The following is a 56,699-nucleotide window of genomic DNA, read 5'->3' as shown; positions in this document are numbered from 1 at the left end:
GACTCTCCCACTGGCTGCCCAGTGGGGCTACTGGAACTTCCTGGAAGGCTTACTTCTCTGTCAGTGCCAGTGGGGTACTTTGAGGCATTGCCTCAAACTTGGGAAGCAACTTCCTTCCCAGGCCTCGGAGGCACCCTCAGCACCTGACTTCCACACCCCACCCCACCCCACCCCCGATCTTTCACCACTTCTCTGGAAGAGTTACTGTCTAAAAACAGACACCACCAGCTAAAGAGGAGAGGCACTAAATATATCCTGTTCCCCCACAGCATCTCAGAAGAGGACTAAATGCCACAACTCTGCTCACTAATCTTTTGGTAGTACTGATTTTCCTTATAACCTCATCCCATCCTTGTCTTCAAAAGTGCTTTAAGTCCTTGGGGAATTGCAAATTAAAAACAACAATGAAAAAAAAAATAAAACAACGAGCTACCACTACACACCTATGAGAATGGCAAAAATCCAACACACTGACAATACCAAATACCGGTGAGGATGTGGAACAACAGGAACTTTCATTCATTGCTGGTAGGAATGCAAAATGGTACAGCCACTCTGGAAGACCATCTGGCCATTTCTTAAAAAACTAAACATACTCTTACCATATGATCCAGCAATCACGCTCCTTGATATTTACCCAAAGGAGCTGAAAACATATCCACACAAAAACGTGCACATGGATATTTATAGCAGCTTTTTTCATAAGTGCCAAAACTTGGAAGCAACCACAATTGTCCTTCAGTAGGTGAATGGATAAATAAACTGTGGTACATCCAGGCAATAGAATATTATTCAGTGCTAAAAAGAAATGAGCTATATAGCCATGAAAGGAAACTTAAATGCATATTACTAAGTGAAAGAAATCAATCTGAAAATGCTACATACTGAATGTTTCCAACAATATGGCATTCATTCTGGAAAGGTCAATACTATGGAGACAGTAAAAAGTGGCTGCTAGGAGTTAGAGAGTAAGGGAGGGATGAACAGGCAGAGCACAGAGGATTTTACAGCAATGAAACTACTTTGTATGCTACTCTAATGGTCGACACGTGTCATACATTTGTGAAAACCCACAGAATGTGCAACACAAAGCGTGAACCCTAATGTAAACTAGGGACTTTTGGTGACAATGATGTACTATTGTCAATAAATGTAGGTTCATTGATTGTAATACACGTATCACCGTGGTGCGAGATGTCAATAGTGGGGGAAGATGTGCATGGAGGTAGGGGCAGGGGTGTATTTTCTACTCAGTTTTGCTATGAATCTAAAACTGCTCTAAAAAAATAAAGCTGATTCTTTAAAAAAAAGCGCTTTTGGGCTTCCCTGGTGGCGCAGTGGTTGAGAATCTGCCTGCCAATGCAGAGGACACGGGTTCGAGCCCTGGTTTAGGAAGATCCCACATGCCGCGGAGCAGCTGGGCCCGTGAGCCACAATTACTGAGCCTGCGCGTCTGGAGCCTGTGCTCCGCAACAAGAGAGGCCGCGATAGTGAGAGGCCCGTGGACCGCGATGAAGCGTGGCCCCCGCTTGCCACAACTAGACAAGGCCCTCGCACAGAAACGAAGACCCAACACAGCCATAAATAAATAAATAAATAAATAAATAAATAAATAAATAAAAAATAAGCAAACATTTATTAAAAAAAAAGCGCTTTAAGAATCTTTATGAAAATTACAGATACACCACCCCTTTTGTTTTTGCCATATCCTATTAATAAACTGTTTTCAAAAAGCAGTTCTTGATAGCCTCAACCACCAGAGGGCAGACAGCAGAAGCAAGAAAAACTACAATCCTGCAGCCTGTGGACCAAAAACCACAGTTACAGAAAGATAGAGAAGATGAAAAGGCAGAGGGCTATGTACCAGATGAAGGAACAAGAAAAAACCCCAGAAAAACAACTAAATGAAGTGGAGATAGGCAACCTTCCAGAAAAAGAATTCAGAATAATGATAGTGAAGATGATCCAGGACCTCGGAATAAGAATGGAAGCAAAGATTGAGAAGATGCAAGAAATGATTAACAAGGACCTAGAAGAATTAAAGAACAAACAAACAGAGATGACCAATACAATAACTGAAATGAAAACTACACTAGAAGGAATCAATAGCAGAATAACTGAGGCAGAAGAACGGATAAGTGACCTGGAAGACAGAATGGTGGAATTCACTGCTGCGGAACAGACTAAAGGAAAAAGAATGAAAAGAAATGAAGACAGCCTGAGAGACCTCTGGGACAACATTAAACGCAACAACATTCGCATTATAGGGGTCCCAGAAGGAGAAGAGAGAGAGAAAGGACCAGAGAAAATATTTGAAGAGATTATAGTCGAAAACTTCCCTAACATGGGAAAGGAAATAGCCACCCACGTCCAGGAAGCGCAGAGAGTCCCATACAGAATAAACCCAAGGAGAAACATGCCGAGACACATAGTAATCAAAGTGGCAAAAATTAAAGACAAAGAAAAATTATTGAAAGCAGCAAGGGAAAAATGACAAATAACATACAAGGGAACTCCCATAAGGTTAACAGCTGATTTCTCAGCAGAAACTCTGCAAGCCAGAAGGGAGTGGCATGATACACTTAAAGTGATGAAAGGGAAGAACCTACAACCAAGATTACTCTACCCGGCATGGATCTCATTTAGATTTGATGGAGAAATCAAAAGCTTTACAGACAAGCAAAAGCTAAGAGAATTCAGCACCACCAAACCAGCTCTACAACAAATGCTAAAGGAACTTCTCTAAGTGGGAAACACAAGAGAAGAAAAGGACCTACAAAAACAAACCCAAAACAATTAAGAAAATGGTCATAGGAACATACATATCGATAATTACCTTAAACGTGAATGGATTAAATGCCCCAACCAAAAGACATAGACTGGCTGAATGGATACAAAAACAAGACCCATATATATGCTGTCTACAAGAGACCCACTTTAGACCTAGGGACACATACAGACTGAAAGTGAGGGGATGGAGAGAGATATTCCATGCAAATGGAAATCAAAAGAAAGCTGGAGTAGCTATACTCATATCAGATAAAATAGACTTTAAAATAAAGAATGTTACAAGAGACAAGGAAGGACACTACATAAGGATCCAGGGATCAATCCAAGAAGAAGATATAACAATTATAAATATATATGCACCCAACATAGGAGCACCTCAATACATAAGGCAACTGCTAACAGCTATAAAAGAGGAAATCGACAGTAACACAATAATAGTGGGGGACTTTAACACCTCACTTACACCAATGGACAGATCATCCAAAATGAAAATAAAGAAGGAAACAGAAGCTTTAAATGACACAATAGACCAGATAGATTTAATTGATATATATAGGACATTCCATCCAAAAACAGCAGATTACACGTTCTTCTCAAGTGCGCACGGAACATTCTCCAGGATAGATCACATCTTGGGTCACAAATCAAGCCTCAGTAAATTTAAGAAAATTGAAATCATATCAAGCATCTTTTCTGACCACAACGCTATGAGATTAGAAATGAATTACAGGGAAAAAAACGTAAAAAAGACAAACACATGGAGGCTAAACAATACGTTACTAAATAACCAAGAGATCACTAAAGAAACCAAAGAAGAAATAAAAAAATACCTAGAGACAAATGACAATGAAAACACGACGACCCAAAACCTATGGGATGCAGCAAAAGCAGTTCTAAGAGGGAAGTTTATAGCTATACAAGCCTACCTAAAGAAACAAGAAAAATCTCAAGTAAACAATCTAACCTTACACCTAAAGAAACTAGAGAAAGAAGAACAAACAAAACCCAAAGTTAGCAGAAGGAAAGAAATCATAAAGATCAGAGCAGAAATAAATGAAATAGAACCAAAGAAAACAATAGCAAAGATCAATAAAACCAGAAGTTGGTTCTTTGAGAAGATAAACAAAATTGATAAGCCATTAGCCAGACTCATCAAGAAAAAGAGGGAGAGGACTCAAATCAATAAAATCAGAAATGAAAAAGGAGAAGTTACAACAGACACTGCAGAAATACAAAGCATCCTAAGAGACTACTACAAGCAACTCTATGCCAATAAAATGGACAACCTGGAAGAAATGGACAAATTCTTAGAAAGGTATAACCTTCCAAGACTGAACCAGGAAGAAACAGAAAATATGAACAGACCAATCACAAGTAATGAAATTGAAACTGTGATTAAAAATCTTCCAACAAACAAAAGTCCAGGACCAGATGGCTTCACAGGTGAATTCTATCAAACATTTAGAGAAGAGCTAACACCCATCCTTCTCAAACTCTTCCAAAAAATTGCAGAGGAAGGAACACTCCCAAACTCATTCTATGAGGCCACCATCACCCTGATACCAAAACCAGACAAAGACACTACAAAAAAAGAAAATTACAGACCAATATCACTGATGAATATAGATGCAAAAATCCTCAACAAAATACTAGCAAACAGAATCCAACAACACATTAAAAGGATCATACACCACGATCAAGTGGGATTTATCCCAGGGATGCAAGGATTCTTCAATATACGCAAATCAATCAATGTGATACACCATATTAACAAATGGAAGAATAAAAACCATATGATCATCTCAATAGATGCAGAAAAAGCTTTTGACAAAATTCAACACCCATTTCTGATAAAAACTCTCCAGAAAGTGGGCATAGAGGGAACCTACCTCAACATAATAAAGGCCATATATGACAAACCCACAGCAAACATCATTCTCAACGGTGAAAAACTGAAAGCATTTCCTCTAAGATCAGGAACGAGACAAGGCTGTCCACTCTCACCACTATTATTCAACATAGTTCTGGAAGTCCTAGCCACGGCAATCAGAGAAGAAAAAGAAATAAAAGGAATACAAATTGGAAAAGAAGAAGTAAAACTGTCACTGTTTGCGGATGACATGATACTATACATAGAGAATCCTAAAACTGCCACCAGAAAACTGCTAGAGCTAATTAATGTATATGGTAAACTTGCAGGATACAAAATTAATGCACAGAAATCTCTTGCATTCCTATACACTAATGATGAAAAATCTGAAAGAGAAATTATGGAAACACTCCCATTTACCATTGCAACAAAAAGAATAAAATACCTAGGAATAAACCTACCTAGGGAGACAAAAGACCTGTATGCAGAAAAGTATAAGACACTGATGAAAGAAATTAAAGATGATACCAACAGATGGAGAGATATACCATGTTCTTGGATTGGAAGAATCAACATTGTGAAAATGAGTATACTACCCAAAGCAATCTACAGATTCAATGCAATCCCTATCAAATTACCAATGGCATTTTTTACGGAGCTAGAACAAATCATCTTAAAATTTGTATGGAGACACAAAAGACCCCGAATAGCCAAAGCAGTCTTGAGGGAAAAAAATGGAGCTGGAGGAATCAGACTCCCTGACTTCAGACTATACTACAAAGCTACAGTAATCAAGACAATATGGTACTGGCACAAAAACAGAAACATAGATCAATGGAATAAGATAGAAAGCCCAGAGATTAACCCACGCACCTATGGTCAACTAATCTATGACAAAGGAGGCAAAGATATACAATGGAGAAAAGACAGTCTCTTCAATAAGTGGTGCTGGGAAAACTGGACAGCTACATGTAAAAGAATGAAATTAGAATACTCCCTAACACCATACACAAAAATAAACTCAAAATGGATTAGAGACCTAAATATAAGACTGGACACTATAAAACTCTTAGAGGAAAACATAGGAAGAACACTCTTTGACATAAATCACAGCACGATCTTTTTTGATCCACCTCCTAGAGTAATGGAAATAAAAACAAAAATAAACAAGTGGGACCTAATGAAACTTCAAAGCTTTTGCACAGCAAAGGAAACCATAAACAAGACGAAAAGACAACCCTCAGAATGGGAGAAAATATTTGCAAATGAATCAACGGACAAAGGATTAATCTCCAAAATATATAAACAGCTCATTCAGCTCAATATCAAAGAAACAAACACCCCAATCCAAAAATGGGCAGAAGACCTAAGTAGACATTTCTCCAAAGAAGACATACAGACGGCCACGAAGCACATGAAAAGATGCTCAACATCACTAATTATTAGAGAAATGCAAATCAAAACTACAATGAGGTATCACCTCACTCCTGTTAGAATGGGCATCATCAGAAAATCTACAAACAACAAATGCTGGAGAGGGTGTGGAGAAAAGGGAACCCTCTTGCACTGTTGGTGGGAATGTAAATTGATACAGCCACTATGGAGAACAATATGGAGGTTCCTTAAAAAACTAAAAATAGAATTACCATATGACCCAGCAATCCCACTACTGGGCATATACCCAGAGAAAACCGTAATTCAAAAAGACACATGCACCCGAATGTTCATTGCAGCACTATTTACAATAGCCAGGTCATGGAAGCAACCTAAATGCCCATCAACAGACGCATGGAAAAGAAGTTGTGGTACATATATACAATGGAATATTACTCAGCCATAAAAAGGAACGAAATTGAGTCATTTGTTGAGACGTGGATGGATCCAGAGACTGTCATACAGAGTGAAGTAAATCAGAAAGAGAAAAACAAATATCGTATATTAATGCATGTATGTGGAACCTAGAAAAATGGTACAGATGAGCCAGTTTGCAGGGCAGAAGTTGAGACACAGATGTAGAGAATGGACATATGGACACCAAGGGGGGAAAACTGCGGTGGGGTGGGGATGGTGGTGTGCTGAATTGGGCGATTGGGATTGACATGTATACACTGATGTGTATAAAATTGATGCCTAATAAGAACCTGCAGTATAAAAAAACAAACAAAACAACTAATACTAAACTTTCATTGGGTTATTTGTATGGAAATATGTTAATATAAATGTTTCAGACATTACATGAAATTTCTAAAAATCTTAAAAAAAAAAAAAGCAGTTCTTATATATTCTAGATACAGATACTTTATCAGATACGTGCTTTGCAAGTATTTTCTCCCAGTCTGTGGCTTGTCTTTTCATTCTCTTAATGTCTTTTGAAAAGCAGAAATGTTCAATTTTGATGAAGTCAAATTTATGAATTTGTTCTTTCTGGATTGTCCTTTTGATGTCATATCTAAGAAATCTTCGCCTAATCCAAGATCACAAAGGTTTTCTAGAAGTTTTATAGTTTTAGATTATATGTTTAGGTCTTTAATCTATTTTGAATTAATTTTTGTGTGTGGTGGGAGGTATGGATCCAGGCTCATTCTTTTGGGTATGGATATCCAACTGTTCCAGCACCATTTGTTGAAGAGACTACCCTTCCTCCACTGCATTGCTTTCCGCTTTTTCAAAAATTAGTTATCCACCACAAAGAAAAGAAAAAGATCTGTTGTCCACATATTTTTGGATTGATTTCTGGACTCTGTTTTGTTCTATTGATATATTTGTCTATCTGTATGCCAGTATCATGCTGTATCGATAACTATAGCTTTATAATGATTCTTTTTTTTAAATTAATTAATTTATTTTCGGCTGCGTTGGGTCTTTGTTGCTGCGCGCCGGCTACCTCTAGTTGCGGAGAGCAGGGGCTACTCTTCATTGCGGTGCGCAGGCTTCTCATCGTGGTGGCTTCCCTTGTTGCGAAGCACAGGCTCTAGGCGTGGGGGCTCAGTAGTTGTGGCTCGTGGGCTCTAGAGCGCACGCTCAGTAGTTGTAGTGCACGGGCTTAGTTGCTCTGTGGCATGTGGGATCTTCCTGGCAGGGCTTGAACCTGTGTCTCCTGCATTGGCAGGTGGATTCTTAACCACTGCACCACCAGGGAAGTCTTATAATGATTCTTGAAATCAGGTAGGATTAGCCCTGCAACTTTGTTATGCTTTTGCTGAGTTGCTTTGGCTATTCTAGGTCTTTTACATTTCCATATGAATTTTAGAATTTTTTTGTCAATTTCTACTACAAAAGAGCCTACTGGGATTGGATCAAATCTATAGATCAATTTGGGAAGAACTAACATGTTAATAATATTTAGCCTTCCAACCCATGAACAAGGTCCATTTACACAGGTCTTCCTTAATTTGTCTCAGCAGTTCTTGTAGTCTTCGGTGTGTAAGTTTTGTACTGAAGAAAAAAAGGATAAATCTTTTGTCAGATTTATCCCTAAGTATTTCATATTTCTTGATATTATTGTACATATTTTTTTTTAATTTTTGAATTTTATTTTATTTTTTTATACAGCAGGTCCTTATTAGTCATCAATTTTATACACATGACTGTATACATGTCAATCTCAATCGCCCAATTCAGCACACCACCACCACCACCACCCCCCCTGCTGCTTTCCCCCCTTGGTGTCCATACGTTTGTTCTCTACATCTGTGTCTCAACTTCTGCCCTGCAAACCGGTTCATCTGTACCATTTTTCTAGGTTCCACATACATGTGTTAATATACGATATTTGTTTTTCTCTTTCTGACTTACTTCACTCTGTATGACAGTCTCTAGATCCATCCACGCCTCAACAAATGACTCAATTTCGTTCCTTTTTATGGCTGAGTAATATTCCATTGTATATATGTACCACTTCTTCTTTATCCATTCGTCTGTCGATGGGCATCCAGGTTCCTTCCATGACCTGGCTATTGTAAATAGTGCTGCAATGAACATTGGGGCGCATGTGTCTTTTTGAATTATGGTTTTCTCTGGGTATATGCACAGTAGTGGGATTGCTGGATCATATGGTAATTCTATTTTCAGTTTTTTAAGGAACCTCCATACTGTTCTCCATAGTGACTGTATCAATTTACATTCCCACCAACAGTGCAAGAGGGTTCCCTTTTCTTCACACCCTCTCCAGCATTTGTTGTTTGTAGATTTTCTGATGATGCCCATTCTAACTGGTGTGAGGTGATACCTCATTGTAGTTTTGATTTGCATTTCTCTAATAATTAGTGATGTTGAGCAGCTTTTCATTTGCTTCTTGGCCACCTGTATGTCTTCTTTACAGAAATGTCTATTTAGGTCTTCTGCCCATTTTTGGATTGGGTTGTTTGTTTCTTTAATATTGAGCTGCATGAGCTGTTTATACATTTTGGAGATTAATCCTTTGTCCACTGATTCGTTTGCAAATATTTTCTCCCATTCTGAGGGTTGTCTTTTCATCTTTTTTTTTTTTAAACATCTTTATTGGAGTATAATTGCTTTACAATGGTGTGTTAGTTTCTGCTTTATAACAAAGTGAATCAGTTATACATATACATATGTTCCCATATCTCTTCCCTCTTGCATCTCCCTCCCTCCCACCCTCCCTTGTCTTTTCATCTTGTTTATGGTTTCCTTTGCTGTGCAAAAGCTTTGAAGTTTCATTAGGTCCCATTTGTTTATTCTTGTTTTTATTTCCATTACTCTAGGAGCTGGATCAAAAAAGATCTTGCTGTGATTTATGTCAAAGAGTGTTCTTCCTATGTTTTCCACTAAGAATTTTATAGTGTCCGGTCTTACATTTAGGTCTTGAATCCATTTTGAGTTTATTTTTGTGTATGGTGTTAGGGAGTGTTCTAATTTCATTCTTTTACATGTTGCTGTCCAGTTTTCCCAGCACCACTTACTGAAGAGACTGTCTTTTCTCCATTGTATATCCTTGCCTCCTTTGTCATAGATTACTTGACCATAGGTGCATGGGTTTATCTCTGAGCTTTCTATCTTGTTCCACTGATCTATGTTTCTGTTTTTGCGCCAGTACCATATTGTCTTGATTACTGTAGCTTTGTAGTATAGTCTGAAGTCAGGGAGTCTGATTCCTCCGGCTCCGTTTTTTTTCGCTCAAGACTGCTTTGGCTGTTCGGGGTCTTTTGTGTCTCCATACAAATTTTAAGATTTTTTGTTCTAGTTCTGTAAAAAATGCCATTGGTAGTTTGATAGGAATTGCATTGAATCTGTAGATTGCTTTAGGTAGTATAGTCATTTTCACAATATTGATTCTTCCAATCCAAGAACATGGTATATCTCTCCATCTGTTGGTATAATCTTTAATTTCTTTCATCAGTGTCTTATAGTTTTCTGCATACAGGTCTTTTGTATCTGTTGTTTGTATTCCTTTTATTTCTTCTTCTTCTCTGATTGCCGTGGCTAGGACTTCCAAAACTATTTTGAATAATAGTGGTGAGGGTGGACATCATTGTCTTGTTCCTGATCTTAGAGGAAATGCTTTCAGTTTTTCACCATTGAGAATGATGTTTGCTGTGGGTTTGTCGTATATGGCCTTTATTATACTGAGGTAGGTTCCCTCTATGCCCACTTTCTGGAGAGTTTTTATCATAAATGGGTGTTGAATTTTGTCAAAAGGCTTTTTCTGCATCTACTGAGATGATCATATGGTTTTTATTCTTCAATTTGTTAATATGGTGTATCACATTGATTGATTTGCATATATTGAAGAATCCTTGCATCCCTGGGATAAATCCCACTTGATCATGGTGTATGATCCTTTTAATGTGGTGTTGGATTCTGTTTGCTAGTATTTTGTTGAGAATTTTTGCATCTATATTCATCAGTGATATTGGTCTGTAATTTTCTTTTTTTGTAGTATCTTTGTCTGCTTTTGGTATCAGGGTGATGGTGGCCTCATAGAATGAGTTTGGGAGTGTTCCTTCCTCTGCAATTTTTTGGAAGAGTTTGAGAAGGATGGGTGTTAGCTCTTCTCTAAATGTTTGATAGAATTCACCTCTGAAGCCATCTCATCCTGGACTTTTGTTTGTTGGAAGATTTTTAATCACAGTTTCAATTTCATTACTTGTGATTGGTCTGTTGGTATTTTATATTTCTTTCTGGTTTAGCCTTGGAAGGTTATACCTTTCTAAGAATTTGTCCATTTCTTCCAGGTAGTCGATTTTATTGGCATAGAGTTGCTTGTAGTAGTCTCTTAGGATGCTTTGTATTTCTGCGGTGTCTGTTGTAACTTCTCCTTTTTCATTTCTGATTTTATTGATTTGAGTCCTCTCCCTCTTTTTCTTGATGAGTCTGGCTAATGGTTTATCAATTTTGTTTATCTTCTCAAAGAACCAGCTTTTAGTTTTATTGATCTTTGCTATTGTTTTCTTTGGTTCTATTTCATTTATTTCTGCTCTGATCTTTATGATTTCTTTCCTTCTGCTAACTTTGGGTTTTGTTTGTTCTTCTTTCTCCAGTTCCTTTAGGTGTAAGATTAGATTGTTTACTTGAGATTTTTCTTGTTTCTTTAGGTAGGCTTGTATAGCTGTAAACTTCCCTCTTAGAACTGCTTTTGCTGCATCCCATAGGTTTTGGATCATCGTGTTTTCATTGTCATTTGTCTCTAGGTATTTTCTGATTTCCTCTTTGATTTCTTCAGTGATCTCTTGGTTATTTAGTAACGTATTGTTTAGCCTCCATGTGTTTGTGTTTCTTACATTTTTTTCCCTGTAATTCATTTCTAATCTCATAGCATTGTGGTCAGAAAAGATGCTTGATATGATTTCAACTTTCTTAAATTTACTGTGGCTTGATTTGTGACCCAAGATGTGATCTATCCTGGAGAATGTTCCGTGCGCACTTGAGAAGAAAGTGTAATCTGCTTTTTTGGATGGAATGTCCTATACATATCAATTAAATCTATCTGATCTATTGTGTCATTTAAAGCGTCTGTTTCCTTCTTTATTTTCATTTTGGATGATCTGTCCATTGGTGTAAGTGAGGTGTTAAAATCCCCCACTATTATTGTGTTACTGTCGATTTCCTCTTTTATAGCTGTTAGCAGTTGCCTTATGTATTGAGGTGCTCCTATGTTGGGTGCATATATATTTATAATTGTTATATCTTCTTCTTGGATTGATCCCCTGATCATTATGTAGTCCTTCCTTGTCTCTTGTAACATTCTTTATTTTAAAGTCTATTTTATCTGATATGAGTATAGCTACTCCAGCTTTCTTTTGATTTCCATTTGCATGGAATATCTCTCCATCCCCTCACTTTCAGTCTGTATGTGTCCCTAGGTCTGAAGTGGGCCTCTTGTAGACAGCATATAGATGGGTCTTGTTTTTGTATCCATACAGCAAGCCTGTGTCTTTTGGTTGGAGCATTTAATCCATTCTCGTTTAAGGTAATTATCGATATGTATGTTCCTATGACCATTTTCTTAATTGTTATGGGTTTCTTTTTGTAGGTTCTTTTCTTGTCTTGTGTTTCCCACTTAGAGAAGTTCCTTTAGCATTTGTTGTAGAGCTGGTTTGGTGGTGCTGAATTTTCTTAGCTTTTGCTTGTCTGTAAAGCTTTTGATTTCTCCATCGAATCTGAATGAGATCCATGCCGGGTAGAGTAATGTTGGTTGTAGGTTCTTCCCTTTCATCACTTTAAGTATACCATGCCACTCCCTTCTGTCTTGTAGAGACTCTGCTGAGAAATCAGCTGTTAACCTTATGGGAGTTCCCTTGTATGTTATTTGTTGTTTTTCCCTTGCTGCTTTCAAGAATTTTTCTTTGTCTTTAATTTTTGCCACTTTGATTACTATGTGTCTCAGCGTGTTTTTCCTTGGGTTTATCCTGTGTGGGACTCGCTGTGCTTCCTGGACTTGGGTGGCTATTTCCTTTCCCATGTTAGGGAAGTTTTTGACTATAATCTCTTCAAATATTTTCTCTGGTCCTTTCTCTCTCTTCTCCTTCTGGGACCCCTATAATGTGAATGTTGTTGCGTTTAATGTTGTCCCAGAGGTCTCTTAGGCTGTCTTCATTTCTTTTCATTCTTTTTTCTTTATTCTGTTCCACAGCAGTGAATTGCACCATTGTCTTCCAGGTCACTTATCTGTTCTTCTGCCTCAGTTATTCTGCTATTGATTTCTTCTAGTGTAGTTTTCATTTCAGTTATTGTACTGTTCATCTCTGTTTGTTTGTTCTTTAATTCTTCTAGGTCTTGGTTAAACATTTCTTGCATCTTCTCGATCTTTGCCTCCATTCTTTTTCCAAGGTCCTGGATCATCTTCACTATCATTATTATGAATTCTTTTTCTGGAAGGTTGCCTATCTCCACTTCATTTAGTTGTTTTTCTGGGGTTTTATCGTGTTCCTTCATCTAGTACATAGCCCTCTGCCTTTTCATCTTGTCTATCTTTCTTTGAATGTACATATTATTTTTAAATAAAAATTCCAATCGTTCATTGCTAATGTATAGAAATACAATTGATTCTTGTACATTGATCTTGTATCCTGCAACCTTGCTAAACTATCATTAATTTTATTCGCTTTTTTATAGATTCCATTGGGTTTTCTACTAGATAATCATGTTTCTGCAAATAAAGACAGGTTTATTTCTTTCCAATTCAGATTGTCTTTTATTTCTTCTTGCCTTTTATGCACTGACCAGAATATTCAGTACAATATAAAATAGCAGTAGTGAGAGTAGGTATCCGTCTTCTTCTTGGTTTTAGAGGGAAAGCATTCAGTCTTTCACCATTAAGTACAATGTTAGCTGCAGGGTTTTTTTTTTCTCTCTCTCTCCAACATACTTGTCATTTATTAAACAAACATTTATTACCAAGCAGGCTCAATACATGCTAACCATAAACCTGTTTATAAACACGGCAAAATCCCAGCTTCCTGTCCTTCTAGGGACTCTGGGCATACCTTGAATCAAGGGTTCCCTTGAGGAAGTTAGGACAATACTCCAGGGGCAGAGTTCTGTTACTTCGTGGTATCAGGCAACCAGTGATTCTCAAAGTGTGGACCCCAGACCAGCAGCAGCAGCATCACCTGAAAACATGGTAGAAATGCAAATTCTCAGACTCTTCCTGGACCTAATGAATTTGACATTCTGGGGATAGGAACCAGCACTCTGTTATAATGAACCCCCCAGGGGCTTATGATGTAAGCACCAGTTACGAACTGCTTTCACAGGAAGACGGCAGAAGTGGATCTGTTTCAAGGTCAAACCTTGGACAATGTCTCTAAGGACAGAGGCCATGGTCACAACTAGACTCTCATGCCTATTAATGAAAAATGCAGAAGGCTTCCAAAATAGTTTAGCCAATCCATGTATCTTTTTTTTTTTCTTCCAAGGAGCTTTTATTTATTTTTTAATCTTATTGTGATGAGAACACTAAACATGAGATCTATGCTCTTAACAAATTTTAAGTATATAATACATTATTGTTGACTATAGGTATAATATTGTATAGCAAGTCTCTAGAGCTTATTAATCTTACCTAACTGAAACTTTATTCCTGTTGATTAGTAACTCCCCATTTCCCCTTCTAAATCAGCCCCTGTTGACCACCATTCTAGTCTTTGATTTTATGAATTTGACTATTTTAGATACCTCATATAAGGTGCCTGGCTTATTTCACTTAGCAAAATGTCCTCGAGGTCCATTCATGTTGTTGCATATTTCAGTAATTCCTTCCTCTTTAGGGCTAAATAGTATTCTATTGTATGTACATACTACATTTTCTTTGTTTATTCTTCTTTCAATGGACATTTAGGTTGTTTCCATACCTTGGCTATTGTGAATAGTGCAGCAATGAACATGGGAGTGCTGATATCTCTAAGAAATCCTGATTTCAATTCCTTTGGATATATACCCAGGAGTGGAATTGCTGGATCATATGGTAGTTCTATTTTTTATTTTTTTAATTTTTTTTGGCTACCACTGCATGCATGTGGGGATCTTAGTTCCCCAACCAGGGATCAAACCTGTGCCCCCTGCAGTGGAAGCATGAAGTCTTAACCACTGGACCACCACGGAAATCCTCCCCCCCCATTTTTAATTTTTTGAGGAAAATCCATTATGTTTTCTGCAGTGGCTGCACCATTTTGCATTCCTACCAACAGTGTGCAAGGGTTCCAATATCTCCACGTCCTCACCAACACATGTTGTCTCTTGGTTTTTTGATAATAGTCATCCTGACAGGTGTGAGGTGATATTTCATTGTGGTACTGATTTGCATTTCCCTGATAATTAGTGGCAATGAGCGTTTTTAATATACCTGTTACACAGATGCTCTTTATGAGGTTGAGGAAGTTATTTTCTATTCCTACTTTCCTGAGAGTTTTATGAGGAAATCATGTTTAATTTTATCAACTTCTTTTTCTGCATCCATTGAGATGATCACGTTTTTTTTTTTCTTTTGTTGTTTGTTAGTATGAGAAGTTACATTGATTGATTTTTTGAATGTTAAAGCAACCCTGCATTCCAGGGATAAACTCCACATGGTCATGATGTATTATCCTTATAATATATTGTTGGAATCAATTTGTTAAAATTATGTTTAGAATTTTTGTACCTGTATTCATAAGGGATATTAGTTTTCTTTTTTTGTAATGTCTATCTGATTTTGGTATCAGAGTAATGCTGGTCCCATAGAATGGGCTGGGAAATATTCAAATTTTTGCAAGAATTTATGTAGAGTTGATATTATTTCATGCTTAAATGCATGATAGAATTCATCAGTGAAAAAATTTTTTAAATTAAAAAAAAAGAATTTGACAGTGATACCATCTGGGCCTGAAGTCTTCTTTGTAGGAAGGGTTTTTGTTTTTTTGTTTTGTTTTGTTTTGTTTTTTATAAATTCATTTATTTTTCGGCTGTGTTGGGTCTTCATTGCTGCACACAGGCTTTCTCTAGTTGCGGCGAGCAGGAGCTGCTCTTCATTGCGGTGCACGGACTTCTCATCGCGGTGGCTTCTCTTGTTGCGGAGCACAGGCTCTAGGCACGCAGGCTTCAGTAGTTGTGGCTCGGGGACTCTGGAGTGCAGGCTCAGTAGTTGTAGCACACGGGCTTAGTTACTCCACGGCATGTGGGATCTTCCCGGGCCAGGGCTCGAACCCATGTCCCCTGCATTGGCAGGCAGATTCTTAACCACTGTGCCACCAGGGAAGTTCCAGGAAGGGTTTTAAGTATAAAGTTTATTTATTTATTTAATATATATAAGGCTATTCAGTTTTCTATTTTTTAAAAAAATTGTGGTAAATACATATAACATAAAGTTTACCAACTTAACCATTTTAAAGTGTACAGTTAAGTGGCATTAAGTACATTCACACTGTTGTACAACCATCACCACCATCCATCTCCAGACCTTTTCATCTTGCAAAATTGAAATTCTGTACCCATTAAACAATTACTCCCCCTTCTTTCCTCTCCCCAACCCCTGGCAACTATCTGTGTCTTCTTGAGTGAGCTCTGGTAATTTGTGTCTTTCAAGGAATTTGTACATTTCAATGAAGTTGTGCAATTTATTGGCATAAAGTTGTTTATAATATTCCTTTAACCTTTTTAGTATCTGTAGAATCTGTAGTGATGTCACCTCCCATTCCTGATATTGGTAAGTTGTGTCTTCTCCCTTTTTTTTTTTTCCTGTAAGTCTTCATGTTTATCAGTTTTGTTGATCTCAGTCAACCAGCTTTTGGTTTCACTGATTTTCTCCATAGTTTTTCTGTTTTCTATTTTCATTGATTTCCACTTTGATCTTTATTATTTCCTTTCTTCTGCTTACCTTAGTTTTACTTTGCTTTTCTTTTTCTTTTTTTTTAATTTTACACTTTATTTATTTATTTTTGGCTGTGTTGGGTCTTCGTTTCTGTGCGTGGGCTTTCTCTAGTTGTGGCGAGTGGGGGCCACTCTTCATCGCGGTGCGCGGGCCTCTCACTGTCGCAGCCTCTCTTGTTGCGGAGCACAGGCTCCAGACGCACAGGCTCAGTACTTGTGGCTCACGGGCCTAGTTGCTCCGCGGCATGTGGGATCTTCCCAGACCAGGGCTCGAACCCGTGTCCCCTGCATTGGCAGGCAGATTCTCAACCACTGCACCACCAGGGAAGCCCTGCTCTTCTTTTTCTAGTTTCTTATGGTGGAAGCTGAGATAATAGATTTTAGACCTTTCTTATTTAGTTCTTTCTTCTTTTCTAATATAGGCAGGCATTTAAGGCAATAAATTCACCCCCGAATACTGCTTTAGTGGCATTGACAAATACTAATATGTTGAGTTTTCATTTTCATTCAGTTCAAAATGTTTTCTAATTTCCATTCTGACTTCTTTGATCCATGAATTATTTTGAAGTGTGTTACTTAGTTTCCAAATATTTGGAGATTTTCCAGAGATCTTCCTGTTATTAATTTCTAATTCAGTTCCATTGTGGCCAGAGAAAACAATTTGTATAACCTGAATCCTTTTGCATTTATTGCGATTAATTTTATGGCCCAGAAAATGGTCTATCTTGGTAATATAGGGAAACTGCTTCATGCTGGTGCCTTGACCTTGCATAGATCCTCATAGTTCCTGTAGGTAATGCTTAACCACAGCTGATCTATCTAGGTCTTGGCAGAAGCCTTGTGATCCTCCCAGAACATGAGAGCATGGGAAGCTTGTGAAGAACTGCTACAAGGCCATTTCCCACTCACTTTTTTATCTTCATGGGAAGCTGTCATGAGAGATTCTTATCATCTCCCAAATTCTGATGAGATACGAGGCTTTCTGTCTCACCCTTAGGGTACAGCTGCAGGGTATAAAAATGCTTACCTGCAGCATGAAATCAGCGCCTCAGCAACAGGGTGTTCCACCACTTGTGTTGCAGCCATCTGGACCCTTTTGTTTCAGTATCATCCTGTGGGACAATGGATATGGGGAACTGCTGTTGAGCCCCTCTAGTGAATTTTCATTTCAGTTATTTCATATTTATTTTCTTTACATTATTTTCATATTCTATTATTTTTTTATTTTTTATTTAATTTTATCATATTCAACTATTTTAACTCCTGAATTTGTTTTTTTTTAAATTTCTATCTTTTTGTTGATATTCTCTATTTGGTGAGACACTGTTATTATACTTCCCTTTAGTTCTTTAGATATGGTTTCCTTTAGTTCTTTGAGCATATTTATGCTAGTGATTTAAAATCTTTGTCTAAGCTGCATGTAAATCAATGAAGTCAGAACACTCCCTCACACGATACACAAAAATGAACTCAAAATGGCTTAAAGGCTTACATATAATACATGACACCATAAGACTCCTAGAAGAACATAGGCAAAAGATTCTCTGACATAAATCATAGCAATGTTTTCTTAGGTCAGTCTCCCAAGGCAATAGAAACAAAAGCAAAAATAAACAAATGAAGCCTAATCAACCTTATACACTTTTACACAGCAAAGGAAACCATAAACAAAACAAAAACACAACCTAGGGACTGGGAGAAAATATTTGCAAATGATGCTGAAACCGTGCAACTCAGATTGGGACTTGAACCCACATGCCAGGACTCGAACCCAGCCAAAACCCAGATTGGGACTTGAACCCACGTTTTTTTAACTGAGATCACACACCTGGTCTCAGGACTTAATGAAGCTCAGGTTCTTGATGTCTCATCACAGAAAGAATTCAGTGAGAGACAAAGTAATTAGGAAGTGGATTTATTTAGAGAGAAACACACTCCACAGAGTGTGGGCCATCTGAGAAGGCGAGCGCAGCACCAGGGTATGGGGTTGTCAGTTTTTATAGGGGTGGGTAATTTCATAGGCTAATGAGTGGGAGGAGTATTCCAGCTATTTTGGGGAAGGGGTGGGGATTTCCAGAAATAGGGCCACCGCCCACTTTTTGACCTTTATGGTCGGCCTTGGAACTGTCATGTCACCTGTAGGTGTGTCATTTAGCTTGCGGGTGTGTTACAGTGAGCATAAACTGAGGCTCAAGGTCTAGTGGAAGCCATCTTGGATCTATTTGGTTCTAATCAGTTTATGTTGTGTCCTTGGGCTATATCATTCTTTTAAAGGCTGTGCCCTGCCCCCTTCCTTCCTGTTTCATTCTCCTCTCAGAGATTTTACTCCCATATTCTTATGGGAAGCAGAGGGGCAATGGTCCATCTTCTGTAACTGCTTCGAGGCTGAGTAGGGGTGTCGACCCTGCCTGTCAGGGAGTAAAAACATCTCTGGATGCCTGATCTAGAGGCCCCAGGGGCAGGACAGCTCCTTGTTTTAAGTCAGTATGGGCTGGAATCCTCGCATAGTTATCATCTTGATGTGGAACTGTTGTAACTGCTTCCATAGCCTTTCTATGAATCTCCTTGATGATGAAGCACGTTTTGTAACAGCATCAGAGTACAAAAATAACTATCTATAAATGACAAAAGACTTAAAAGGCATGGTTAAACATCTGATTACAGTGCAATTGGTAAAGAAACTTGGTTACAATAACCAGAATTACGAATGATTACATTTAACTTAACATACCAAATAACCCTAGTTAAATATTTCTCTTTGAGATACTTCAGGGGCCCTCTACAGTATCCCAAAATTAGCTGGAAATCAAAAGAACTTTAATTAAAATTTGATATTTGGGAAGTTTGTCAAAAAGTTTTAAAACACTTGGTCAAATAAGATCATAGGTCACTGTGAGACAATACTTATTCCGTAATCAAAGTGACAATAAAAGATTTCAAAGACAAATACAGAACAGATCACTTAAAAGGTAAAGAAACTTAATATCTGTTATCAAAGGCAGTTCAACATTTTAAGAAAACCTGTCCTCTTGGGACTTCACTGGTGGTGCAGTGGTATCTGCCTGCCAATGCAGGGGACACGGGTTCGATCCCTGGTCCAGGAAGATCCCACATGCTGTGGAGCAACTAAGCCCATGCACCCCAACTACTGAGCCTGCACTCTAGAGCCCACGAGCCACAACTACTGAGCCCGTGTGCCACAACTACTGAAGCCTGCGTCCCTAGAGCCCATGCTCCACAACAAAGAGAAGCCACCACAATGAGAAGCCCGTGCACCGCATCCAAGAGCAGCCCTTGCTTACCACGACTAGAGAAAGCTCGCACACAGCAATGAAGACCCAACACAGCCAAAAATAAATAAATAAATAAGCAAATTTATTTAAAAAAAAAAAAAAAGAAAACATGTCCTCTTAAAAGAGAGAAAAGCCACATTCAAGTCTTGCACCAGCTTACTTTTAAAATTCATTTACTCAATTAAATATATTCTAAACTTAGTCAATCCTGACTGTGCACAAAACACTTTTCTCACAGTCCACTTTCCACAAACCTTTCATTACTTTCTGTAACCATCACTTTATTTTTTTGCATCCAGAAACAACCATCTGGGTTCAAGTCACAATCTGAGTTGCATGGTTTCAATGCAACCAACAAAGGCTTAATTTCCAAAATACACAAACAGCTCATACAACTCAATAACAAAAAAAAACCAAAAAACAACTGATCAAAAAATGGGCAGAAGACCTAAATAGACATTTCTCCAAAGAAGACATACAGATGGCCAATAGGCATATGAAAAGATGCTCAATGTTGCTAATTATTAGAGAAATGCAAATCAAAACTACAATGAGGTATCACCTCACACCAGTCAAAATGGCCATCATTAAAAAGTCTACAAATAATATATACTGGAGAGGGTGTGGAGAAAAGGGAACCCTCCAACACTGTTGGTGGGAATGTAAATTGGTGCAGCCAGTATGGAAAACAGTATGGAGGATCCTTTAAAAATTAAAAATAGAGTTACCATATGATTCAGCAACACCACTCCTGGGCATATATCTGGAGAAAACTCTAATTCAAAAAGATACAGGACTTCCCTGGTGGCGCAGTGGTTAAGAGTCCGCCTGCTAATGCAGGGGACATGGGTTCGATCCCTGGTCTGGGAAGATCTCACATGCCATGGAGCAACTAAGCCCATGCGCCACAACTACTTAGTCTGCGCTCTAGAGCCTGTGAGCCACAACTACTGAGCCCGCATCCCACAACTACTGCAGCCCGCGTGCCCTAGAGCCCGCGTGCCGCAACTAATGAGCCCACGCGCCACAACTACTGAGCCCACACGCCATAACTACTGAAGCCCACACGCCTAGAGCCCGTGCTCCGCCACAAGAGAAGCCACTGCAATGAGAAGTCCGCGCACCGCAACTCAGAATAGCCCTCGCTCGCTGCAGCTAGAGAAAGCCCACATGCAGCAATGAAGACCCAACGCAGCCAAAAAAGAAAAAAAAGATACATGCACCCCGATGTTCATGCAGCACTATTTACAATAGCCAAGACATGGAAACAAGTTAAATGTCCATCGACAGATGAATGGATAAAGAAGATGTGGTATATATATAGAATGGAATATTACTCAGCCATAAAAAAGAGTGAAATAATGCCATTTACAGCAACATGGATGGACCTAGAGATTATCATACTAAGTGAAGGAAGTCAGACAGAGAAAGGCAAATACCATACAATATCACTTATATGTGAAATCTAAAATATGATATAAATGAACTTATTTACACAACAGTAACAGACTCACAGACATAGAAAATAAATTTATGGTTAACAAAGAGGAAAGGGGATGGGGGAGGGATAAATTAGGAGTTTGGGATTAGCAGATATATATATATATATATATATATATATATATATATATATATATATATATATATATATATATATATATATATATATATATATATATATGAATATATATATTCAGGAATTCCCTGGTGGTCCAGTGGTTGGGACTCTGTGCTTCCACTGCAGGGGGGATGGGTTTGATACCTGGTCAGGGAACTAAGATCCTGCATGCCACGAGGCACGGCCAAAAAAAAAAGAGAGAGAGAATATGTATATTCTTAATCACTTATACTGTACACCAGAAACTAACACAACATTGTAAATCAACTATACTTCAAAAAAAACCTAAAATCTTTGTCTAGTACATCCAATGTTTGGGCTTCCTTAGGGACAGTTTCTATTTCATGCTTTTTTTTGCCCTGTGTATGGTTCATACTTTCTATTTTCATTGCAATTTTAAAATCTGGATATTTTAAATAATGCAGCAGCTCTGGAATTCAGATTCTCTCCACCCCAGGCTTTATTGTTGCTGCTGTCTGTTTAGTGACTTTTCTGAACTAGTTTTGTAAAGTCTGTATTCTTTGATATGTGTGATCACCAAAGTCTCTGCTTCATTAACTTAGTGGTCAGCTAATGGTTAGAGAGAGATTTCTTTAAATGTTTTGAACCAATAAGTCTTCAACCTTTGCCTAGGGTATCTCTGTGTGTGTTGGAGCATGCTTGAACACTCCAGCAAGGTAGTTTACAACTCTGCCTTAGCAGAGTTCTCCATAGAGCTTCAAGATCACCCAGAGGTGGAAATAATGCCATTTGCAGCAACATGGATGGACCTAGAGATTATCATACTAAGTGAAGTAAGTCAGACAGAGAAAGACAAATATACAATATCGCTTATATGTGGAATCTAATTTAAAAATTATACAAATGAACTTATTTACAAAACAGAAACAGACTCATAGATCTTGAAATCAAACTTATGGTGACCAAAGGGAAAACATGGGGGGAAATGATAAATTAGGAGATTGGGATTAACATATACACACTACTATATATAAAATACATAACAAATAAGGACCTACTGTAGGGCTTCCCTGGTGGTGCAGTGGTTAAGAATCTGCCTGCCAACGCAGGGGACATGGGTTTGAGCCCTGGTCCGGGAAGATCCCACATGCCACGGAGCAACAAAGCCCGTGCACAACAACTACTGAGCCTATGCTCTAGAGCCCGCGCACCGCAACTACTGAAGCCCGTGAGCCACAACTACTGAGCCCACGAGCCACAACTACTGAAGCCCGCGTGCCTAGAGCCCGTGCTCTGCAACAAGCGAAGCCACCGCAATGAGAAGCCTGTGCACCGCAACAGAGTAGCCCCCACTCGCCGCAACTAGAGAAAGCCCACGCACAGCAATGAAGACCCAACGCAGCCAAAAATAAATAAATAAATTTATTTAAAAAAAAAAAAAGGACCTACTGTATAGCACAGGGAACTCTACTCAGTACTCTGTAATGGCCTATATGGGAAAAGAATCTAAAAAAGAGTGGATATATGTATAACTGATTCACTCTGCTGTACACCTGAAACTAACACAACACTGTAAGTCAACTATACTCCAATAAAAAAAAATCACCCAGAGTTGAAAGCTTAGGGCCTTCTCAGCTCTTTCCTTGGCATGCTTGCAGCCCTGCACTTGCACACGCATATGGCCTTCCAGATTCCCAGAAATATGTCAGAGCTTTTCAAGGTCCCTCTGGATATCTTATTCCCAGTTTTTCATGATTGTTGGTCAACTTCTTGTTTGCTCCAGCTGTTATCACCACCTCGGGCAGCTGTGATGTTAAACAGTTGTCACCAATTATTTTTTAAAAGGCTATTTGACCTGAGAGAGCTCTGAATCAGGTCAAATAAAGACAAGCCCTATAAGTGAGGGTTTCCAAGGAACTGCTATACAGGTCAAGAATGACAATTTTCTTGGCCTCACACCCATTAGGATGGTTACTATAAAAAAAAAAGAAAGAAAAGAAGTGTTGGTTGGGATATGGAGAAAATTAGAACCTTTGTGCACTACTGGTAGGAATATAAAATGGCGCAGCTGCTATGGAAAACAATATTGCAGTTCCCCCCAAAATTAAAAAAACGATTACCATATCATCCAGCAATTCCACTTCTGGACAAATATCTAAATTAATTGAAAGCACAGTATCAAAGAGACTTTGCACACCCATGTTCATAGCAGCATTATTCCCAATAGCCAAAAGGTGGAAGCAATCCAAGTGTCCATTGATAAATGAATTGATAAGCAAAATGTGGTATATTCATACAATAGAATATTATTCAGCCTTTAAAGGGAAGGAAATTCTGACACATGCTTCAACACGGATGAACCTTGAGGATGTTATGCTAAGTGAAATAAGCCAGTCATAAGAAAACAAATACTGTATGATTCCACTTATATGAGGTATCTAAAGGAGTCAAATTGGGACTTCACTGGTGGTCCAGTGGTTAAGAATTGGTCTTGCAATGCAGGGGACACTGGTTCGATCCCTGGTCAGGGAACTAAGATCCCACATGCCAGGGGGCAACTAAGCCCGTGCACCACAACTAGAGAGCCCGCGTGCTGCAACTACAGAGCCCACATGCCCTGGAGCCCACGTGCCATAACTAGAGAGGAGCCCGTGCGCTGCAATGAAAGATCCCACGTGCCTCAACTAAGACCCAATACAGCCAATAAATAAATAAATAAATAAAATAAAGGAGTCAAATTCATAGAAACAAAGTAGAAAGGTGGTTGCCAGGGGCTGGGGGAGGGGGAAATGGGGAGATGTTTAATGGGTCTAGAGTTTCAGGTTTTTTTTTTTCAAGTTTCAGACTATTTATTAATCAGTGTAAACCCCAACACAATACACCAACATGATTTCGTGCATTTATTTATTTATTTTTTACTTTTTGGCCGCACCACGCAGCATGTGGGATCTTAGTTCCCCGACCAGGGATCGAACCGGCGCCCCCTGCAGTGGAAGTGCAAAGTCTTAACCTCTGGACCACCAGGGAAGTCCCTGATTTCGTGCATTTAGAGGGGAAATGTTTCCTGGTTAAGTGGGAAATTGTGCGGATGGCTTCTGGAAGACCTTCATTCTAAGCAGCTTTATAGTGAAACATTTCATTTAGAAGTCTGGACCTTCTTTCTTCAATTTGCTGTAATCTACATTTACTGAGTAGAACTTGTACTAATCATTGGGACCCAGTTTGTTCCAGGGTTCTGGGTTACTCTTTCTGTCCCAACTGACATCTGGATTGAACAATGCCAGGCGCAAGACATACAGTGTAGCTCCAGTACCTCCCGCTTCAATAAATATGAAGAGGGGGATCAAGCTAGGATGCTTCTTGGCCTGACTGATGATTTGGCGGAGCATGGTTGTGACGGAAGCCTCGAGTCCAGATGGAGAGAACAATAAACTTGCAAGGCCCGGGACTAAACAGTCTCCGCACCGAGTAGAGTTTCAGTTTTGCAAGATGAAAAAGTTCTGGAGATCTGTTTCACAACAGTGTGAATATTCTTAACACTCCTGAACTGTACATTCAAAAATGGTTAAGGTGGTAAATTTTATGTTATGTATATTTTGTTACAATTAAAAGTACATGGACACCTACTATGTGCCTGGCATTCTGGTTCATCTTTGTACACCCAGTGCGTGCATATCATGAGAGCTCCTCATCTTCCCTCTCAGCAACATTTTTCTTTTTAATTAATTAATTTATTTATTTATTTTTGGCTGCGTTGGGTCTTCACTGCAGCGAGTGGGGGCTACTCTTCGTTGTGGTGTGCAGGCTTCTCATTGCGGTGGCTTCTCTTGTTGAGGAGCACGGGCTCTAGGCGGGCTCTAGAGCGCAGGCTCCATAGTTATGGCACACGAGCTTAGTTGCTCTGCGGCATGTGGAATCTTCCCGGACCAGGGCTCAAACCCATGTCCCCTGTATTGGCAGGCAGGTTCTTAACCACTGCACCACCAGGGAATTCCTCCCTCTCAGGGACATTTGACTCCCTTCTTGAAATGCCTTTTCTCTTTACTTCCAGAAATCCTTTCTTGGTTCTGTTCCCCCCTCACTGGCTGCTCCTACTCAATCTTTTGCCAGTTCCTCCTCTTTCCCCTGACCTTTGTACCTTGGAAATGCTTCGGGGCTTAGGCTTCTAACCTCCCCACCTACTTTCACTTCCTAGGTGATCTCCTCTGTCTCCTGACTTTAAACGACTTTGATATACTGATGCCTCCTAAATTTGTTATCTCCAGCCTGTACCTCACTCCTGACTTTCAGTTATATCCAATCACCTACCCAACATCTCTATATGATATTTCATACGCATTTCAGAGTTCACAAAAATAATACAAAACTCCCAATTCCCCCTCTTAATCTGTTCCTCCAGCTGACTCTCAGCTTACCTAAAACCTTCTGAGTCATTCTTAACTTCTATCTTCCACACACCCTATATCTAACCCATCAACATATCCCTGCAGCTCTACCTTCAAAATAATTCCAGAATACATCTTATCTCCTCCACTGCCCAGTGTCCAAACCACCAAAAACCATTGCCTGGCTTACTGAAATAGCCTCCTAACTGCCCTCCTTGCTTTCCCTTCTCCTGCTCCCTGCCTTAGTCCACACACAGAAGCCAGTGCTATTTTGAAAAGGCAAGTCTGGTCGTGTCTCTCTCCTGTGCTCCAAACCCTCCAAATGGCTCCCTCTCCCACTCAGAATAGTAGTCAAAGCATTTTTTTTAATGAATTGTACATTTATTTGGTTCAACAAACATTTTCTTGAGCATCTACTAAGTATTAGGTTTGATGAGGGGCACTGGGGATACATAACATCTGCCCTTGGAGAAGTCTCAAGCATAGCAAGTCAACTCTTTACCTTGTAACATTGTGGGGGGGGGGGGTGCAGAGCACTATGGGGGAGGAATTTTTAATACAACTTTTATATTAGGAAAGACTCTCAAGAAAGTATAATGCAAAAACTAAGCCTTCAGGAATTGGTACAAGTTATACAGAGGATGTGGCCAAGGGATGGTAGGGAACAACAGAGGGATGTGAGAAGGTTACTCAGGTTGGGGAAACCACATGTTCACAATTAGCCAAAGCATTTTAAATGGCCTACAGGCCCTGCATATTCTGCCCCCCATCCACCCCTCTGTGACTCATCTGCTCAAGCTGCACTGATATCCTTGTTGTTCCTTCTGCCCAGAATGCACTTCCCCCAAATTTCCACAGGGTTCATTCCCGCACTCCCTTCAGGTTTCTGCTCCAATGTCACCTTATCACAGAAGTTTCTTTGATCATCCCAAATAAGATAGCAACCTCCTACCCTTACCTCAACCCTTCCTATCTCCTAATCCATCTTATCTCTAATTTATATATAAATATAAATATATGTATATTCATTCATTCATCACCTTTCTCCTCCAAGGACATTGCTCTGTTTACTGTTTGATTCCCCAAATTTAGCACAGTGTGCCTGGTGCGTTGGAGGCACTCAATATATATTGGATAAATGAATGAATGAATGTTCAATAATTAGTTGTTAAATGAAGGAGATTAGTATGCTACTTTTCAAGACATCAGGGCAAAACTTAAACAATTTCTCAATCTACAAACAATCCATTTTCCAGGATGCATTAGAGAAAATTAATTCATTGAGTCACGTCCACAAAAGAAGGTGAAATGCTCCAAGGAGCAATTCTAATATTAAAGTTGACCCAACCGGGTCTGAGCAGAGCCATGCTTAACTTCAAGATTTATGTTTTGAGAAAGATTTTTACTGAGACATAGATACTTACAACTCATTCCCACAAATCTGGAATGCCTAAACGTTCATCCAAGTTTGGATTTCTTCCACAGGTTACTCGGTCATTAGATCTTGGTCCTTTTCAACTCTGACACCCTTCCTCATGACAACTTTGTATGACAGGCATGTGCATCATTCTTCATTCTCTGGTGACAGTCCTATTAATATACAGCATTAAGTGAATACCCAGACCACTGGTTTGAAAAGCAAACTAAAAAGGATTTAAAGACTTAGGAACCCATCTTAATTCAAATAAGATGTTAAGTCCTAGGGACTCCCCTGGAGGTCCAGTGGTTAAGACTCCGCGCTTCCAATGCAGGGGGTGCGGGTTCGACCCCTGGTCAGGGAACTGAGATCCTGCATGCTGCGCAGCCTGGCCAAAAATTTAAAAAAAAAAAAAAAAAAAAGACGTTAAGTCCTATTTGCTCCAGGAAAAAAGGTGAGGTAAAACACTCATTGTGGAGGTGAAGGTGGGGTGATACTTCTATAACCAGAAGTTATAACAGCACCAGGAAGGTTGAAGGTCAATTATACTTCAAAAACAAACTAATAGAAAAAGAGATCAGATTTGTGTTTACCAGAGGTGCGGGTGGAGGAGTGGGAACTGGATGAAGACAGTCAAAAGGTACAAATTTCCAGGTATAAGATAAATAAGTACTAGGAATGTAATGTACAACATGATAAATATAATTAACACTGCTGTATGTTATATATAAAAGAGAGTAAATCCTAAGAGGATCACAAGGAAAAATTTTTTTTCTATTTCCTTAATTTTGTATCTATATGGAATGATGAATGTTCACTAAACTTATTGTGATAATCATTTCATGATGTATGTAAGTCAAGTCATTACGCTGTACACTTCAAACTTATTCAGTGCTGTAAGTTGATTATATCTCAATAAAATTGGAAGAAAAAATAAACAAAAAAGATTTTCTCTGTATCATTGGTTTGGAGCAGTTTTATAACAATGTGCCTTTGTTTGTTTGTTTTTAGGCCGCACCACGTGACTTGTGGGATTTTAGTTCCCCAACCCGGGCCCTTGGCAGTGAGAGCACAGAGTCCTAACCACTTGACGGCCAGGGAATTCCCACAATGTGCCTTTGTGTAGTATTTTTCATCTACTTTTTGCTGGTGTTCATTGAACTTCTTGGATCTGTGTGTTTATATTTTTTATTAATTTTGGAAAGTTTTAGGACTTTACTTCTTCACATACTTTTTCTGTCCCCCTTCCTCTCCTTTGGGGATTCTATTTCCTGCATATTAGGCCACATGAAATTGTCCCACAGCTCATTTATGCTTTTTTCTATTTTCAGTTTTGGGGGATTCTTTCTTCCTCTGTTCCATTTTCTTAGTTTCTACTGCTATGATTTAAACTACTGATGTTTTTCTTCTGCAATGTCTAGTCATTAATCCCATCTGGTGTATTTTTCATCTTTAGAATTTCATTTTGGGTACTTATATATCTTCCATGTCTCTGCTCAACTTTTTTAACATATGGAGTGTAGCTTTAATAACTTTTTTAGCATCATTCTCTCCTAATTCTAATATCTGTGTCCATTCTGTGTTAGTTTCCATTGATTGATCATTATGGTTCGTGTTTTCCTGCTTAAAAAAAAACAACACTCTTTTATTGAGATATAATTCACATACCACACAATACACCATTTAAAGTGTACAGTTAGGACTTCCCTCGTGGCGCAGTGGTTAAGAATCCGCCTGCCAATGCAGGGGAGATGGGTTCGATCCCTGGTCCAGGAAGATCCCACGTGCCGCGGAGCAACTAAGCCCGTGCACCACAACTACTGAGCCCGTGCTCTAGAGCCCACAAGCCACAACTACTGAGCCCATGTGCCACAACTACTGAAGCCCACGCACCTAGAACCCACGCTCCACAACAAGAGAAGCCACCGCAATGAGAAGCCCATGCACCACGACGAAAAGCAGCCCTCGCTCGCTGCAGGTAGAGAAAACCCGCCCACATCAACAAAGACCCAACGCAGCCAAAAATAAAATAAATTCATTAAAAAAATAAAGTGTACAGTTAAATGGTTTTTTTTAGTATACTTACAGAGTTCTGCAACCATTACCACAATCAGTTTTAGAACATTTTCAACACCCCAAAAAGCAATCCCATACCCCTTAGCAGTCATTGCCTTTTTTTCCCCAGTCACCTTCCTCTCCCACCCCACCAGCCCTAGGCAACCACTAATCTACTTTCTGTCTCTGTGGACTTGCCTATTCTGGACATTGTCTATAAATGGGATCATACAATATGCAGTCCTTTGTGACTGGCTCCTTTCACTTAGCATACGTTTTTGTTTGGATAACAGACATTGTGAATTTTACCTTAGGTGCTAGGGTTTTATTATTAGTATTCCTATAAATCTTCCTGATCTTTGTACTGAGATAGTTAAGTTACTTGGAAACAATTTGATCTTTCAGGGTCTTCCTTTTATGATTTGTTAATTGGGTCTGCACGGGTACTAAGTCCAGGGCTAATTATTCCCCACAACCTTCCTGTGTATTCTGTGCCCTGTGAATTACGTTTTTCCAATTGACCTATATGCCAGGCCTTGTTCTAATCCAGTTGGATGGTTCTTTCCCTGGACTTGGGTAGTTTCTTCATATGCATGCACTTATCAGTACTCTGCTGAATATTCAAGGGGGACTCTTTGCAGATCTCTGTGGTTCTGTCTCTGTGAAGCTCTCTCCTGATATTCTGTCCTTCGAACTCTAGCTGCCCTTGTCTCTCTGGATTATTTCAATTTAGGGAGGCCACCAGGCTCTGCCTTCTCCCCTTTCTGTGCCACAGCATGAAAACTCTCCAGGTGGTAACTTGGGGCAGTTTGGGACTCATCTTCTTTCCCATTTCTCAGGGATCACTGTCCTTCACTGTCTGATGTGTATGCCTTGAAAACCATTGTTTCATGTATTCTGCCTTTTGGGAGGGCAGTGGTTGGTTGTTTCGTGTGAGAGGACAAATTTGGTCCCTGTTACTCCATCTTGACTAAAAGTGCATGAGCCAGGGGTTGTATTTGTGACACCACTTGGACAGTGGGACCAACAGAACTTGCCAGTGACAAAGAAGGAGAATCAAGCATGATATATCTGCTCTTTGGCTTGAGTGACAAACTGGGTGTTATGGTGCCATTGGTTAAGATGAGGGAGACAGGAGGGTGGTTGAGCCAGGGAAATTCAAGAGATCTGTTTGGATGCGTTAAATTTGAGATGCCTTATGAGACATCCACGTGAACACATCAAACAGGCCATAGCATATGAGTCTGGTGTTCAGGAAAGAGGTCTAGGCTAGAGGCCTAAATTAGTGGATCTTCCAAATATTTGCAATAATTAAGGCTATGAGACAACATGAAGTCACCTAGGGAGAGAATACTGACTACAAAAGTAAGGCGGCCAGGATCATACCTAAGGATACCACAGTATTTGGAAATTGGGTAAAGATGGAGGAGTAGCCAGAGATATGGGAGAAAACTAAGAGAGTGAGAGCAAGAAACTGTGGAATATGCTGGGTGGTTACAGGAAGGGGTAGAGAAGTGACTGCTGGTTTGGGAAGATTGTTACTCATCAGTGATCTGGTTAAGAGCAGTCTCAGAGACATGGAAGTGACAAAAGCCAAACTGAATTAAGTTAAATATGCTCTGGGAATTCCCTGGTGGTCCAGTGGTTAGGACTCGGCCCTCTCACTGCCGAGGGTCCAGGTTCAATCCCGGGTTGGGTAACTAAGATCCCATGCTGTGGCCAAAAAAAAAAAAAAAAAAAAAAAAGTTAAATGTGCTCTGGGATGTGAGGAAGTAGAGACCGAAGAAAGCCAGAAGATTGGCTTTGCTGAGGAGCACAGCAATGGAGTCACGCCTAGGGTAGTACACGGGGACAAAGTTCACAAGTAAATATGTCTGTGGATGTTGACAACACAGTACATCAAACAACCTAGATGGCCATCAGTAGGGGAACAGCTGAACAGTTATACATTTATTCCACGGAATACCATGAATCAGTTAAAATGGATGAATAAAACAGATGTCTATTATATATTAATAATTTTTAAAGCATCAAAACAATATTTGAAAAAAAGTAAAGGATGGGTGGATTGTGTCAACGTCAACTCTGTGATACGTAGTGTCACAACTGTGTCAACATTCTGAGTGTAGTATTTTACTATACAACATGTTACCTTCAGGGGGAAGTGTTAAAGCACATGGGATTTCTCTGTATTATTTCTCAAAACTACACGTGAGTCCACATCTCAAAATTTATAAGTTGAATACAAAAATATTTCCAGTATGTACACAATTGGGGTCTTTTTTCCTCCCACAGTGAACACTTATACCTCTTGCCATCAAAAATACTTTTTCACTTTGTAAATAAAACGAAGCATGGGTGGGGTGGGGACTCCCATCCTGGCTTCCCCTGGCTATGGGGATAGACTCAGCTTTGAAGGTCTCCAGGCCCACCCCCGCCTCGAGGCCCACCCCCGCCTCGAGGCTCCCCGGTCGCCTCCCTAGAAGTCTGGGAGAACTACAAATAGCTAACAGGGGCGGCCCCTCTAGCCCACCTCGGAGGTCCAAGTCTTGTTAGCCCGGAAGGTAACGCCGCTAGCTCTCCTAGCAGGACCGAGTTAAGGAATTCTCGCCCTTTTCCGCTCAGCGAGGGGAAGGCTCTCTCTCTCCCACCCGTCCTCGGTTCCTTCAGACAGTCATGCCCTGGCGGAGCGTCCTCTGCTCGCCGCGCTCTCCTGGGAGAACGCCGCGCCCCCTCTCTCTGCTCCAGAGACCCAGAAGCTGGTTTTGGAGGACTGCAGCCACGCTTTCCGGCGAGGATGAGTCATTTCCGGTCACAGACTCCCTCCCCCGGAAGCAAGGCCTGATGTAAACACCGGAGTGGGGCGTCAAGGCACGGGAGGTCAGAAAGCCGTGCCACGGGCGGCACCGAGAGCTTGGGCCAGGATCGGGAACGCGCAGAGGTCAGGTCGGTGCAGGCGGCAGGGAGCTGGGGCATGGTCCAAGAATTGGTTGCGGTCTGGGGGACGGTCTGGGGTCTCTTGAGCAAGGGTCTTGGTGGATGGGGGGTATCTAGGACAGGGATCTTGAGTAGGTGCTGGCACTGGAAGGAGTATGAGGGTGGTCTTGGACATAAGTGGTGGGAGCGATGTGTGAGGCATCCCTGGGCAGGGTTCCTGGGTGGCAAGTGTCTTTGGAATGGGGGTCCCAAAAAAGGGATCTTGGAAGGTGGGGCTGTCCAAAGAATGGGTCTTTGGGGGTGAGGCGGTCCGGTGGAGGTGGTACAGGGGGGAAGGGAGGACGTTTGGAGAGTGGGAAGGGGTGTGCCTGGGCAAAGGTTTTGCGGAGATGGGGGTTTGAAGGGAGTATGGGGACTCTGGGACAAGAATATTAGGGGGGGTCCAGGGCAGGCGTCTTGCAGGGGGGATTGAGTTGTCCCAGGTAGGGGTTTTGGGAAGTGTGTGTCCTGGGCAAGGGTTTTGATGGGTTAGGGGTGCCCTGGAACAGGGTCTTGGGGAGGCGATAGGGGGTCTGGAGGAGGAACCTTAGGGGGATGCAATTCCTGGGGGTACGTCCAAGCCAACCCATGTCAGAGTCAGGGACAGCAGAACACATGGAAGGGTATGTCCCAGGGGTGGGGGATTTGGAGTGATAAGGGAATCCTGAGGTAGGGTCTTTAGGGCATACAGGGGTCTGGGGGAAGGTCCAGGTTGTCCATGGTTGGACGGAAGTTAGCATGTCATGAGAAGGGGTTGTGTGGAGGTGGGAATGGAATCCTGAAGGGATTTCAGGAAGCCTGTGAGGAAGGAAGGTGTGAGAGAGCTCTGGAGTGGTAGAATAGGTTGGAGTAGAAGGACGTGGCGGGGGAGTTCCTGTGAGCGGTGGACCAACCATAGCAGGTCTCAGGGCCAGGTCAGGGAGGTGCAGGAAGAAGTGGATGTTTGAGCCCCCTTTCCCCATTTATTGACAGGCAGACTTAGGCGCTGGGTCCAGGTGTAAAGATGAGAAGTGGGTAGGGGGTGGTTCCAGGCCATGTTGGGCACTGGGGCCAGGATTGGCTGAGGGTAGAGAGGAGGTATCACTGGGATACCCCCTACCCCATTATCTCTTGATAAGCAGTCAGTCAGGGAAGGAGTAAGGAGGAGGTGGGGGAGTCCAGGTCAGGGTAGGCCGAGAGAGCTGGGGTCAACCAAGTGTAAGAAGATGTGAATGTTCCTGTCCATGCTCTTTGGGGTCTTGGGAGCTTAGAGTGGGGACCCTAGGATTCTCCCCCTGATTTTGTCTTCTTTGCAGTCCTGCTGGGGTTAGGTAGCAGAGTGGGAGGAGGAAGAAGAAATCAGTTGGGGACAGGAGTTCTAGGACTCAGAGAACAGACCCCAGGACTCTTCCCAACCCTACCCCCATTTGTGTCCAGGGAAGCAATCCTGGACCATGACTCAGCAGCCACTTCGAGGAGTGACCAGTCTGCGTTTCAACCAAGACCAAAGTGAGAGAGGCTTGTGCCTGTGCCCTTTTGGGAGGGAGGGAGGGAGAGAATGGCCAGAGGTGGGTGTTAAGCCCCTAGCTTCCCACCTGGGCATCCTTTGAGGCAGCCCGGATTCCTCCCGTCCCCAGGCTGCTTTTGCTGCGCTATGGAGACAGGTGTGCGCATCTACAACGTGGAGCCATTGATGGAGAAGGGGCATCTGGGTGAGCTGTCGGTGGGGGAGGGGCAATGGGCAGAAGGGATGGGCTGGGCATTGGCACCCACCCCTACTGACATCCTGGTCCTTGTCCAGACCATGAGCAGGTGGGCAGCATGGGCCTGGTGGAAATGCTGCACCGCTCCAACCTGCTGGCCCTGGTGGGCGGTGGTAGCAGCCCCAAGTTCTCAGAGATCTCAGGTAAGTGTCCTCATCCGGTCACCCTTGGCCCAGATTCCCCGGAATCCTGGCCTCCCGGAGGCTCTGGCAAATGAAGATGTCAGAGTAACTCAGAGTCACACAGTGAGGCCTACAGCTTACAAGTCCTGGATCTTATCGCTTGAGAAGCTTGGTGTTTTGTCTTCATTTAACAAACACTTGTTGAATGCCTCCTGTATGCCATGTCCTTACCTATGGAGCGCTTGCTGTGAGCCTGGTGCTGTTGTAACCACTTTACATGTATTAACTCATTTAATCCTCACAGTAACTCTGTGTGGTAGGAAGTATCATCATCCCCATTTTTGCAGATGAAGAAACTGAGGCCCAAAGGGGTTAAGTGATTTATCCAAGGTCACACAACTAATAGGTTTTAAAATCTTGGGGCTCTCCCCAATGCCCTCTTGCTTTGAGTCTCAAGCACCATCTTATTTTAAGGGCTTTTGTTGATCCCACTGGGACATGGCAAAAGATGCCCTAGGATTCCTCACAGAAATCTTCTGGGGGGTATGAGCTGGGACCCTGGAGGCAGAAATAGTTACTGATGAGAAGTTACAGGCCTGGGTGTGAGTCCCTGCTTGGTTGCTGATGGGTTGTGAGGTCCTTGCCTAGATAGAAAACCCCTTCAAGCCTCAGCTTCCTCATCTGTAAATGAGTATAACGGTTCTAGAACCTGTCTTCTCAGGAATCACATCTACAAGTGCTCATGCTGTGTGAGGTCATATTGGGTGTTAGCAAAAGGTTAAGCAAGTGGGTTGAGGTCCCATGGGGAGTAGGGGTAGGTCTTGTGTCACCAGGGCTGCCCCTCACCCTAAACCTTGGCCCCGACAACACACCCACGTGCCCAGCAGTGCTGATCTGGGACGATGCCCGGGAGGGCAAGGACTCCAAGGACAAGCTGGTGCTGGAGTTCACCTTCACCAAGCCAGTGCTGGCTGTGCGCATGCGCCATGACAAGTGAGCCTGAGGTGGGCTGGGGGTGGGGGAGGTCGGAGGTCCCCACAGCAGGCTAGAGGGTTAGTCCTGCATGGGCACCCTGCCCTCCTCTCACGACCATCCTGTGTTGTGTGATGCCCACAGAATCGTGATCGTGCTGAAGAACCGCATCTATGTGTACTCCTTCCCCGACAATCCCCGAAAGCTGTTTGAGTTTGACACCCGGGACAACCCCAAGGGTGAGAGGACCCAGAGATGAAGGTGTAGTGGCAGGAGGCAGTGGATGGGGCAGAGGGGCAGAAATGAAGAGAGACAGAAAGGGGCACACAGAGAGTAACTGGGAAAGAGAGGCAGGGAGAGATTCTTTGTATAAAGATGTTCCAATGGGCTGAGATGCCCACATTCCCAATCTATCCATTTTCCCATCCTTAGCCAGTTCTCTCTCTCTACCCTCGGCCCCGCCTCACCCCTGGCTACCTCAGATAGCAGAGCAGAAAGGCTCATTAAGGACATTAATGGGTATGCCAGGGATTCCTAGGCCTCCTGGGGCTGCCAGAGCTGCATAGGGAGGCAGGGAATCTGCCTTGATGGTGGGGAGCACACCTGAGGGCAAGCCCCCTGTGGGTTCTGTGGGTAACATGTATCATGGAAGGTTGAGGTCCGGCCCTTATCCAGCTCTGTCCATCCTGAGACCCTGCCTGGCCCTGACGTCCTCTTTACCAGCTCACTGCCCCCCACCCTAGGGCTCTGTGACCTCTGCCCCAGCCTGGAGAAACAACTGCTAGTGTTCCCAGGACACAAGTGCGGGAGCCTGCAACTTGTGGTGAGCTGTCCAGTGGGCAGGGGTGGGTAGGTGGGCTGGCTCTCCCTGTGGGCTCTTGGCAACTTACCTCCTTACCACCTACCCCAAGCCCAAACTGCTCCTTCTATCATAGGACCTGGCAAGCACAAAGCCCGGCACCTCGTCTGCTCCGTTTACCATCAATGCACATCAGAGCGACGTGGCCTGCGTGTCTCTGAACCAGCCAGGCACGGTAGTGGCCTCAGCCTCTCAGAAGGGCACCCTTATTCGCCTTTTTGACACGCAGTCCAAGGAGAAGCTGGTGGAGCTGCGCCGAGGCACTGACCCCGCTACCCTCTACTGGTGAGCACAGGGTATGCGTGGTGGCCTCCTGACCCCACACCACATGACACGTGGGCGTCACTGCTGGTCTGTCTTTCAGCATCAACTTCAGCCATGATTCTTCCTTCCTGTGTGCATCCAGTGATAAGGGCACAGTCCATATCTTTGCTCTCAAGGATACCCGCCTCAACCGCCGCTCTGCGTGAGTGCCTCCTGCCCCACCCTGCCTCACCCCCATCCCCCTGCCCATATATCACACCTGGGCTTAGCCAGTGTTGCCTGCAGGCTGGCTCGCGTGGGCAAGGTGGGGCCTATGATTGGGCAGTATGTGGACTCTCAGTGGAGCCTGGCGAGCTTCACCGTGCCTGCTGAGTCAGCCTGCATCTGTGCTTTTGGTCGCAACACTTCCAAGAATGTCAACTCTGTCATTGGTGAGTGGGAATAGCCCTTGACTGGGGGGTACTGCATGGGCGAAGGCCTACAAATTGGACCTGAAAGAATTTTAGGGCATGGGAGGCCTGAGGGAGCCAAACGGGTGGTTCACTTCCACCATCACTAAGGGAGATGGCACGTGGGCAAAGACCTGGAGATAGACCCTGGGCCACGGGACACCTGAGAGGACTGGAGTGTGTGGCTTTGGCAGCATCTAACCTTTTCCAATCCTCCCCCCTCCTCCAGCCATCTGTGTAGATGGGACCTTCCACAAATATGTCTTCACTCCCGATGGAAACTGCAACAGAGAGGCTTTCGATGTGTACCTTGACATCTGTGATGATGATGACTTTTAAGGACCCTGTGGGTTGTGCTAGGGACCTGCAGTGGCAGACTGCAAAGCCTGTGCGGGGGTGGGAGTGCTGTGGAAGCCACCAGCCAGCAAACATTAATGGAGCAGGTGCCCACTTTCCACTCTTAAGAGCAGTGCCTAAACAGCTCAGTCGCCCCAAGCACTTCTTGATGACTGTGTGCCCACAGAGCCAGGCCAGGGACTCAGAGAGACAGCGGCCCCCCTGGGGCTCCCAGCCTGGAGAAGACTGCTAGGGACCCAGAGTGGGTGCCCTAATTCCAACCTGTGGGGAGTGTTAAAAGACTTACCAGAAAGAGACGATCTCTGATATGATGAATATGAATAAAAGGCCCCTAATAGTATTTATGGCTGGACCTCGGGAGTGGGGCCTGGAGGAGATGAGGCTGAAAAAGCCCTGCAGGAGTTTCCTGGAAAGGTGTGAACCTCTTGGACCCTGACAGGAAGGAAGTGGGATCCTGCTCGGGTCCTTCTGACAGTCTCTGCATGTCTTCTAATGTCTGGCCACTGTGTGCCAGAGCCGCCAGCACCGCCCAGAACCGTCCCCATGGCGCCCCCGCCTGGGGGTGGACGGGGATGCCTCGCCCCGCGGCGGAGACTTAATTTCCCAGCGGCCCCTGCTACCTTACAGTTCCGGCGTGTTGTTGGTATTTGCGGTCACGTGCGCTGCTGCCTCTGCGCAGTCCACTAGGTCGTCAGGGTAGCGGTTGCAGGGCCCAGACTCCGTTTCCCGGTGTGCCCCACGGTGGCGCGGTGTAGAACGGGTGTTGTAGTCCGGCCGCTCCTCTGACTGGTCCAGCTACATCGACCGGCAGGATGTCGGAGGTGCGGCTGCCACCGTTACGCGCCCTGGACGACTTCGTTCTGGGGTCGGCGCGTCTGGCGGCCCCGGATCCACGCGACCCGCAGCGATGGTGCCACCGCGTCATCAACAACCTTCTCTACTATCAAACCAACTACCTTATCTGCTTCGGCCTCGGTCTCGCTCTGGCCGGGTGAGGGAGGGAGGGAGGGAGGCGCAGGTTGGCCGGGGGCGCCCGCTGGGCATGGAGGGTGGGCCCGCGGGATTTTGAGGGGGCTGCAAGACCTTGAAGGGCGAATTCAGTAGAGTGTGAAACTGAAGGGAAAACTGGGAGACAGAAGGCCTGGAAGAGGAATCTGAAAGGGTTGGCCTTTGCAAAGGGTGGGTTTAGGGGCAGGTTGGGATGGGGGGGTCGGCTGGAGTGGGTCCTGCGGGGGTAGGGGGAAGTGTGGACCTGAAGATAAGGAGGGCCCGAAAGTGGGACACGACTGTGCCTGAGGGGTGATGGGGCCAGATTAAGATGGCCTTGGAGGACTTACGACAGGGACAGGACGTGGTCAAGTTGAAGGGTGGACTTGTGGAGGATCTGGGCTTGGAGAGGGGCCTGGTTATAATTGGAATGCTCCAGGAGCAGGTACCTGTTGGGGAACTTGAGTCTAGAGGGAGGACCCGGGGATGGAAGGCCTGAGACCAGGGAGGGATGGAGAACCTGGAAGAGGGACTTGGGCAGGACTGGAAGTTAAGAGTGGCACTGAAAGCCTGGAAGGGGTTCTAGTAATGAGGGAGGAATCTATAGGAAATGGGAACCTGGAGGGGGAATTTGAAGGGGAGGAAGTCTGGAAGGGACTCTGGGCCTGGGGAGAGGGAAACGTATGGAAACAGAAGGACTGGAAGAGGAATTTGCAAGGGATGGGCCTTTGCAAAGAGTGGGTTTTGGGGCACGTTGGGTTGGGGGGGCCGGCTGGAGTGGGTCCTGCAGGGGTAGGGTCGGAAGGAAAGAGCAGGGAAAGGCTGTGAACCCTGGGGCCTAGCGGGATGGGAGGGCCTGAAGCAGGAGATCTCAGGAAGATGGGACTGTAGGATTGACAGAAAGAAATGAGGGTCCACGGGGTCCACAGGCTCCAGGGGAGCCCAGGGCTCCTGGGAGTTGGAATCCCTGAAGGGTGGACCTGTTGGAGACAGGGCTGACGGGAGTATTTGCCGGGCTGGAGGGTCCGGAGCGGGAGCGGGGGCGGGGGGTGGGGGTGGGAACCAAAGCTCTCGGGGCACGGACTCTGGGGGACGGTGGTCTGGGAGGCACGGGGGCCAGGCGGCCCTCTCCCCGCCTGCCCGGCTAGCTTAGTTCCATTGTCCCCGCAGGTACGTGCGCCCGCTGCACACCCTCCTAAGCGCGCTGGTAGTGGCGGTGGCCCTTGGCATGCTGGTGTGGGCGGCTGAGACTCGAGCAGCCGTGCGCCGCTGCCGTCGCAGCCACCCAGCCGCCTGCCTGGCCGCAGTGCTTGCCCTCGGCCTCCTCGTTCTCTGGGCCGCGGGCGGCGCTTACACCTTCCTGCTCAGCATCGCCGGGCCCGTGCTTCGTGAGTCTCCACTACCCTGAGATGGCCGCGAAGACGGCCAGCGCTCGCAAACGGCACCAGGCCCGCCCTACCCTGGTTCCTGGGCTGAGAGGGGGCTGGGACACCCGGCGGGCAAGGCCACACCTCCTTTACAAAGCGCCTTCCCTGGCTTTGCTCCCCTCCCTGGGAACGCCCCTCTTACAACCGCCCTTCTGGGCGTCACTGCTAGTATGAAGTGCCTTCCACCGGCCACGTCCCCATTACTGGGCACCCTCCCTGGCCACGCCCCTGTTGCGAAGCGCATTACTCCGCCACACTAGCAGGGTTCAGAGGCGTCCTGGCTACTGACCACGCCATTGGTCTGCCTGTGCTCCAGTTCCCTTCTCTGGGCCCCCATTAGCTAAAGGCTGATGTCCCATCCCACTGACCCCACTCCTCTCGGTATTGCCCACAGTGATCCTGGTGCACGCGTCACTGCGCCTGCGCAACCTCAAGAACAAGATTGAGAACCAGATCGAGAGCATTGGTCTCAAACGGACGCCAATGGGGTTGCTGCTGGAGGCGCTGGGACAAGAACAGGAGGCTGGATCCTAGGGCCCTGGGATCTGTACCCAAGACATGGAGAATGCCATCCCCACCCTGGCCCAGACCCAGAGCCCTTTCCCAGTCCTTAAAATAGGAGCCCCTGCCCAGTTCAAAAAACAGGACAACTGCAACCCTTCCCCCAGGTCCCAAACTGGGATATTCCCTCATACCCAGCCCCCCCAGTTTAGGAAACCAGAGTCTCCCCAGCCCTGAACTTGGGAACCAGAGACACCCACATCCAGCCCAAAACTGGGGCTTGGAGACCAGAGCATCCATGGCCAACCTCCAACTCTGGGCCCAGAGACACTGCCCCCCAACCCCAATCTGGGACCCAACTATCTCCCATGCTCAGCCCCAAAGCTGGGGACTGGGACCAAGGCATTCTCAGATCTTGAACCCTGGACCAAGGCTTTTCCAGACCCCACCCCAGCTTTGAACCCAGGATCCAAGTGTTCTCAGCCCCCATCTGGGTGGAGGACTCAGGTACCCTGACCCAGTTGAACCCTTGGTCCCAGGTGACCCCAACATTCACCAGTCCCACTTGCCTCCCTCCAGCTCTGCTTAGGGATTCTGCCACTCCCCAGCCCACCCCCCACAAAGTTCCACAGTGACAAGGACCAAGGGGTGGGATGGGGTGGGGTGGGGTGGGGGTAGCCCTGACCAGGAATGGGGCATATATATCAGTGTTGCTACAACAATAAAGGCTGTTGCATTGCTCAAGCCAATTGGGGCCTCCTGGGTAAAGTCTGTGTGTTTCAATGGCCAGAAGTGACCTGCTTTTCAATTCTACTAGAGACTTTCTGACTGGGTCTCTGTCAAATATGTGGGCTGAAGGACGAGCTCTCAGTTCCTTTCTTGAACCTATTACCTCTAGGGTGGCATTAACACACAAGGGAGTTAAGGGCACGGAGTGTTTGCTGCCAGCATTTGTATTACTAAGGGCTCTTGGCTAGGAATCTGAGCACGGACAGGCAAAGAAGTTGCCCCACATCACAAAGCAAGTAAAACCAAAGCAGATGACATTATCACAGGCTGTTTCCATGGTGCTATATTTTTTTTTTCTTGTAAAAATACATTATCTAGTCTTAGCTAAAGATGTGGGCCCCCAAGGCAAGGCAGACAGGGAAGCAATGCACTGTTTCAGTTTACACATTTATTATAGAAATCCCCTTCCAGTGTGGGTAGTGTCTTGGACCCAGATCCATTAGTACAAAAAGAAAAGTTTAACACTAGGTAAAGGGGGTAGGGGAACCCCCAGCTCCAGAAAGCCACAGACAGGTATCATAGAAAACACAGCTTGTGTGGATTTGTTTAAAAAGTGGTGGATGGAAGGAAAGCCAAGGAAGGTGTGACATAACCCGTGGCGAGACGTCACTTGAGGATTTCATTGTCATCTACCAGACGCCAGGTTCCACCACCGCCACATCCCAGGACACAACACACCCAATGGTTCTGCCCTTTGGTCCTCCTGCGGGGCCTCCTGATTGGGGATAGTCGGGGCAGAGGAGGCTGCCGCCAAAGGCTGGGCCATCTCACTCTGTGGGCAGAGGCAGCGGGCACAGACAGGCAGACAGGGACTGGGGCGCCTTCAGGCACCCTGGGGGAGGGAAAATGAACGCAAGCCCCCCACCCAGACTTCAGTCCTTCCAAATGTGGGCAGAGACTTCATTCCTTCCAAATGTGGGCACCTCCCCAAGAAAAACTGCCCCAGTGCGGGGTGGCAGGGAGTTCTGTTCACACTGGAGTCTCCTGGCTGCCCCAAACTGGGCCCTGAGACCCTATATGGTCCGTTTTGTGGAGGGGGCTCCTGAATGGAACAGGCTGGGCATGGGGACAGGAATGAACCCAACCAGGACGAGATCACAGTTTCCTTTTTTATAAAACGTCTAGTGTTGAGGGAAGACAGTGAATACCTAGATCACAACTGTAAACAGAAATGGAGGAAGGGGCTTGGAGTCCCCATTACATCATCCCCTCCCCTCTCTTTTAAGCTGGCGGAGGGCCCCCAGTCCCCAGCACAGCGTGAGAGGAGACACAGGGTGTCAGACACCTTCGTGGGCCCACGGGGAGCCAGGAGCCCTGGAAGATCACGTTGGTGCCCCCCAGGACCGAGAGCAGCCACACCCCAGGGCTCAGCGAGGTCAGCTGTGTGCTCCCCAGACTGAAGTCATACCCAGGCCAACAAGGGGCATATGAGAAGGGGTCAGACCAGTGTCCCCGGGGTCTGGGGGTCAGAACCGGAGGACTGCTCCCCCTCTAGCGTCAGGTCACTTAAACGAGCGCTCAGCTCCGGGGGGTACAGGAAGTCCGCGTAGTATCTTTAGAAGGGGTAGCAGGAATCCGGAGGACAGGGTGGGAAGACAGAGGAGAGATGAAAAGACGGACAAGACACAGAAAGAGAGAGGAAAAGAGGCTCGTTAAAGAGGTGGAGGCAGGCACAGGACAGCACCTTTAGGCTCACAAGCGTGGGGCGTGGTGAAAAGAGGAAGAGAAAGGCAAGGGGCACAGGACGTCCCTTCCTCCCAGCACCCTAGTTTCAAGGCTCATTTTCAGCTGACATGCACTGGTTGTTCAAATATTAAAATTCTTGTATTAGCTTGGTGAAGAACTGCTGCTACCAGGACCCAAGATACCCCTCCACCGAGACCCCACGGACTAATGCGAGTCAGGCAGGGCCCAATGACCCCGGGCCAAGGCTGCAGCTACTTCTCTCGTGGTCCATGTCATTAACTACCATGACTAGCTGGCTCCCTGGCCTGGACACCTTTGCCATCTGCCTCAAGAGACCCCTACCCATCAGTAAAAGCACCCCCCATACCTGCCGGAGACAGGGGGCGCCGTGAAACTCCTTGAGTGCGGGAGTGGCGCCTGGCTGGGGGCCCCATACAGCGCCTGGCCCACCTCATAGCAGCGGGCATGGAGGAAGGGCGGGTGCTGCGGGCCCATGTGGGGGAGCCCAGGCCGGCGCTGGGGCCCTGTGGCCAGTCCCGAGTTCCGGATGTACCAGTCCCGCAGCCCCTCCAGGGCAAGGTTCTTGTGGCCGCTGCGCTCACCAGCTGGGGGGATACGGGCGGGTGGGGGCATCCACAGCAGAGGGTTGGGATGCACCTCTGGGCCCTCAGCGGCCTCCAGGGGCAGGCCACAGGGCTTGGTGCGGGTGGCACGGCTGTGGGGGTCCTTGCTGCGGAGGAGGGGGCTGCTGCCGTCAGCTGCATACACAGGTGGTGGGCCTGGGAGCATGGCGAGGAGCCCATCCCGGCGGGAGAGGGGTCCTGGGACCTCAGCTGCGGGCAGCAGCTCCCCCCAGCCTGTCCCGCCGCCACCGCGGGGCAGGCCCCGGTCCAGGGAGTAGTCCAAGAGGAAGTCCCCACACACAGGCGGGAGCCGGGGGACCCCGCGGGAGGCAGGGGCGGCTGAGCTGGGCCGGGCGGCCCGGGGAGGGTCTGGGGGGCCAGCTGTGCGGGAGGAGAAGGCAGGAGTTGGTTGGGGGCGCTCATATAGCACCTCACTGCTCTTGCAGACTGGGGGACCAGCGGCAGGGGGAACCAGAGGCGCAGGCGGGGAGCCAGCTCCCCCACTAGCTGCCCGGTCCACCAGCAGGGCCTCGGAGCTATTGCTGCGGCGGGTGCGAGCTGCGAAGAGGGAGGCACGGTCGGAGACAGGGTCCGCCCGGGGGAAGCCCATCTGGGAGTCCTGGCTGCCGGACCACTGGCGAGAATGGAGGCCTTCAGGTCTGGGGGAGCAGAGGTGGGGGTGATGGGGGAAGGGTCAGAAATATCAGGGAGATGGGATGAGTGCCCTCCCTATCCTGCCTCTCTCTGAGCCTTCACTTCCACACCTCCAAAATAGGCCCAGGATTAGAAGCTGTGTGTATAAAGGTGAAAGGTAGTGGCATGTAAAGAGCAGCAGAGGTTCTGCCACGGACTGGGGAGCAGAGGGGTTAAAAACGTATGGGGGTGCCTGGGACTGTTAGCTCCGAGGGAGATGTAAGTGTGTGTAGGGCTCAAGAGGAAATGCTAGCAGGGGAGGGCGGAGGGCTCTTGCTAACACATCTGACCCCTCATCCCCTGCTAAGGTGCTTCTCAGGGCTCCCCGCCTCCTCTAACATGAGGTCCTAAACCTTAGGCCAGGAATTCAAGACCCTTCCTGAATTCTCTGTCCCATCATGTGTATGAACCACCCAAAACTATCATCCCAACAGCCACTATTCATAGAATGCAAGTGTCACAAGGATGGGGACTTTGTTCTGTTCACAGCCCAGAAAAAGTAGGCACTTAGTAAGTACATACTTGTTTAAGAAGTAGTAGAGTACCGTGGTTAAAAGCACGGACTCTTGAGTCAAACTTGCCTGGATTCAAATACCAGGTCTTCAGTTTACTAGCAAGTTACTTAACCTCTCTGTGTCTCAGTTTCCTCATCTCTAAAATGGGAATAATAATAGCACCTACGTCACAGGGATGTTGTGACAATTAAATGAGTTTGATACCAAGTAAAGCACTGATTCCTAGCAGATGGTAGGTACGCAGTACATGTTAACCAGAACTCGTTTATGCCTACAGTATCTTCCACAGGCAGATATTATTATCCCCATTTCACAAATGAGGAGACAAAGATTCAGAGAAGGGAAATGACTTGCCCAAAATGCACAGAAAAGCCCATTCTCAAACTTTGGTGCTTCTGCCCCAAATCCCCACCCCCTTCTCCACCAAGACAACTCCTATTCACCTTTCAAAACCCAGCCTTTCTTTTCTTTTCTTTTTTTTCTTTTGGTAAATTAAAAAAATTTTATTTATAATGTGACATTACACATATACACATATGGCATATTCCAAAAGGTGTTTTACCTATATTTCTTTATCATGCAATAGGGTGCATTATGAACAAAAGTTCTGAAACTAAAATAAAATTCTTGCGTTTTCATACAACCTACATAGAAAACCAGAATAAAACTGATAGATTTAAAGGCCAGTCTTTCATGTCCCACACCCTTTGATAATGCTCTCCCCAACACCCCCAGTTAGAACTACCGGTTCCCTCCTTTGGCCTTCAATCTCACCCTCAGAGTCCACTTACTTGCAGAGCTGGGGGCCAGCGCCCCGGGTGAGGACAGGGGTGGCAGGCACACTTCGCCCCTCAAAACTGGAGGCACTCCTGGGCAGTGAGCGTGTGGGGCTAGACAGAGACAAGCAGGCCCAGGTGGGGGTCCAGGTTAGAGACCGTACCTAGCAGCAGGCCCTCCTGCCAGCCCAGGCTCAGCTCCCACTCCTGGCTCCTGGGGAAGGAGGGGAGGGGCTCACCCTCACCTGGTGGGGCTGGCCACAGAGTTCCGCCGGCTCTTCAGATCCCCATAAAGATCCGACGGGGGTGGTTTCCACGGGGTTCGCCGCTCAGGGCTGCCCCCAGATACTGCCCGCAGCTGGTCCCAGGCCTTCGGTGGTGAAGGGCGCTCAGCCAGAGGGAAGCAGCCACGGGGCTCCTCTGGGTGGAAGGGAGAAAGTGGGGGAGAATTCAATGGGAGGGTGCCTGAAGGGTTGTGGGCAAAGCAAAGGGCAGGGGCTAGGGAGGTAGGGAGGGGCAGAGGGCTAAGCAGGTAGGACAGGCTGAGGAAGAGCTAAGGGATGAGGCAGGAACTGGGGCTGATGGGGCGGGGCAGGGGGATTGAAGCAAAGAAAATGGGGGCTCCACAGGAGGATGGGTCATGGCTAAAGAGGAGCTGAAGAGGGAGGGTGGGGGCTAAGCATCAAAAGATGGGTGGATTTGGGGGACAGGGGTCCTCACCATTATCATGGCTGGCCCCAGACTCTGAGAGGGAGCTGCTCTCCGAGTGCAGAACTACGTCTTCTACAGGTAAGAAGGGGAGACCCAGGCCTATCAATGCAAGGTCTGGGTGCCATCCCCTTACACCACTGGGCCGTCTCCTCCCCATCCCGTACACTTCCCAAGAATCCACCTTTACCTAAATCCAAGACCACCAGAGGCTTGGTTCCTCACTTTCCTGATGCCTATTCCCAATGGCCCCACCCTTGCCCAGGAGCCAGTTTACACAATTCGTCTTACTGGTAGGGCCCCTTAAGTTCTGCCTACCTCCCACTTTTCACTGGCTGCTCACCCACTCCACCTCTACCATGTCCCTTAGCCAATGCCCACCTTCCTGCTTTCATCGGTGGGGTGACAGGGCCTGGCTCACCTTGGCTGAGCTGGGTGAGGCGCGTGCCCAGGCAGACTCCCTGGGCAGTGATAACTGTCCCAGCGGACAGCGGCAGGGGCTGGGGCGGCGGGATCCCCGGGAGACCCAGGTGGGCCCGGACGTCCCCGAGCTGCTCCTCCAGCTCATGCAGCCTCCGCAAAGCATCTGCCTGGACCTGGCGCCGACGTCGGCGCTGCTCGGCGCTGAGCTCAGGGGCCAAGGCCAGGCGGCGGGCAGCTGCCGCAATCTGCTGCTGCACTGACACTTCGCGCTCCAGGGCCTCGAGCGCCAGCTCCTGCGGGGACTACCCAAGAGGGTGGGACAGGACCAAATGTTGGAAATGGAAATGGCCAAGCACCAGGACCAAGTGGTGGCAAAGCCCAGCTACGCTGGAGGCGGGGCCTGCCCCTCCTGGGGGTGGCCTATTCTCCCTCTGGGGGCAGGGCCTGTGTGGATTAGGGCTGGGTCTCTTCATCTTCCTGGGGGTGAGAGGCCTATCCTGACAGGGACCAGCATCCTCTCTCAGACCTGGAACCCACCTCCCTCAAGCTCCTTCCCTCCTCACCTTAGCCTCTCCTTCCCCTGCTGCAACCCGCTCTCGGCTTCCTCCGGGCTCCTGTCCCACCCCCATGTTGCTCTGCACGCCCATCTGCTCACCTTGGCAGGGCACAAGGAGTGGTGTGCTGGATTGGGGTGCGGTGGAGGGTAGGCGCGGGCTGCAGGCGGCCGCCGGCGGACCAACTGGGGCCGTTCACCAGGCTCCAGTGGGCACTCGGGGGGCAGCTGGCCAGTCAGCTCCTGGGCGGGGGCAGGGGTCAGAGACTACCAAGTGTTAGTTGGGGGGATGTGGCAAAGCAGTAACGACCCCCGAAGGTGCAGAAGTCCTACTAGGAGCCCAGCCCTGCTCAGCACCCATGCCTGTTATTTCTCTTCCTCCTCCCAATTCTCCACCAGGTGGGTATGCAGCAGAGACTCTCAGCACCTCAGTGGCCCAAGTCCCCAGGGCAGTGGGCACGGGAGGCAGGGAGACCTGCTTTGGAATACAGAATTTCATAGTTTTTATAAAGGTGACACCATCTGTACACTGCATATTATATGACATTCCCTTCAGGGCGTGGGCTGCATGCTCTGAACTGCATTATTATTTCTGGCAAACTGTGTGGTCATTCACAGCAAGGGGGATAAATCGAAACTATAAATCACCCCGTGTCAGTTCAGGTCAGGTTTCACTGCCAAGTTTTGGAAATAACTTGTTTTGTTCTGTTTTTGAGTTTTTTTGGATTTCAAATTGTTGATAGGGGATGGTGGCAAAATATCACCGTATTTTATTGATTCTAAGACATGCAAGCTGAGCTTTGGGGAATCTACAGCTCAGACAAGTGGCTCAGCAATCACCACCGCAGTCTGCCTACCTCGTGCCTGTTCCTCCCCCCGCACCGACACCCTTAGGGTCCGGCCCTCACCGCCTCCTGGAGACACACTTTTCGTAGCTCCTGAAGTTTCAGGCTCAGGGCCTCCTGCAGGGTCCGCTGACGGTCGAGCAGCCCCCGCAGACGCTCTGACTTCACCTGGGGGGCAGCCTCTCCAAACAGGGCAGCTGGACACAGAGGGAGCAAAGATCGGGGGGCAATCAGGGCAGCCTGGGGCAGCTGTGGGGCCAGGGACCAACCCTTCCCAAGTGGGCAGGTGGTGACTCAGAGCAGGGGAGGAGGCAGCAGGAGGGGGAACCAGATACTAACCTGAGGCACTGAAGGTGGGAGAGCTGATCAGCTGACCTTTGACTTCCATCCTGGTGCTGTCAAGAGGCTGTGGCTGATGGCTGGACAAGGCCTAGCAGTGATGCACGGGAGCCACTGAGGAAGCACATCCGGTGTGCACCGCCAACCTCTCCCTCTACCCAGGTTCCCACACCCCAGCTGGGAATAAGGGGTACCCTGACCCCGCCCACCTGCTTGGCCTGCCCTCTGAGAATCTGTGTCAATGTCAAGGCCCTGGTACCTTGGTTCCCTTCCCACTGAGTGGGAGCACAGCAAGTGGGGAGCTGGGCGGACTTACAATGCCTCCTCAGAGGCCCATGGGCCACAGTCAGGAGTCTTGCCTGGGAAGGGAGAATTAATGGTACAGATTCAACCAACTACAAGAACAGTAGGCATTTATTAAGCACCTGGGTGCCTGGAACAGTTACCTTCTATGCCACATTTAATCTTCACAACCACCCTGTGATGGCAGTTCTGTGATTATTATTACCCCCATTTTAGAGATGAGGAGAGTAAGACACAAAGAGATGAAATAACCTGCCCTTAGCTACGGATGTAGCCAGGCCCACCCCTCCGGTCCAACACTCCCCCTTACTAGAGGTGCTGAACCCCACCAATCCCTCATAAGCTCCCAGCCCATCAGGCCGCCAGGCCTTTGCACAGGCTGCCGCTGCTGTCCAAAGTGCACTTTTCACCTCTCGCCACTCCAGCCCCTGGTTGTCTCTTACATTCTGGGGCTTCAGTGTCACTTCCAGAGGTGGGCCCCCGCATTATGTCCCCTCACAACTGCTGTCAAACAAGACTGTGCCTCCCTTGTACATTTATGAGGACAGAAAATGTATCAGTATCTCTGGCACTCAGAACACTTCCGTGCACACAGCAAGTGCTCAATGAAAGTCTGCTGGGTGAATAAAAGAATGACTGTGGTCTGTGGGTCGCTACTTGTCCCAACTCTATCCCGCGGCCCTGGTGCGGCAGGGAGAGCGTTCACTTGGCCTCAGGACCCCTCCGGCCCCTCCCCGCACGCCAGCCTGTCCTGCACCCGGCACAGGGAAGTCAGCCTGCTGGGACTGGGAGTGGCAGAGCCCACAGCTGCAGATAACAAGCTGACTGCCTCCTGCCTCCTTCTCTGCCCCCAGACACCCTGGCTGACCATGGAGCCGGCCCTGGCTGGCTGCCAGCCCTGCCCTCATCCCTTCCTCTGGAGTTTGCTCCCTCCGTCCCACAGCCTGCTCAGTCCCCAGCTGGGCAGCCAGGTGACATCACCTCCCACCACCTGGCCTGACCTCGGTGGCAGGCGATTGGGAGGACCTCATGAGGCCACAGAGGTCCCATCCCCACCTACCTCGCACTTTGTCATGACATGGTGGCCAGGTGTGAAGACCCAGGCAGCCACGGAGGGGTGGGTTCAAGCCCCTTCCCCATCTATGCATTGGGGGTGTGGCCAAGCTGCTAACAGGGTGCCACCAGGTTCTCGGCAGTCCTCCCACCCACCCCATGGGGGCTGTGCCCCTCCCACAAAGCAGGGGTTCCTTGTCCTCAACATCAGGGGCGGGGTCAGTCCCTAAAGCCTTTTTGCACATCCAGGCAGCAGCATGTGCTCTGCAGAGGTGCTCACATGCCCTCACCACCCGCCTCCAAGGTCTGACACTACCCGGCAAGGCAGGCTTTCCTTGAGGTCCCAGCTTAGCCTCCTCTGCCCCTCGGCTCCTGGGGTTCCTTCTTCCCCAGCCCCCATTTGGGTTTGAGGAACTCTAAACCTTCCTCCACCTCAACAGGAACCTCAACTCCTCCCCAGTGGGCCCGTTCACCAGGATTGGTCCCACATCCCACACTGGGATGCCTCGAGCCTTCCTTCCCTGGGAGCTCGTGGCATCCTGGAAGTCCACCTGGGGTATAGGCAGGAACCCCGACTCCACCCTGTCAGCCTGACCTCGGGGACATAGCTAGGGCCTGAGTCATGGGGTCATCGGGCAGGGTCCACGCTCCACACCCCCAACACGCTCACACCCGCTCCCAAGCCTCTGCCTCTGCTCACCTACCCTCCGCATATTGGCCTGGGGTCCTGGGACTGCCTGGTTCCCACCCAAAGATGGTGAGAAGGGGGAATCCCAGCAGTCCCCTCCCCAACACACCCACACACCAGCCCTTGGGTCTCCCCACTGGTGACCCCGTGGCCCCGTCCCGTCCCAGGATGGGCTGCAGCAAGAGAGCTGCAGAGGGCACCCCCCACACCCAGAGGCGGGCCCAGCAGGTTTTTCAGGTCTGCCCTTCTGACACCACAGCCGAGAAAGAAATTCCTGGCTGTAATGACTGTTTACAACCAAGACACCTCACCTGGGTGGCACCCCAACACCTCAGTGGGACCCCCATTTCCACATCCCGCCACCTTCGGAGCAAATACAAACTCCCAATGCCTGGGCCTGTTCCCCACACCGCCCCAGAGGTCCTCTCCCCCCGCCCACACTCTAGGGGAACAGCGTGGAGGACCAGGCAGGTGCCGGCAAGTAGTTTCTCAACAGCCCAGTCTGGGCTTTCTAGGCGGCTGGGCCCCAGGTTGAAGGAGGGCAGAGGCTACCCCTGCAGGGGAGGAAGGGGGAGAGGAAGGAGCGGGGAGCAGAGAAGGGGGACGCTGGCTTCTCTTCTCCCCCATCCCTTCCCCTCGTCCACTTCCGGCAAGGAATCGGCTTCATGCCAGGAAAGAAAATTGGACATTTTAGGCTTCGCCCCTCTAGCCAGGCCCTCCTTCCTCGCTGTGCCTCTCACAGAGACCTAGCTGCCTCCCACAGGGAACTTCAGCACACCCTGTGCCCTTCTCCCCCGACCCCTCACCCCTGGGCCCATTGTTCCCAGGTGCTCACCAATGCCAGAGCAGAGAGGTGCTGTGGGGTGGCCTCAGGTACCTCAAAAAAAATAGTTGTCTCAACCAGGCCCTGCTCCGGCTGGTAGTGGCAATAAGCGGGTGAGCGCAGTGGCGGATGCCTAGGCCGCCTCCCACTAGGCAATGGCCCAGCCTACCTGGCCAGGGACTGGGCCGGCCCATACCTTTTAACCCTTGCCTGCCTGACACCAGGGCTCCGGCCACCCTTAGGAGCTGTCTTGGAGCCAAGTCCCCTCAGGGTGTCCAGCACGGCCAAGAAGAGAGCCTGGACCTCCCCCCTCACCCCATACACCTAACAGAGGATTGAGGAAGAAGGGCTAAGGGTCGTGGGAGCGGCGACTGCCTCTGGTGCCGCCCAAGTACCCAGATCAGACCCTGCCCACCCTAGGGTACTACCTGGGAGCCAAGGGATGGAGGTCTGGGGAGTTGTAAGCACAGGAGAGGACTTGGGGTATCTCGGGTGTGCGTCTCTTGGCAGCACTCCACGTTCCTGACACCCCTACCCTTTCCTCCCAGGGCAAGGCAGGGGTGGGAGAAGGTCTTAGGGCAATTCCCACCCTCACTGGGGTAATAGTTTCCCAAGTTGGGACAGACAAGGTCCACTTTTCTAAGGAGAGACCATGTCTCAAGACCCTACCACCTTCTGCAGCTTCAGAAGAAATCATCCCAGCAAACGGAAGAAACACACTGGTGGTTTAACCCCTCCTGACCCCTACAAACCTGGGAGGATGGCACAGACCCAGCTCCTCATAGCCAGCTTGGAGAGATGAAAGCTGGGGCTTGCAGAGGTGAAGAGGCCCGATTCTGATCACAGAGGCATGAGAGCAGGTAGAATCAGAACTCAGGGGGCTGGGTCCTGGGTTGCAAGTTGACAGAGGCAACTCCTGCAAGGGAGGAGGAGTGGGAAACGGGGCTCATGCTTCTTCACATCCAGGCTGGGTCTCCCCAGTTCCTCCCCCCACCTCCTGGGGCATTTCTGGCCAGGAGTCAAGGAAATGGAGGGCTCTGAGTCTCTGCAATGTACTGTTTCCCCACCACCACCACCTGGGCTTTGGGCCTGCCCCGGCACACACCACACATCTTGAGCTCCATTTGGGACCATCTGCCCTGTGACCTCAGGGCCCAAGCCCAAACCAGGCCCCGACAGCAGCCCACGCCAAGATGTGAAAGAGGAGAGTGAGGAAAGCTCCCTCTCCACTTGGCAGGTGGGCCAAGCCTGGAGAGGAACTTGCTCTGTATCAGCAACGCCCAGTGTACCCCAGTGTACGTGTTACTGAGGCTTCCCGCCACCCTGCCCACCTTTCTTGCTGGGTGTGAGATTTCCGGCACGGGACACAAAGGCCCCTTTCATCACCCCCCTTCTCCCTCCCTTCACTGCCTGGGGCTGATGGAGGCAGCAGCCACAAGGTGGGCAGCTGGGTGTTGGTGGGGAGTGTCCTCTCAGCCATGGCCTCTCCCACCTCTTGTGGGACACCAAGGAGGCTGGGAAGGGGGATGTTTATAAAATCAGAGCTGAATTCCCTGGTGGTCCAGTGGTTAGAACTCCGCACTTCCACTGCAGGGGGCATGGGTTCGATCCCTGGTCGGGGGACTAATATTCCGCAAGCTGTGTGGCACGGCCAAAAAAACCCATCAGAGCCGAGAGGGACAGGTGTACCTGGCCAGCAATGCAGATTGAGTCTCAAGGCTTAGATTTCTGCATTTGGAAAACGGGTAAACGGTGCTAACAGAGCCAATGGAGGCCAAAGTAACTTTGGAAGACATTTCAAAGTGCAAGAAAACTCATACCACATCATTAACAACTGTTAATAACTACAATAATAAACTCAGGCAGAGGTGGGCTGGGGCGAGAGTAAGGAGGGAAGAGCAGGTAACTGGGTCTCTTGGGCCAGGCAAGGCGGAGTCACCCACACACATCATTGCCCTGGTCCACAGCTTTTAACAGTCTGGAAGACAACCACCTCTAAGCCCCACCCCAGCGGGGACCTGAGCCTCCTGTGGCCTCCCATAGGGCTAGCAAGTGGTGGGTCTGAGATTCAACCCAGCTCTGCCACTTCCTGGCTGTGTGACTGCTTGGACAAGTCACTCAACTTCTCTGTGCCTCAATGTCTTCATCTGTAAAATGGGGATGCTGACAGCAGTATAAAACTCACAGGGGGGTTGGGAGCATGACAGGAGCTAAGACATTCAAAGCTTGCTTAGGACAGTGCCTGGCCCATGGTAAGTGCTCAATATGTATATGTAATATGTCATACACAATTACAAGTATTCCTCCCAGTCCGAACTCAGGAATCAAATACACACACACACACACACACACACACACACACACACACACACTTTCAGACACAGCTGGTATCCCTCAGCCTCGAAACCCTCCCTACTTGCAGCCCAGATATAGAACCCTCCTTACTTGCCAAACCAGACATATTTGAAACAGAGCTGTTTTCCCTCATTATCCAACCTCTCCCTCCTCAACATCAAAAATGCAGGAACCCCCCCCCCCAAAAAAAATGCAGGAACCAAATATATTCAGAAAAATTGTCTGAACTCTCACTATCCAAATACAGGAACTGAATGGATTTGGATACATTTTTGAGATAGGACTGGTATCCCTCACTCTCTGAGCTTTCCTTACTCACCAGGCAAAACAGAGGAACCAAATACATTTATATAATGCTGTACCCTTACTATCCCAACTCTTGCCACTGGAGCACAGGAAAATGAATAGATTTGAATACATTTCTGAGTTAGAGCCATTATCCCTTGTTATCTGAATTCTCCCTACTCACTCTGCAAAATGCAAAAACAGAATAACTTCAGATAACTTAATATCTTTCACTGTCTGAACTATCCAAACTCTCCCTCTCGGAACTTGGGTACCAAATATACTGGGACAGTGAGGGATGTGTGTGTTGTTATTAATAGGTTTGGATACCTGTTTTGGATAAATGAAACAGGTCTGATATTTCATTATTCAAACTCTCACTATTCTCTATGAGAAATACGGTAATAAAACATAGTTGAATGACATGTTACTTCCTCACTATTCAAATTCTCCCTGTCTGTCCTCAAAATCAAGGCGATTCAGACAGTAAGAGAACTTCTTTTTTTGTTGTTGTTGTTATTGTCACTACTGGATGAGCCTGATTCTAACAGAGATCCCCCAATACACACAGACCTGCCCACAGAGGTAGGATGGACTCAGCATCAAGATTTGTACTGCTTACTGCTGACAGGAGGAGGATAAACTCCTGCCCCCATCCTACCCCTACCAAGCCCTGAAGCCTCTGGCCTAGGATGGACTTTTTTCCAGGCCAGGAAAGCAGGGATCACTGCACCTGGGATCAAGACCAGGAGATGGGGGTAACATGACCTAGAAGACTCACACATACCCCTGAGTCCCCCACCCCTACATGGGGCAGCCCCCAACCTAGCAAGGCTGGAAACATGACCCAGACCTCACAGACTCCCAGAGAGTCACTGAATAATTTAGGGTGTTCTTTCACACTTGGAGAGGGTAGCCGGCACAGGAACAGTTCCATGCCCTCCTGGGGCAGGGAGAGAAATGCAAGCTCTGTGTGAGATCACTGGGTGGGGGAAATCACATGTGAAAACTCCCTCAGCCTCACGGGGCCCACAAGGCTGCTTGCTCTTGCTCATGCTAAGAGAAGCATTTGGGATGAATTTCAGAGATAATAGGTACAGTGGAACCTCCAAGTTCATGGTCAGGGTATAATGGAACCCCTGTCCTTCTGGGCTCAGAGGAGATGGAAAGTGGGTGTTACGAAGGAGGGAGATCTGAACAGCGTGGAGGGGCATGGTAAGGGGCAAAACAGGGGCCTGGGGTTGGGACAGAATGAAGACACAGGACAGGAAGGGGTATAAGGGACAAAACAGAATCAGAGTTGTAGGATGGAGGTCAAAAGATAAGACAGAGAAGAATCCAGGACACTGGCCAGGGGATAGGATGGACAAAGGCCAGAGAAAATGTAGGGGACAGTAGGGGACAAAAGAGGAGGGCAGGGATCAGGGTCAGTATAAAATGGTAGTCAGAAGACATGATGGGGGACAGGCCAAGACAGCGGTTCAAGGAAGAGGATAGGGAAAAGAGCAGGTTCAGGGTGGAGGTAAGGAACAGGAAAAGACCAGGACAGAATGAGGATAGGAACGAGGACAGTGATGGGCCAAGAGAAGACAAGGGAAAACAGCATAGGTTTGGGGGCAGGGACATGGCAGGAGGCAAGAGGGACAGTCTAAAGGTGCTGGGCCAGGATGGAGTTCAGGAGACAGGAGGGGGACCCGGGGGATAGTACTGGGTGGGGAGAAAGTACATAAGTCAGAGGTCAGGAATTGGGACAGACCTGGATCAGACTGGGGTTAGGGGCACAGGACATGACTGGAAGGGGTTCAGGGACTGGACAAGAGAATAGGCAGGTCAAGCATCAGGACGGAAACTGGGGAGATCAAGACAAGGCAAGATGAGCTTCAGAGATGGAACAGGGTCAGGCAAGGATCTGGGGTCAGGTCAAGGATCCTGAGAACATAACTGGATGGGGTTTGGGGTCAGGACTGGATTTAGAGGTACAAAACAGGGGTTGAGGATCACACCAGGCCAAAATATGGTTAGGTCAGGGGTCAGACCAGAGCTCCTGGGGCCAAGACTGGCCGGGTTTCGAGGTTAAAAAAAGATGTAGCCAGGTAAGGCAGGGGTCGAGGGGAAGACCACGGGGTCAGAGGTCGGGGGTGCGCGAGCAGGTACATCGCCGGTCGGCGTTTCCGGGCCTTCACCCCGCCGTCTCCTCCCTTCCCACCCCAAGCGGGCGTTACTCACCGAGGGTCCTCGCCCCGCGGCGTAGGCGGGGTCGGTGCAGGCCTGAAAGAGTGGTGGGAGCGCCCCTCCCTCGCTGCCCCCAGCTCGTTCCCGGGCTCGTGCCTACTCCCCTTCCGCGCCCTGCCCGTGGGCCGCGTTCGGCCGTGCGACTGTTAACCCTGGGGGCCAGATGGGGGGCGCGGGGAGGGTGGGAGGGTAGCAGCCGCTCGACCGAGGGCAGTGGACCCCGGCCCCCCACCTTCAACTCAGGTCTGTCCGCTCCCAGCGGCACCGCCACCTCCGCCGCTGAGCGCGAGCCTGGAGGGGCGGGGTAGGGGGGTGGAGAGACAGGGGGCGGGGCGCGAGACCACAGCAGCGGCGGAGGCCAAGTGCGCAGGCGCCAGTTCGGGTCTTCGTTTTTTTTGTTGTTGTTGTTTTTTTTTTTCTTTTTCTTTTTTTTTTTTTTCCCTGCCCTGGGAGCGCCAGGACCGAACCAGTTCGGAGCGCTTGCGCACACGCTTTCTCGAGGGCACTGGAGCTGTCCCCTACCGAGGCCACGCCCCCTCAGTGATCAGACTAGCGCCCCTCACCCCAATTCACCGCGCAACGAACACCCAAGAACTACCCACAGACTGCCTTTTGTCAGCCACCACCACACTTCTAAATTCCCCCAACTACCCTCCGGTGCCCCAAATGCACTGCAAACCACACTCCATCATCTCCCAAATTGTATCCCCAAACTATTGTCCATTGATCCCAAAGCAGTACCCCCAATCTGCCCTCCTTGGACACCCAAGCTGTACAAATAAGCTACCCTCCAATACCCCCAAGTTGTTCCCCCAAACCATCTACAATCAGCCCTGAAACTGTTAACCTCCGAAGAGCACTTCCAAATCACCCTCCATCTACCCCCAATATGCACCCAAAACACCCTCCATGACCCTAAACCACTCTCCATGTACCGTCCTAACCACACTCTATTGATCCCCAAATGGCACTAAAGAGCCCTCAACACCACCCCAAACATTCTCAACTACCTTTGGAGTGTCCCCCACCTGCACGCCAGATCAATTCCAACAGTCACCTGCTCTAACTCCAACCCATGTTCCATGAACTCCCACCACCACCACCACCACCAAACCTTCCACTGACCAACCCCACTCCTGGCAAAACTCCCATGTTCTCCC

The 56,699-nt window shown here is 47.1% G+C and overlaps 3 protein-coding genes and 1 pseudogene across 10 annotated transcripts; 2 read left to right on the top strand and 2 right to left on the bottom strand.

Moving 5' to 3' along the window:
- Positions 1-24,376: 24,376 nt before the first annotated feature.
- On the bottom strand, positions 24,377-24,726 carry LOC137757099 (cytochrome c oxidase subunit NDUFA4 pseudogene; annotated as a pseudogene).
- A 7,299-nt stretch (positions 24,727-32,025) lies between these two features.
- WDR45 (WD repeat domain 45) lies at positions 32,026-37,275 on the top strand. 3 transcript variants are annotated; one of them, XM_068533370.1, is made up of 11 exons: positions 32,026-32,135; positions 33,587-33,658; positions 33,787-33,861; positions 33,951-34,055; positions 34,919-35,027; positions 35,151-35,245; positions 35,750-35,829; positions 35,942-36,150; positions 36,230-36,331; positions 36,415-36,560; positions 36,808-37,275. In XM_068533370.1, exons 2-11 carry the CDS (start codon positions 33,604-33,606, stop codon positions 36,915-36,917), a joined length of 1,086 nt encoding a protein of 361 aa, XP_068389471.1. In that variant the 5' UTR covers positions 32,026-32,135; positions 33,587-33,603; the 3' UTR covers positions 36,918-37,275. The 3 variants fall into 3 exon arrangements, with proteins under 3 accessions (XP_068389471.1, XP_068389472.1, XP_068389470.1); XM_068533371.1 differs by having other exon boundaries at positions 32,026-32,140; positions 34,922-35,027; XM_068533369.1 differs by having other exon boundaries at positions 32,026-32,140.
- A 71-nt stretch (positions 37,276-37,346) lies between these two features.
- On the top strand, positions 37,347-40,599 carry PRAF2 (PRA1 domain family member 2). Its single transcript, XM_068533372.1, has 3 exons — positions 37,347-37,926; positions 39,093-39,310; positions 39,744-40,599. The coding sequence occupies exons 1-3, from the start codon at positions 37,748-37,750 to the stop codon at positions 39,881-39,883; spliced, it is 537 nt and encodes a 178-aa protein (XP_068389473.1). The 5' UTR covers positions 37,347-37,747; the 3' UTR covers positions 39,884-40,599.
- A 413-nt stretch (positions 40,600-41,012) lies between these two features.
- On the bottom strand, positions 41,013-55,828 carry CCDC120 (coiled-coil domain containing 120). 6 transcript variants are annotated; one of them, XM_068534041.1, is made up of 11 exons: positions 55,534-55,828; positions 51,420-51,583; positions 48,060-48,159; positions 47,801-47,891; positions 47,525-47,658; positions 46,719-46,859; positions 46,062-46,365; positions 45,653-45,715; positions 45,178-45,352; positions 44,948-45,046; positions 41,013-43,607 (listed from the first exon to the last, which is right to left on the bottom strand). In XM_068534041.1, exons 4-11 carry the CDS (start codon positions 47,847-47,849, stop codon positions 42,671-42,673), a joined length of 1,902 nt encoding a protein of 633 aa, XP_068390142.1. In that variant the 5' UTR covers positions 47,850-47,891; positions 48,060-48,159; positions 51,420-51,583; positions 55,534-55,828; the 3' UTR covers positions 41,013-42,670. The 6 variants fall into 6 exon arrangements, with proteins under 6 accessions (XP_068390142.1, XP_068390143.1, XP_068390147.1 ...); XM_068534042.1 differs by having other exon boundaries at positions 48,117-48,159; XM_068534046.1 differs by lacking the exon at positions 45,653-45,715.
- Between the last annotated feature and the right edge of the window lie 871 nt (positions 55,829-56,699).

This window comes from Eschrichtius robustus, chromosome X (genome assembly GCF_028021215.1).
Source record: "Eschrichtius robustus isolate mEscRob2 chromosome X, mEscRob2.pri, whole genome shotgun sequence".
Taxonomy (NCBI): Eukaryota; Metazoa; Chordata; class Mammalia; order Artiodactyla; family Eschrichtiidae; genus Eschrichtius; species Eschrichtius robustus.
The sequence above is the reverse complement of the archived record's forward strand: the minus strand, read 5'-3'. Positions and strand labels throughout refer to the sequence as shown.

Coding starts and splice junctions, on each gene's coding strand:
- WDR45 (XM_068533370.1), top strand. CDS start 33,604: ATGACTCAGCAGCCACTTCGAGGAGTGACCAGTCTGCGTTTCAACCAA. Junction 33,862..33,950: donor GATGGAGAAGGGGCATCTGG/GTGAGCTGTCGG, acceptor GTCCTTGTCCAG/ACCATGAGCAGGTGGGCAGC. Junction 36,151..36,229: donor GACCCCGCTACCCTCTACTG/GTGAGCACAGGG, acceptor TCTGTCTTTCAG/CATCAACTTCAGCCATGATT.
- PRAF2 (XM_068533372.1), top strand. CDS start 37,748: ATGTCGGAGGTGCGGCTGCCACCGTTACGCGCCCTGGACGACTTCGTT. Junction 37,927..39,092: donor CTCGGTCTCGCTCTGGCCGG/GTGAGGGAGGGA, acceptor TTGTCCCCGCAG/GTACGTGCGCCCGCTGCACA. Junction 39,311..39,743: donor CATCGCCGGGCCCGTGCTTC/GTGAGTCTCCAC, acceptor TATTGCCCACAG/TGATCCTGGTGCACGCGTCA.
- CCDC120 (XM_068534047.1), bottom strand. CDS start 47,849: ATGGAAGTCAAAGGTCAGCTGATCAGCTCTCCCACCTTCAGTGCCTCA. Junction 45,353..45,652: donor TGGGGCCAGCCATGATAATG/GTGAGGACCCCT, acceptor CCTTCCACCCAG/AGGAGCCCCGTGGCTGCTTC. Junction 43,608..44,947: donor GCTGGCCCCCAGCTCTGCAA/GTAAGTGGACTC, acceptor CTGCTCCCCCAG/ACCTGAAGGCCTCCATTCTC.